The sequence below is a fragment of the Apium graveolens genome, chromosome 4 (assembly GCF_009905375.1).
Source record: "Apium graveolens cultivar Ventura chromosome 4, ASM990537v1, whole genome shotgun sequence".
In the NCBI taxonomy this organism is placed as follows: Eukaryota; Viridiplantae; Streptophyta; class Magnoliopsida; order Apiales; family Apiaceae; genus Apium; species Apium graveolens.
Window position 1 is genome coordinate 125,381,661 of NC_133650.1, and position 72,089 is coordinate 125,453,749.

At 36.1% G+C, this 72,089-nt stretch overlaps 1 protein-coding gene and 2 long non-coding RNA genes across 5 annotated transcripts; 1 reads left to right on the forward strand and 2 right to left on the reverse strand.

The window, feature by feature from the left end:
* Window positions 1-714: 714 nt before the first annotated feature.
* Window positions 715-14,449, reverse strand: LOC141716883 (uncharacterized). Of its 2 annotated transcripts, none has more exons than XM_074519044.1 (3): window positions 14,323-14,449; window positions 2,051-2,399; window positions 715-1,225 (listed from the first exon to the last, which is right to left on the reverse strand). In XM_074519044.1, exons 2-3 carry the CDS (start codon window positions 2,352-2,354, stop codon window positions 1,029-1,031), a joined length of 501 nt encoding a protein of 166 aa, XP_074375145.1. In that variant the 5' UTR covers window positions 2,355-2,399; window positions 14,323-14,449; the 3' UTR covers window positions 715-1,028. The 2 variants fall into 2 exon arrangements, with proteins under 2 accessions (XP_074375145.1, XP_074375144.1); XM_074519043.1 differs by having other exon boundaries at window positions 715-1,228.
* A 1,458-nt stretch (window positions 14,450-15,907) lies between these two features.
* On the forward strand, window positions 15,908-19,788 carry LOC141716884 (uncharacterized). Of its 2 annotated transcripts, XR_012573405.1 has the most exons (8): window positions 15,908-16,888; window positions 17,145-17,228; window positions 17,398-17,555; window positions 17,744-18,021; window positions 18,456-18,512; window positions 18,603-18,651; window positions 19,043-19,109; window positions 19,412-19,788. It is a non-coding gene; the product is annotated as an uncharacterized LOC141716884 (long non-coding RNA). The 2 variants fall into 2 exon arrangements; XR_012573406.1 differs by lacking the exon at window positions 17,145-17,228.
* Window positions 19,789-30,083: 10,295 nt separating this feature from the next.
* Window positions 30,084-32,999, reverse strand: LOC141716885 (uncharacterized). Its single transcript, XR_012573407.1, has 3 exons — window positions 32,246-32,999; window positions 31,847-32,014; window positions 30,084-30,317 (listed from the first exon to the last, which is right to left on the reverse strand). It is a non-coding gene; the product is annotated as an uncharacterized LOC141716885 (long non-coding RNA).
* Between the last annotated feature and the right edge of the window lie 39,090 nt (window positions 33,000-72,089).

Below are 72,089 nucleotides of genomic sequence, written 5' to 3' on the forward strand. Positions count from 1 at the left end.
AAACATTCACTGGGTCAGGGTATTCTTTTATCCGCTTCAAGCTCATTGTCCTTAACTGCATTCGCTGATGCTGACTGGGGTGGATGTCCACTTACCAGACAGTCACTTACTGGCTATTGTGTTACATTGGGTAATTCTTTACTATCCTGGAAGGCTAATAAACAACACATTGTTTCACGATCATCAGCTGAAGCAGAATATCGCGCATTGGCTGATGTTTGCTGTGAAATTACTTGGTTGCTTAATCTGTTTCATGAGCTTGGTTTTAAGGAGTTTCAGCCTGTTCAACTTTACTGTGATAACAAATCTGCTATGTATATAGCTGTTAATCCCGTTATTCATGAATGCACAAAGCACATCGAGATTGATTGTCATCTTGTGCGTAAGAAATAACAGAAAAGAGTTATTTCAACTGCTTACATTGCTTCAAAAGATCAACCAGTAGACCTCTTTACCAAGCCTCTGCCTTCTTATGCTGTTCAACATCTGTTGTCCAAGCTTGGGGTTCTTAATTTGTTTGAACCTCCAAGCTTGAGGGGAGATGATGTAAATAAATAGGTAAATAAGATTGAGGCTTCGCTCACTACAGGACAAAAATGACAGTTCAGAGATTGCCAGCTCAGCTCAAATTAAAAGTTAATTACAGATATTAGATATAGAGGGAAGGTAGCATTATATATAAGACCTTGTATGTAGTATAAATCTCTCACTGACTTCTTCCGTAAGATACACTGTATTCTTCTTATTCAATATAGAATGTTTGGTAATAACTCAAGTAAGCTCCATTAATGGAGCTTACATAAGGGCAAGTGGAGGGAGTAACTTTCAACAACGCAACACAGAGATTGTTACAACACTAATGTTGCCTAATGTTTAAATATTTTTCTTGTCAGACTATGTATTTGCACTTCCGTAGAGTAATACAGACTACTACTCTAAATACAACATATCCACATTAACAATAAACGGCAGTCCGGTTAATTCTTTTTGACAATTATCTTTAGAGGTAATAGGAAATATAAATAAGCTCAAGTGTAACAACTGGATGATGCCTTACCAACCATGGGACGTTTTTCACAAGCCCTCGATATGGCATTAAGAAGCCTAATTAACTTGTCTGCAGTGTATTGTGCAGCAATTAGCTCCCGCGTTGCAGCTTCACACCTTTCAAAGGCTTCCTTTAAAGCTTCCCATGGAGTTTGAGGACTCCATATCTTCTCTAACTCTGCTTCAAATTCCCATGTAAAATGAGAGAGAGGTTATAGTGTTAAAGATAAAAGCAAGTGCAAAAGAAACTTTCAATACGGCAAGAAAGGAAAATCTTTTATGTACCCCGCATATGCCGGTATTTCAAAATCTTTCTACCCTTCTAAATAATCCATTAACAGTATATCAGAAACGGTCTTTCTAATGTGTGCTCAAGGGCACACATTAGTCACTAATTCCAATAAAAATGCGCTCTTCTTATTGGTGGAATTGATGTGAATGCAGGGGGCCATTAACATTTATTATTCAACCACTAATAAGAAGAGTCCATTTTCATGGGAGTTTGTGACTATTGTGTGCCCTTGGGCACACCATAAAAAATCATGTCTGACTATTCTTCCAAACTTGACTTTCATGAAAAGTTTCTCCTAGAAAACAGCTTATTTGCATATCATACCCAAATAAAATCTTCTCACATTTTCTATTAACACTCTCGTTATAAAATATCCAAAAAGTTGTTTTCTTCTTTCAAGTTGTAAGAACGCTAATATTTTAAATCAACATCTTGTACAAACATGTATTTAAAAAAGATTATAATTATCTGAACTATTAAGAAATAGCATTATTGCATTTTATATCTACACAAAAAGATCTATATTAAAGTGATAGATTACATATAATATCTACTAATAATATTATTTAAACTAAGAGGCCCTTAAGTTAACACGTTCTAGTCCATGAACTTAATAACCTGCAGTCCATGTAACATTTGTTTTCAGCCATTTTCAGAAATGACAGTAAACATAATAAAAAACTCAAGCACTATAACTGAAAGATGATTTACCAGTTCTGGAATACTTTTTAACAGACTCAAGCATGGCTCGAACATGGCTAACTACGTTTTCAACCTTAAAAGTTGCATCATATGCCTCCGACATTGCCACACGAGCTTTTACGTATGCTTCAGATTTAGCTGCATCAGCTTCCTGGGGGGTCATGTTTCTAACTTTATCTAGCTCTGCTGCAATGTAGTCATCATCGGCAAGAGCTTCGGTATCAATCTCACTTCTCCTTGGAGATTCCTTCATCTCATCAGGTGAAAGAACTTCATTTTGACTCATCAATGCAGGAAAATTATCTGTGTCCATATCAACTGATTGTGAACTTCCTGCAATCCCGTCGCAATCCTTTACCTGGAACAGAAAGTATCTAGTAACCTAAAGCCTAAGACTTGATTTGTTATCCAATACAGTGTTTTTCGTGTCCTACTTATGTTTTACCCACATTATCCACCTTATTCAGACCATGTTCTTCAGTCAGTAATATGAAGTTACCTACTAAAATAAACCACATATAGGGTAAAATATGGTTGAAAGCCGATTCAAAATACAAAGACACACTCCTTTAATTACTTTGCAACTTTACTCTTTCATTGTATGGTTGAAAGCCGATTCAAAATACAAAGACACACTCCTTTAATTACTTTGCAACATTACTCTTACATTGTTACCCTATGAAAAACATTAATTGTGATCCATGACCACAATGAAGACATCAAAATCCAGATACTATCCACTACTGCTTATCTGTGTTAAGAACATGAGTGGAAGGTTCATACAGAAATGGGTACAGAATGTTCTGCAACTGCTATACAATAATCAAAATATTGAACAAAGATATACAAGGCCTTGGGTTTAAATATAAGAAGAGACACATGTTTAGTTGTTAGAAACTTCGCTCTTACACCAGTTTACGACAGGATAAACAGCTATCATGGTCCACAACCACAACGAAGACATCTGATATCTAGATATTGTCTGCTGTTGATTATTTGTGTTGAAGATCATGTTGCTGCATGCATACATATAGGAACACAGATTGTTTTGCAACTGGTAGATAATGATAAAAAGATGTAACAAACATTTAAGAGGTTAAATAGAGGTAGCTAATTTAACATATGATCAATTCACTTTATTTTTTTAATTAATTTATATGATCCTAAAATACCCCTTAGAAAACTTAACGGAAAGGCTGCAAAATTATCGTGCCAAAAATAATAAAGAGATGCAAAGTATAGGTAAAAAAGTGTATTTCAACAAAACCAATGAGATGCATTTTGCGAATAACTCTTAAATATATGATCGATTCACATATTTTTTTACTAATTTATATGATCATTTAAATAAAAACATTGGCCCTAAAACTCGTAATTCATAATAATAATGTAATAGATTAACCAAAACATTTTTCGCTCTCAGACCATGGTCATAGGGCTTAGGAATTGTTGGTTTAATCTAAACTTGTGTCTTTATTCACTTTGTTTCCGTTATGGCATTGTCTGTATTCCAGATCATCAGCTGAATAAGTCTACATGACATCAGCTGAATAAGTCTACATGAGGTGGAGAATTTGCAGGAGTAGTAGTTGAGAAATAAACGGGTAGTTCATTTGTATTAGGATATTGGCTTCCTAGTTTCCTAGTTTTTAGCTCACAGTTACAGCATATTTCTATTTATCTGTATTTTTTGCATAATAACATAATGTAAGTCGTTCTGGTGTATCTTGTTCTCTCTAAATTCATAACAAAGTGTGTGAGTTATATTAAGTAAAGCTTTGATTTACCCATCAATCTGGTATCAGAGCCTTAATTTCTTTAGTTGATGCCCAAGTGTATGCCAAAGACATTAACTATGGAGACAAAAAAGAACAAGGAGGGCACATTTGGCTTGACATACCCCATGCTGACTAGAGGAAATTATACAGTGTGGGCGTTGAAGATGAAAGTGAACATGCAGGCTCACGGAATCTGGGAAGCCGTGAAAATAAAATCTGGTTCTAGAACTGCTGTTGAAGAAAAGAGGGACATTATGGCATTAGCTTCCATTTATCAAGGTATACCTGAAGACGTATTGCTGTCCATTGCTGAGAAGGAGACAGCAAAAAAGGCATGGGAGGCAGTGAAAGTTTTGTGCCAGGGCGTAGAACGAGTGAAGACAGCGAGGATTCAGACCTTAAGATCGGAGTTTGAGTCGATGAAAATGAGAGATTCTGAGTCTCTTGACGATTTTTGCATGAAATTGAATGGTTTGGTAACCAATATTCGTGCACTGGGAGATGAAATGGATGAGTCGTACGTAGTAAAGAAAGTATTGCGAGCGATGCCATAAAAGTTTTTGCAGATCACGTCTGCAATCAAACAGTTTGGTGATCTCGAGAAGATGACCATCGAAGAGGTAATTGGGTCATTAAAAGCACATGACGAGAGACTACGTGGACAAACTGAAACCACTGGAGGTACTAGTCAACTCCTTCTCACTGAAGAAGAGTGGAGAAAGAAAGATAAGGAAGAGAGTAAACTTCTGCTCACCAGGGACGAATAGCTGAGGCGCTCAAACAGGACAGATGGTTCTTATCATAGATACAAAGGAAAGGGAGATACTCGAGGTGTTCATGACAAAAGTAAAGTCAGATGTTTTAATTGTTTGGGGAACGTTCATTTTGCAGTAGAGTGTAAAAAGCCCAAACGCGACAAGGAATTCAAAGAAGAAGTGAATATTGCACAAATACCCGATGATGAACCGGCGCTGCTTCTCGCGGAGAAGGAGAATGACAAAGGCAATGCTCTGATGTTAAATGAAGACAAGGTTAGTCCAAGGCTGAATCAAAATGAAGAAGAAAATAAATTTATGTCAAACCTGTGGTATTTAGACAACGGAGTAAGCAACCACATGACCGGGCAAAGATCAAAATTCAAGGAGCTGAACAAAGAAATAACGGGGCAAGTGAAATTTGGAGATGGTTCAGTTGTTCATATAAAGGGAATGGGATCTATAGCAATCAAGTGCAAAATAGGAGAGGAGATGATTCTTCACCAGGTATACTATATTTCCTCTCTTCGAAGTAATATAATTAGTCTCGGTCATTTATCAGAAGATGGGTATAAAATAATATTAAGTGGTGAATATTTGTGGATTCGAGATAAGCAAGATAAATTGTTGATGAAAGTAAAGAGGTCATTTAACAGGTTGTACAAAATTATTCTTGAACCTATTGATTACAGTTGCTTGTTATCTGAAAGAAATAGTCCAGAGTGGTTGTGGCACTCCCGTTTGGGACATGTGAATTTCAATGCAATGGTTCAGATGGCCTCAAAACAGATTTCATACGGTTTACCAAAGTTAAATCACCCCAAGGAAGTCTGCACGGGCTGCCTTATGTCAAAACAAACGCAAAAATCATACCCGCTCCAATCAAATTACAGTGCCACGAAAGTTTTGGAGTTAGTGCACGGTGACTTGTGTGGTCCGGTTATGCCATCAACAAAGGCTGAGAGAAAGTATGTGTTTTTGCTAGTTGATGATTACAGTCGGGTTATGTGGGCATACCTGTTGAAATCGAAGGATGAGGCTTTTGAGGCATTCAGAAAGTTTCTAGCTCAAGTTGAAGATGGACCGGAGAAAAAGATTAAAACTTTCAGAACCGACTGAGGAGGAGAATTTTGTTCAAAAGAATTCATTAGTTACTGCGAGGAGAATGGTATCACTAGACAATACACAACACCTTACTCACCCCAGCAAAACGGGGTTGTTGAACGGAGAAACAGGACCATGATTGAGATGGCGAGGTGTTTGTTAAAGGAGATGCAGTTGCCTTGTTACTTTTGAGGAGAGGCAATTCGCCACACTATATATCTCTTTAACAGGTTACCCACACGTGTTGTGTCCGGTGTCACCCCGTATGAGGCTTGGTCTGGAATGAAACCTCACATTGGGCACATCCGTGTATTTGGCTGTATGGCACATATGCGTATACCAAGTGTAAACATGAAGAAGTTAGATGACAGAAGCAAAATGGCAATACATTTGGGGAAGGAGCCTAGAATGAAGGCTTATCGTTTATATGATCCAGTGAGTAAGAAAATTTATGTAAGCAGGGATGTAGTTTTTTAGGAGCAAAAATCGTGGTCTTGGAACCAGAATGATGAGGACTCTATGTCACAAAAGGAAACGTTTGTGGTATTTGGTACTGCTGATTCTGGGGGAGGCGAAACAATGGGAGAGAGCAGTACACAAAGTTTTAATGCTGGTAAGAACTCTTGGAGAATCCGAAAATACACAAAGTATTGAATTTGGAACAGAGTCCACAAGTGTTACAAATTCGACTTCTGGATCAGAAGCGAGTAGTGAAGTTCAAAATTATAAAACGCTTGTTGAGGTATATGCCAACACGGAAGAAATTGAATTACAGGGCGATGAGCTATATTTTACAGCAGCAAATGAACCAGTAAGTTACCAACAGGCATCGAAAGACAAGAGATGGAGAGAAGCTATGGAAAAGGAACTGGAGGCAGTTGAACGAAACACGTGGAAATTGACAACACTCCCAGCTGGGCAAAAGTCTATTGATCTTAAATGGGTTTATAAGGTAAAGAGAAACACCAGTGGGAATATTGTAAAGCATAAAGCAAGAATTGTGGCAAAAGGTATGTACAAAGAAAATTGATTGATTTTGAAGAAATTTTTGCCCCAGTTACTCGCTTAGAAACTGTACGACTGCTTCTCGCTCTTGCAGCAAAGAATAAGTGGGAAGTTAACCATCTCGATATGAAGACGGCATTTTTAAATGGGGAAATCGAGGAAGAGGTGTATGTTTCACAACCCGAAGGTTTTTTTAAGAAGGGTAAAGAGCATCTGGTCTATAAATTGTGCAAGGCCCTGTACGGGTTGCGCCAAGCACCCCGAGCTTGGTATGCAAAATTGAACAAGTTCCTCGAGGAACTTGATTTTGTTAGGTGTCCTTATGAGCTTGCGGTTTACACGAAAAAGTTTGGGGAGGAAACATTGATTATAGCAGTATACGTAGATGACTTATTAATAACTGGAACACAGAATTCGATCATAGAGCAGTTCAAGAAGCAAATGAATGAGCGTTTTGAAATGAGTGATCTCGTTTTACCGTCACACTATCTCGGAATTGAGGTTAATCAACGTCCAGGTTATATAGAATTGAGACAGACAGTATATGCAAAAAGGATCTTGGAGAAAGCTGGTTTAGGGGATTACAATCCAACAAGGTATCCTATGGAACCAAAGGAGGTTATCACGAAGGACCAAGGAGGCAAAAAGTTAGATGCGACTTATTTTAAGAGCATAGTTGGAGGTCTACAATACCTTGTCCATACCAGACCAGACATTGCCTTCTCTGTTGGAATTATTAGCAGGTTCATGGAGACACCAACGACAGTTTATTTAAATGCTGCTAAGTGTATTATGCGGTATATTAGAGGAACATTGGACTTTGGTCTTACATATACTGAAGATAGCAGGAATAATATGTTAACTGGATATTCGGCTAGCGACTTGGCAGGCCACGTTGATGATAGAAAAAGTACAGGAGGTATGGCATTTTTTCTGAATGAAAGTTTAATCACATGGGTGTCCCAGAAGCAAAGGTGTGTAGCTCTGAGTTCTTGTGAAGCCGAGTTTACGGCTACAATTGCAGCAACCTGTCAAGCCATCTAGTTAAAGAATTTACTCATTGAAGTAACAGGTAAAAAGATGGGTCATGTGGTGTTATATATAGACAACAGATCAGCCATCGACTTAGCCAAAAATCCGGTGTTTCATGGCCGCAGCAAACATATAGACATCCGGTACTATTATTCGTGAGTGCGTTGAAATAGGAGAGATTGTGTTGAAGCATGTAAGCTCTGAGAACCAGCGTGCAAATGTTTTACCAAAATCACTGGCAATATTTAAGTTCGAAAAAATGAGGAGGCTTCTTGGAGTTAAGGATTTAACTGGGCAAGTTTAGGTTACAGGGGAGATTTGTTTGTTTAATCTAAACTTGTGTCTTTATTCACTTTGTTTCCGTTATGGCATTGTCTGTATTCCAGATCATCAGCTGAATAAGTCTACATGAGGTGGAGAATTTGCAGGAGTAGTAGTTGAGAAATAAACAGGTAGTTCATTTATATTAGGATAGTGGCTTCCTAGTTTCTTAGTCTATAACTCACAATTGCAGCATATTTCTATTTATTTGTATTATTTGCATAATAACATGATGTAAGTCATTCTGGTATATCTTGTTCTCTCTAAATTCATAACAAAGTGTGTGAGTTATATTAAGTAAAGCTTTGATTTACCCATCAGGAATAAACAACTTTATTCCAAAATTGACCAAACAGCCCAAAACAAATTAGTTTGATATTTATTAGTTTGGTTCAGTTTTCATAGCATTGAGTTTGGATTTAATTCCATGATGACCTATTCTGAAATTTTCTCCTTGGTTTGGTTGGTCCCCTAGGCCAGACAAATCAACTGAGACTTGGCCATGGTCTTGGTACGTGTGTGTAATGATTTTTTTGATAGTCTTTTTGATATTAAACAAACTATCAGTTCAAATTAAGGCACTAAATTGACAAACAATCGTCCGAGTCACCAGATAATACTACTATAAATACAAATTAATCGACCGGATCTTCGAGGTGCTAGTCTCTCAAACCCTCTACCGGTATACAAGATAATTCGATGCCCCAAATCCTTTCCTCCTACTGCTTTCATAATACATTTTCCATTTTATTATTGACTCTTTTGCCCTTGGGCTTACGTCGTGTATACAATTTAACTGTTGGGCCTGGTATTTCACATGACCCTCTCCCTCACACTCATCTTGTCCTCAAGGTGGAAGGAAGAAAAATATTGATTAGTATCTTCCCAGGTGGCTTCAAAGACCGGAAGCCCTTTCCACTGAATTAAAGCTTCCTCCAGAGTTGAATGAGTAGAATTTTCCAGCTGCTTTCATGCCTAGTGTGAGTTGTGCCGGAATCTAGGATGAAAGAGGGGTTGTTCTAATAGATCCATTGAGTTAAGAAACATGAAATACCTAGTGAATTCTACTCGACAATGGAATCCAACTTGTAACTTATTTTACCTATGGACCGAGTGATAGAAAAAGGTCCATAAAAATGGTGGCTAGCTTTTCATATGGACGATGAGCTACTGAGCTTTGACAGTACGACTGTAGGCATAGATACACTTGTTGGTATCAGCTAACACTTTCATACGTTGCTGAGCTTTAATAAAGTGGAAGTGCAACACGTGCGAGTTGTGGTGGATCACAACCGTGCACCCCCTTGAAGGGACTGCTTTTTGTTGAATTGTGAATGGGTGTGTTTTAGGAGAACTTAGGCCACGACAACCATCGAGCCCTAGATTTTGGTTTCTCGCCTATAAAATACTTCAGATATGTTTCTACGCATTTTTTTACAATTTCAGTTTGGCTGTCGGCTTGGGGGTGATATGCCGTGCTCCGTTCAAAGCCGTACCTTGTACCCCAAACAACTCTTTTCAAAAAGTGCTCAAGAATATTCGATCCCCATAAAAACAATTGATGATGGAAAACCCTATAACCTTACTATTTCTTTGATAAATGCTTCCTCCATTAATGTCACTGCGCTGTAATGATGTTTGAGTCTGATGAAATGCGCGTATTTGGCCAATCTATCCACCAATACCGGTATAGAATTACATCCCAAGACAGGGGCAGTCCGTCCGTGAAATCCATGGAAATGTCATGTCAAATTGTTGTGGCAATGTGCAATGGCTGCAACAACCCCGCAGGGGACTATTATGAAGATTTTTGTTGCTCACAAGTTACACACTATTGCATATGGAGAGTCACATCGCGATGCCATCCCGCCCAATACTAGTCTCCTGCCTTCCTAAAATAAGTTCATGATACTCTCTCCATAAAAATATATGGATATTTGAATTTTTGGGAATTACCATACGTCGTTTGTAGAGTAGCTTATTCTCAGATAGATATAACCCCCGACTGCAATCCTTGGAAAATAAATTGTAAAGTAGCATCCTTAACTCATCCCCATTTAACAGTTGTAGTGGTCACCTTAGCCTCCAAACAAACCGCCTCCACTGTTTTTTCGCGACAATGTATCTGCTGCTTTGTTAGTAATATCTGGCTTATATTGTACCTCAAAGTCGAACCCTAATAACTTCCTGACCCATTTTTGATACTCCACATTAATTTCACGCTGCAACATCAAATGCTTTGAACTCTGCTGATATGTCCTAACAATAAAATGCCTTCCTAGCAGAAAATGTTTCCATTTCTGGGTGGCCAAACATATGGCCATCAATTCCTTTTCATAGATGGATATTGTTTATGCCTGGGAGCCCAATAATTTACTAAAAAAAGCCAATGGTCGTTGATCTTGCATTAGTACAACACCAAATACATACCCGGAAACATCGGTTTCTGCCACAAAAATCTTCTCAAAATCCGACATTGCCAAAACAAGAGGGTAAATTATTTCCATTTTTAATCTGTCAAATGGACGAGTGACCTCCGTTGTCTTGATATAAACCAATATATCACAACACAAAAACTGACATTTGTAAGAAGGGCGAAAATATATCATTCAATAAAGACTAAAAGGTGCAGTGTGCGTTTGGGAGTCCAAACGGCATAACAATGAACTCGTAGTGTCCAACATGGGTCCGGAAGGCTGTTTATGGGTATCTTCCCAATAGGTAGTCTGAGCTTGGTGATACAAGATATAATTGTACTGGATAATAATTGTGTGCGTAATAATTATTATCATAAGGGGATTGGTTAATAATTGTACGGGGAAACAATTACTTTTATTATCAGAGTAGGTATGTCTTGTCGGTTAAGTTTAGTGAAGGCTATATATACATAGTCATAGTGTGTTTGATAGGAATGAGAGGAGTGGCCAAGATGTAGACTTAAGTATCACATGTAAGCAAATGCTTAAGTATTGTTAGACCTATGCATCCTTGTTTGATTGTATGCTTGAGCATTATTTGGCTTAAGTATTAGGTTGGAACACCATAAAGGTGTTATGTATTGATTATATTATTGATAATTGTTTGGATTAATAAGACAAGTTGGAACGTGGTTTTTACGCGTCATATATTTTATGTGTGTACTCCGCATTGGTAGATTGAGTCTCGTATTTATCTGTGTATTCCTCCTAACGCTAACGAGTATTTGATGATAGCCCGCCTTAATATCAAACTTTGAAAAAATCCTTGTCCATGTAATTCGCCCAGAAGCTCATGAATTACAGGTTTTGGATATTTATCAGGTACTGGCTCATTGTTAAAAGATGATAATCAACACAAAACCTCCATAGAGGGTCTTTTTCTTTACCAATAGCATTGGGCTGGAATAAGGGATTTTTAGAAGGTTTAGTAAGTCCTGTTCCTAGAATTTCTTGTATTAGTCGCTCAATTTCGTCTTTTTGACTTTGGGTATAATGATACGATTTAACCCTAACTGGGTTACTCCCTTATTTCAAAGTAATAGCATGTTCATGCCCTCCTTTTCGGAGGTAAACCCAGAGGATTATCAAACACACCCCCAAATTGACTGATAGTAGGAGATAAATACGTGGGAACCTTAAGTAGTCATTCCTCTAGAGTCTCACTACTATTTGTTGAGGATTCCAACTGATTCCAATCGATTCAGTACCCTCCACCTACTTTCCACAAACTCAAATGCATCGCTTTTCAGGAGATTTTGGAATGTACTAAGGCAAGATTCATAATTATCGTAATTGGCCTGCCCTCCACTTCAAAACTCATATTTTTGGTTTTCCAATTTGACATCACCAACCCCAATGTTTTCACCCATTGCACTTTTAATACCACCTATGAATTACCCACTTCCGGAGACTAAAAATCAGCATGTACTTCGACTCTCCCTTCTAGATGGACTACCATAATTTTACAAATATCATTCCCCTTAATCGTTTCACCATTACCTGATGAGACCTCAGACTGCCCTGACCCACTTACCTGCGTATGCAATTTCTCCATCACGGACAGTGGCAAAAAATTTTAGATTGACACCAGGGTCCATTATAACTACCAGTCGATCACCTCCGCGTCCCGGTTAATACCAACATTTTTATTATTTTTTGGTTTAAAACGATATTACATAGGTTAAGGATACATCCAGAGTAAGTTAACAAAATACCCTTAATCTATTTCGGAGAGAAATGCCGCAAATGTCATTTCCCGAAAATATGGTTCTGAATGTCACTCCAAAACACAAGTTGAACTCACGTTTTGGTTAAGTTAGAAAACGGCACCTCATGTGACGTTTTGAACAAGTTTTTTTTATTAATTTATTACAAAAATCTAAGTCATGTTTTGAGACCCGTAAACAACACTTAATGCTTCCTCACCCCGGTTACTGTATGTTTCCCTTGTACCCCTCCTTCCAGTTCCATGATCTGGTCTAGGCTAACTGAATTCAATAGCCCGACCTTCACCTTCATATCATCTTTTCAACACATTAATAAACTAGCCCGGAAGAATATTTTCATATACCAACAAAGGGCATTCCCTTCCAATGAAACCACCACTGCTTCCAACATTTCATCCTTGGATAAACAATAAAATATGAAATATTGTTCAACTGGTAAACTCCAACTATCGGGTTAAATCAAAGATCGACATGCTCATTTTTCTGTATCTCTGATTCCCAGGCCCTCCACCAGCTCCTCCACCAAAACCCCCATACTCACCTCTCTCCACGGTGTTAACTCCCAACCTCGTACCTATTTGCCCCCCACCACTACCATGAGACATTCGAGGTGGTCCCAGAGATGTAGAACCGACATGATTTATGCTTCCTTCGCTTTTCTCTCCGCCAGTACTATAAAACGTTTTTAACCCAGTCATCGTGGATTGTATTTCGGAGTGGAATTTCAGCAGGTTATTGTGAATCATATTAATCATATGTTATTGAGCTTCATGAGAACGATTTATTTGACCCTCCAATCGGATCGAAAGGGCATCCAACTCCTTTATTTGTTTATCGGTTTTCTCCATTTGCCCCTCCATTCTCCAGTATCAGCTTTGTAAGCAAGTGACACATAGAGTTAAGCGCCGTTTCAACATTTTTAGCCACAATGTCAACCATGGATTCTTCGATATTGTTAGCTTTCTTTTCCAATTGATCGATTCATTGAGCACCAGTTGAAGGATCCATAGATAAAGGGCTCTAATACCACTTGTAATGGGTTTTTTCGATATAGAACAAACCGCCAGTTCGAATTAGGACAGTAAGAGCAATATATTACTAAGTAAAATAAGAACAAACGTCTGAGTCACCTAGAAAATACAACTACATATACTAATTAATCCACTATATGTTCTAGATGCCAGCCTCTTCCAAACCCTCTACTAATGTACAAGATAATTCGATACCCTTAACCCTTTCATCCCACTACTTTCATAACACATTTCTCATATCATTGTAGACTCTTTTGCCCTTGAGCTTACGTCGTTTTTAGCTGTTGGACCTGGTATATCACTGTGTGGTTTTAGGCAACAGATTAATCAACTTATGGAACTCAAATTCTATCTAAGTTGCTTAGTTATTCTTCCCCTCCTTCTTCATAATCTAATTTTGATTAACTAATTGACATATAAATTTAATTTATTTGTCAAAAGATACATTGTCTCTTATACTTATCTCTAATGATTAACTAAGCAAACAATAATGAAATGTAGACTTATCCATACATAACTAAAGATTCAAAAACAGTTATATGCAGTTATACAAATATTACAATTAAAATTTAAAACTCTCGTCGGACTCTAGCTGTGCTATTAGAGGGAATGGTGTTGATCCATATACTAGCTGCCGATTAACCAAATATGACAGCTCTCATAAACAAACAAAAAAAAAATTATTTTGGGAAATTAGGAAGCTACAAGGGAAAACAAATGAAGGGAATTAATGGATAAAGATACCAAGAATAAAAAAAATGAATATTAAAGGATAATCATGAAGACAAAGATTAGATGGCCCTGAAACCTCTTCAATTAGTACCCATTACTCCATTTGACCGATCATAACACAAGATTCATGTATAATGAACCATTTCAGCATGACTACAGTTTAATCAACTTGTTGAATATCAAGTTACCAAATATAATTCAACAAAAGATTTGAAGTTAATGCAAGCGATACCCAAAACATATCACCGGACAAAATAAAAAGGCCGCTAAAATGTTTATTCACAATCAATTCAAAAAGAGAGCTTTAATAAAGGCTAACCTCATAAGAAATTAAGACCGCCGAATGAAAGATCGACCGAGAACAACAGAAAACCTGAATCTTATTCAGTGATGTTCCTCGAATAGTTTAGTTTTATGCGGCGGCTGTGTAAACTTTATGTCTTAATGCAGTACAAAACCTAAATAAATTTTAAGAATCAAGAACATGGGTGCGTATTGCTGGGATACATAAGTTCGACAAATAAAATAATCTAGGGATTCAGGTGCGTGGGACACAACACATATATTAATATTATAATTATATCCTAAACTATCTCTAATTTTATTTTATATTTGAAGTACTGTATTAAATTTAAAATGTATAAACTAACATATATAATTTTTAAAAATAAATTATAAAGGATAATCATAAAAAGCAAAGTTTTAATGTCTATGGGCCCTAAACCTCCAATTTAGTACTCAGCTGCCCTTGTCCTTGACAAGTTTCGAACCCTAGACCTCCCGTAAAGAGAGCGAGTAAGATAACACTACACCAAGAGGTGTTGGGTAGTCTCATTAACTTGTCATATATTGAATTACCAAATATCATTCCAGAAAAGATTAGAAATGTGGGTGCAGGCGATATACAAAACATAGTGCCAAAAAGTATAAGCATGCTGGTATAATGTTTATCAACCACCAGAGTCAGGACAAAGAGCATTATAGAGTGGATAACGTCATTCAAAACTGAGTCCATATCTTGAAGTCGGAGAGCAACTCGATTCATAATTTTATTCAATATTGTCCCTAAAACAATTAGGCTGGTAGTTAGTCGGTAGTGTGAATTTTTTCCCTAAAATAAGTAAATACAGAACCTATCGTTAATTTCGTATTACATTAATATCTAAGTATTAAATTTTATAATCAATAGATAATTGATACTTCACTATACATTTTAACGCTTATTCCGAAAACCTGTACATTGAAAACTAAACTGAAAATATCGGGTAATGCTTTTTGATATTATATTAAGGTTTCATTTTTAACTCCTGAGAAAAAGAACGCGACATCGAGAAGTCAATACAAATTCAAGTGATATACTCGGGTTTAGAACTATTGGATGCTGCAACCCTTCATGGCGGGGTTGCAAAGAAAAGTGTAATAGTAGCCTTCTAAACAAATGTCTATCGCAACCTCTCCTTTTTGATGTTGCAATATAGTTACAATGTGTTACCAAAATGACACACACACACACACATATATATATAAATTAAAGATGGTTTTTTAAATTTAACTAATTAATAATTATTTACATAGAAATGAGTTAATAATTGAAATACATATTTTATTTATTTTTTAAAGTTTAATATTAATAGAGTGATTTATAATATATTGATCAATTGAAAGTTCTATAACTTAACAAGTCATTAGTGGAGTAATTTACAATATATATTGTTGAATTTATTTAGTTCTTCATAATTAAGTGTTAAAAATAATATTTAATAAAAGATAAAAGAATTTAATAATTTAAAGTTGAACAAAAAAAAGTTGGGCCGGGTGTTTATTTTGAATAAAACTTGGGCCGAGATTTGAACAAAACTAGGTCATCTATCTCGTTCATTCCCTCTTTATCTCTGTCTCTGTCTCTCACTTCTCTCTCCGTCTCTCTCTCCCCCTTTTTCTATATTTGCCATTTCCGGCTAAACCATTCAACCTTGATAAAAAACGTAGCCATCTTTGTGTTCTTTGGCCACAATTTCATCCATTTCAATCCTCAAATCATCTTTTCTAGTCCCAGATTGAAAAATTCATGAACCCTAGTTCTTTAATCACTTTGATTCTAAATTAATCGATGATTTTTGGATCGATTGGCATTTTTTTGTGTTGTAGATGATGTTATATGTATCATATGTTAAAAGGCCCTTGATTTGAGCTTATTCCTTGAAACCCTAGATCTTAAAGTTCGATTCAAATTGATTTCTTGACTGTTTCGGTATTATAGTGATAATTTCAGTATTTATGTTTCAGTTACTTTCCATGTAAACACACATAGATTCACATTGATATTCATGTTCTTTGCACCATCTTGATGATCATATGCGTGACATTTACCCCAAATTGCTTGTAGAGAATTGTGTATGATAATTAAGTTGTGAATCGGTTATAATTATGGATTCTCTACACGCAAGTTGGTTTCATTTGTGCTTATATTGATTCCTTGATCCTATTTACTTATATATGTGCTAATGTCTTCTTAAGTATAATTTCTGCATTGCTTTCTATTTTTTTCACAACACTCCTTGTATTTGTCTCTCAAGCTACTCTGGACAAGGGCCTCCATGAAAGTTATATTGATTCATGAAGATGTAACAATATTTTGCAAATACTGTTCTCTGTTTATTTTCCTTGTGCATCTATTTACTTGACAATGAACTCTATAATGTTATCAAACAATATCGTTCTTAATTAATTGCTTCCAAGTTCCAACTGTTTTGCATAATTGGTTGCTATATATCACTTTATATGGAAAGCCTTTTGAGTTTGTATTCTGGGAACAATGTTCAATCTGCTGAACAGAAAAATTGGTTGAAGAACAGAGGGAGTTTGATGCGGTGCTTGCTTTAGAGGTATATATGTTTACAAGTTCCATTTATAGTTTTACATTAGTAGATGTCTGTTCCATTCTTTTATTTAAAAAACAACAGAGATGTATGTTTTATATAGGATACATTTAATTCTGTATGTTCAAGGTTTCAACATCCGATTGTTAGACTCTAAACCATTGGACTTCAAATGAAAGACAATCAACAAACACTATTTAATCACATATTGTAAAAAAATTGTAACCAAAGACATGCTTCTTTATCACATACTGTTACTCAGGGAACTACTGCGATCTCAACTATTAATTGTTCTATGAGAGCTTATGCAACGGCTATAGTTGCGGCAGAGTACCTCCTCCAATGGGTAAAAAATTCCATTGCTCCTACTCATACCTTTGTGTATATTACTTCCTTCTGGGTGACAAAACTTGTTTCTCCTTATTTATATTATTTGGTTACGCAAATACTTAATTTCTATCTACATGCATATGAGCTGTAATTTCTTCCATTCAGCATTTTCATTTTTCTTGTAGGATGTACATATTAATGCATTCCTGGCAAGAAAAAGGAAAACTCAATTCCTGGTTATGTCGATGTGCCAGAGACTGCATTCACACTTTCAGAACGACCTATATACTCCTTCAGAGGCCATCAAGATGATATATTGGACCTGTCTTGGTCCAAATCTCAGGTTAGCAAACCCAAATTATACCCAACATTAAAAATATCTTTCTACTCTCTTGAAAATCAATTATGTAAATATTTATGTACATATACAGTTACATTCTAAACTTCACGGCATTGATCCTACAGTTTTTTAGTTTGTTGTAGCATATCGATAAAACACATTTAGCTCATGATACATGAATTGTTTGGCAGTTACATGTATACAATTCAATCCAGTGGATGATGACTACTTCCTCAGTGGCTCATTGGATGCAAAGATTCGAATTTGGAGAAATTTATTGATTCAGTTATACTTTACTATAATTCAGAACTGCATAAAGTTATCCTTGGAAATTAGAAACCAACAACAAGTATGATAAACATTGTTTAGTTTTGGAGAATGACATGAATTCATGCACTTTACTGTCATTGATTTCAGTTTGCTGTGGTTGGTTCACATAATGGAACTTGTCGCTTGTATAGCACAACTGGTATGAATCTGATCCCCTTGCTACATATTCTCCAGTTGTTACTATCTTAAATATGTATATACTTTACTCGAGTTGAGTTCTGTTTTTGTAAATCTTAAGATGTAAAGATAAACGAAATAATCTTCTGATCAAGTATTTGGTAATCTAGAATTCTAGGTTTGGAAGTAGAGCATAACCGTTCTAAATTCAAGCTAAATCATTGAGTATAAAGCTGATATGTTAATCATCTAATTGATTAACCTCTAGGTGATGCAGGTCTATTGAAAAAAACAGAATCATTTGTTTCTGGTATCTTTAGTAATTCTGGTATAGTTACTGCTTAGATTTATCTTTAGTGTGGCAGGTCTATATTTTCTGTAGTTATCTTTTTAGAGCTACTTTAATTTTTGTCTATCAATCTTTAAGGGTCTTTGCTTTCTGTTTCCTCTATGTAGGCCATCTTGGGTGGAACAATCCAGGTTCCTACTTTAATAGGAGATGTTGTTCTTAAGGTTTGTTAAAGCTATTGCATATACTAAAAGTCTTAAGTTACTAAGTCTTGCACTGATGTTGCTAAACTAAATCCTGCTTTTGATTCACAGGTTCGTCCTAGAACTCGACCTGGCCAGAAGTTTGTATTGAAAAAGAAAGGTAATTAATGTGCAAATTATATTTTGTCTAGTTCTACAGTTAACCTTATAAAAAAGCAAACTCGTCAAAATTCCCTATAAATGAGTGTCTGGTTTAAATGAGAACTACTGACTGCTAAGGTTCAATACTAAAACCAAGGATGAACAACGTAATCGTATTGAACCTTAGTTATATAATTTGAACTGTGTGTTTTCAATATCATGTTTTAAGAATGTCAAGGCCCAGATGGTTCTTTGCCATCGAATGTAATTGGTATATTTGGTTCCTCATTTTATATATTTATTATTTGTCTATAACTACTGCATGCCTATGTTCGTATGGCATGCCTATATTCATATGGCAGTTGCTGCATTTTTTGTGTGTAACTTTCTGACTTGATGTACTTCTATAGGGATCAAAACAAGGAATTCTTTCTCATTTGGAGATTAGTTTGTGCACTTCAATGTCACCATCCCGATGTACGTTCTTATGCTCTCTTTTAGTTTATAGTAAAGGGTAATATGTGATTGACTGCCCACCTCTTCCCCCATCTTACTAACTAAAGAAAGATATTTGAGGTGAAATCTGGAATATAATGTATATGTATCTGAAAATCTTTCGATGGCTGATAACGGAGCCCAGATAGACGCAACACGAAACAACACTAAATCTGTTTCTGGCATATTGCCTCAGTACTTCAAGACGAGGGTTTTGTTACCTAGAGCTCAGAAATTAAGCAATGTTATCAAATATGCTGAATAATGTTCTATTTTCTTTGTAGGAATTTGACCCAGAGGCAGCGTGAATTGATCGAGGAGTTCTCAAAAGAAGTGCATGGTGAAGAAGAATGTGGCTCACCATGGAGAGAAACAACCACACGGAAGAAGAATCATTGTCAAATAACGGCCAACAAACACCATGTAATTTTATAGCATTAGTAAACAGCTGCATGAGAATGTTCATATAGCATTGTAATAATCCTATCAAAAGGCAAAATGTAGTCTTATTGGTTCAAGTTTATTTATATAAGGATGGTAAGATGATGATGGTGAAGGTAGTGGTATTATGGGGTAACTGATGTTATGGTTGGTGGATTGATGTTATGGTTTGTGGATTGTGTTGGTTTTAAGACAATGTCTTATTTATGGGCATGCTAATTTACAAACAGTTCCTAGCATTTTTTTTATAAAAGCGTTGCAATATGTCTTTATAGTGTTGCTAATAATCAGTGTAAAATGTTGTAAAAAATACTAAAAATGTTGCAAAAAACACTAAAGCGTTGCAAAAAGGTTGCATCAATACCCCACACGTGGGCCCCATTGTGGGGCCCACAAATATTGTACTGATAGCCAAACCCTACTGTAACACTTTTCAAGACCTATTGCAATCTCATTGGTGTTGCAATAGCACGTTTCTGTAACGGATAACCAAGGGTTGCAATAGGGTGTCACCGGGGTTGCAAAAAACTCTATTGCAACGCCTAAAATTGCAACCCCGAAAAAGAGTCGCCATAGCCTTTTTTGGCCTTTAACAACGTTTTTTTGGCCTTTAGTAACGGTTTCTTGGGGTTGTAGAATCCAATCTATGGCGTAGTGTATGGAGGACTCCCTAAATATTTATAGTTTGCTCAGGACTCAACAGTATCTTCTTAGAAATACCTATAACCCCAAGAGGCCCCTTTCACATTGCTTAAGGCCTTGAATCACAAATATATTTCATAAGATAATATAACTGTATAATGTAACTATTGGTACTAATGGCAACTTTGAAGATTAAAAATTTTGTATCAAGAAGAAAATAATTACAATGGCGTAATAAAATCAATTAAATCCTTACTTGTGATTCCAAAAGAAGTTTCATGATAAGAATGTCTACCAAAAAAGGCTACCAAGTAAAGAAATAGGGGAGTATAAGAACGAGTCTGAAACTACCATTTTGCAAGAATATTTGCAGTAGCAATTTAGCATAATATCTCAACGCTTCTTTATGTTGTGTAAAGTTTTAGATAAAATAAACATACAATCTGATTCATGTTCACGAGTATTTTTTTTTGTACAAAAAACATAGTAATCACTGTGTGACCTGTTGCAAGAATATTTATATTAGCAATTTAGCATATTACCTCAACGCTTCTTTATGTTGTCTAAAGTTTTCAATAAAGTAAACATACAATCAAACTCATGTTCACGAGTATTTTAATTATTTTTTTATAAAAAATATAGTAATTACTGTGCCACATGTACTGTTAATTTTAATTACATAGCAGAGATCAGTAATCATTATCTACTGATTAAAACTAAAAGCAAACTTTGAGCAGCTAGAGGACTGGATGAATGAAAATTGTAACTCATGCATTGTCTAGACACTAGGTTATGTCAGCATATGATTAAGTTGACCCAATACCTTCATCACCAATCACATATCCAGATTCAATTTAACAAAACCTCATTGTGAGAAAATAACTCAACCTTACAAAAGTTAAAGAATTTTTAAGACCATGAAAAGTAAATCCAAACCTGAAATTTGGACCATTGATGGGAATTGTTTAGAGGATTGACACTAATAATTTTAGTATCACTTTCAAAAATGCTGGCAATGATCTACAGAACCAACATCATATATGGCCGAATAAAATGCATAATTCTTCTCCCAAATCACAGGCCTCCTAGTCAATAAAGCAGAGTAAAAAATAAGACGATGGTGAAAAGAAGTGATAAAGGCGAGTCAGCTAGAAAAGAGTTGTGAACATTTATACTTCTGTATAAAGTTCGGTTTTGCTATCAACTAAAAAGAATAATCATTTGAAGCTTACCATCCCATACTTCCATAAAAGACTTCATATTAGCTGCTTCTTATAACTTCCACGGAACGAAGAAATAAAATGTCAATTGGGCACTTCTGGAGGAAAACAGTAACTTTAACGTATTTTCTAACAGTTTCCCTGAGCTATAGCATGAAAAACACATTACTCAAATATATACTTGGATCATTTTTCCCGACAAAAATATATCTCAGAGCACTTATTTCACATTCAATTGTTAGATAACTAAAAACAATGCATACACCCACCAAGTTTCCAATGTCTGGCCACCGATTAATATTTTTAAGAAATACAGCCACATCTACATCACACTTAAAAAAATGATAACAAAATAGATGCTTCCCCAAGTCTAACATAGACTTTGATTTGAACAGGAATCACCTCAGCCCTCGCAGTCTGCATATGTTAGAAATCCAACCATCAGGAATCGCAAAAGCTAACAACAGTACTGTAAATTGAATCAGTTTTAAAATAATACTAGCCTGCAATAGATCATATTCTGATAAAATTCAAAGGCATTCAACTGAGTCCACAAGAAATTAGGAATGTGAGTTAAAGGAGAGATACTACGTCAGAATAGATTATGACAAATTGAGCATTATGATCAATGTACTTCAGAATAAAGTTAAAAAGAAAAATAAACAATTAGCATGCATTCTCTGTGCATAGATTGCTAAAACTTGTGCTCGGCATCATTAAGCAGCAAGATTAAACTTCACATATGGATTTTTACAGAGGTCGCCAAGAGTACATCAGGGAAAAAATCATTTTAATAAAGTGGAAAAGTCAAAGTTCTTCAAAAACAATTTTTTCTTCAATCATTTGAAGTTCAGATATTTAGGAAGTTGAGGGCAATCCATAGAGTCATGATAGGGAACTAATATGAAATGGTCCAAATGACGCGTGACATCTTAATTCAAAAAACATGATCTATTTACATTAAAATATTAATTTTCACATAAGCATTAATGCATTGATGGAACTATTGCATCTTTTAGGCAAGTTTTTCAAGTTTCGAACGTTATTCGGTCTAGAACATGCTCTTTTGTAAAGCTGGATGTCAGCTTATGATCTGCCCAAACTTGATATTATATAGAGTATGTAATTTAAAATGTAAAACAAGGGAGGTTGTTGCGCTTATGGTAAGGGCAAGTGGAGGGACCAAATTTCAACAGCGTAACATACGGAGACTATGTATTTGCACTTCTGTGTAGTAATATAGATTATAGAGTAATACTCTAAATAGAACATATCCACATTAACAAATGGCATTCAGCTTATATTTTTTGTCAATTATCTTTAAAAGTAATGGAAAATATAAATAAGCTCAAGTATAACAACTGGATGATGTTTAACCAGTCATGAGGTGTTTTTCAAATGCCCTCATAAGGCTTGGACAAGCCTAATTGAATTGTCAAAAGTGCGTTGTACAACATATAGCTCCCACATTGCAGCTTTACACCTTTCAAAAGCTTCCTCTAGAGTTTGAGGACCGCATCTTCTTTAACTTTGCATCGAATTTCCATTTAAAATAAGAGGTTATAGGGTTAAAGACAAGAGCAAGTGCAGGAAGCAACTTTCAATACGACAACAAAGGATAATAATCTATGAACCCCGCATATGCCAGTATTCCAAAATATCTCTTTGATGAAAGGTTGCGTAGAATTTAGCAAATGGATGACCCTGATAGCAACTATCCTTCTAATCCACTAAAAATATATCAGAAAAAGACCATGTCGGACTTGGTACTAAACTTGCCTATGATGAAAAGGTTCTTCCTAACAAACTGCTTATTTACAAATCTTACCCACACTCCTTCTATATAGATACTATAATTCTAAAATATTCAAAAAGTTGTTTCTTCTGTCAAGCTATAAGAACACTAATATTTTAAATCAACATCTTGTACAGACATATATTCAAAAGTGATTAGAAATACTTAAACTATTAAGAAATAACATTATTGCATTTTTTATTTTACACGAGAACACCTAATTAACATCAATAAAGTGAAATTAACAAAAGAAAACATCAATATAGTGATAGATTATATATAATATCCACTAAGAGCTCCCTCTCTTAACAAGTTTTAGTCCTTTATTGGTTCCATAAATTTAGTAATTTGCAGCCCATGTAACATTTATTTTCAACAATTTTCAGAAATAATATTAAACATAATAAAAAGCTCAAGTACTATAACCATTTTCATAAATAATAATATAATTAAGATTTTAGTGTGAGTAGTCACTTAACATCGACCAGGTATTTTAGGAAACAAAAAATTACCAAAGTTTTCACACAAACAAATAAACAATGGCCTTGGATGTGAGAATGAGACTAAAATTAAATCTTACATTATATTGGAGTTTCAATAACACCCACAAAAATTATGATGAATCGTTTGTTTTAAAGAATAGACTAACTGGTGCCGAAAAAGTTAATGCTGAGGCATTTGCCACAAACCCATCTGATATCTTCTTCTCTTCATTCTAATTTATGGTAATATAATGTTAATCAAGTACAAATCTCTCACAAACAAAAACTGTATATACACATAGATAATTATACATAAACCACTCAGACATGAAAAATATGCATTCACATGCATATCACCAAACAATATGTATACAAAATGACACATAAATATGCCTTTTACATGAGTTAATGAAATTAGAGTGAATAAAGACATGCATGCAAATTGGCAAGTAAAAAAGATTGATATGGAATGGATTTGAATTCAACAGATAGTAACACGTTGTTACATTATCACAGTTGAAAACACGGAAGATTTAAACCCCTTATAAATTGGTTAAGAGATTATATTTTTACGTGTAATAACTGTGAGTGAATCAGGAGCAAGTAGTAGAGAAATTGTACTTACAATCACCTTATGTTATGTACATTAGTACTTAGTAACGGGCATCATGCTCCTCGTACGATTGACTCCACATGATGATGAATGCTGAATGTCTAAATAAGAACGACAATTAATTTAAAATAACTTCGTTCTATCATTTTTCAAACTCTGGAATTTGTTACATTTCATTTTAGGAACGTTTTCTTGTATTCTCTTATTTTTAAAAAAAAATTGGGTAGGGGATATTTTGAGCGTTCACTTATTAAATGTGAGGTGTTGGAATATACTCTGATTCTATATCGTTTTGTTGTTACAATACTTAATTTCTGTTAACCTAGCAGTGATTGTTAGTTGTTGAGAGTTTTGTGTTCTTGAATCATGATCAAATTACCTAAACAGTCACAATGTCTGCTTCATCAAATCCTTGGACTAGACCTTTAGTTCAACCAAATCATGATGTTTCTAGTGTGTTTTACATACATCCATCTGATGCCAATACGACTCAACTAGTTTCAGTCAAGTTTAATGGATCTGAATACAGTAATTGGAAAAGATCTATGATGCTTAGTTTGTCAGCTAAGAATAAACTAGGTTTTGTAGATGGATCAGTTGCTAAACCTGAAATTACTTATGTGGATTATAAAGCTTGGGAAAGGTGTAATGACCTGGTGTGTTCATGGTTACTTTGCAACATAGATGATTCAATTTCTCGTAGTGTTCTGTTCTTTAAAACTGCAAGAGAGATTTGGCTTGACCTTGAGGACATGTTTGGTTATGCTTCAATGACACAAATATTCACATTAGAGCAACAATTGTCTGAGTTGTCTTAAGGATCTAAGAATGTGTCAGATTTTTTCACTGAGATTTAAGCTCTCTGGGATGCTATGAGTGATATTAGTCCATTGCCATGTTGTACATGTCACAAGTGCACATGTAATGTCACTCAAAAGGTATTGCAGATGTAGCAGGATCACAGACTATTGCAGTTTATGATGAAGTTGAATGATAGATTTGCCACTGTGAGAGGCAATATTTTAATGCAACAACCACTACCAACTCTATCAAATGCTTTTAGAGTTTTCTCTCAGGAAGAGAGGCACCATGAATTTTCACAGAGTACTTCTCAAAATGAGACATTGGCTTTTATGGTGGATGGCAGGAAAGGTTTTCAAAAACAAGGAAATTTTCAGAAATAACCTGGATTTAAAGGGAATTCTAATTCCAAAGGGGGATCATATTTTTGTACTAATTGTAAAATGTCTGGTCATACTGTTGACAGATGCTTCAAGCTCCATGGATATCCTCCAAACTTTAAGAATTCTAAAGATAAAAAGCTAGCTGCAACAGCTGCCATTGGCACTTCACATACTGAGTCTCAGGAGATTAAAGCTGATTCTCCTACCATATCTGTAGCCCAATATCAACAACTGATGGAGTTACTTTCTAAACAATCGGTTTCTGACTCTCAGAATCAAAATGATCATGCATTGCTTGCTGGTAAGCTTTGTTTGACAGCTGAAAAATCTGACAAAGGTGGTTGGTTGATAGATAGTGGTGCTACTGACCATATCTGTTCTGATTTAAGTCTTTTTCACAACTATAAATCTGTTGAAGGAACTAAAGAGTATATCACCATTCCTGATGGAAGGCAATAACCTATTGTTCATACAGGATCTGTCACAGTCCATCCTGGTCTTGTTCTTCATAATGTGTTACACATACCTCAGTTTCAATTTAATTTGCTCTCTGTACAAAGGATTTGTAAAGATTTGAATAGTACAATGGTTTTTAATGGTAATACCTGTTTCTTACAGGACCATTTGCTGAAAGAGAGTCCAATTCTTCTTGGTAAGTTTCAAGGAGGTCTGTACAGCACTTCAAGAGTTCATGATGCAGAAGTGCTTTCTAAATCAAGTTTTGTCACCTTCAAGGATGATATTAGTCTTTGGCATTTAAGATTAGGTCATGTGTTCTTTACAAGAATGAAACATATTTCTGGTTTATCAAATATGAAAGATTCTACTTCCAACTTTATCTGTCAGATTTGTCCTTTAGCAAGACAGGCTAGGAATTCTTTTCCTCACAGTGAAATCAAGTGCACTATTCCTTTTGAACTTGTTCACATTGATGTATGGGGGCCTTATAAGGTCAAGTCATATTCTGGTTGTAATCAATTTCTTACTATAGTTGATGACTATAGTAGGTTTACTTGGGTGCATATGCTGAAAAATAGAACAGATTGTGTTAAAGTTTTCAAGGATTTCATTGCTCATGTAGCAACTCAATATAATGCTAAAATTGTTAAGGTCAGATCTGACAATGCTCCTGAACTCTGTCAGGGTTTAATGAAAAGAGTAATTTCTGTAACTAGGTATATTTCATCAAACCACCTGTAGTTACACTCCACAACAAAATGGTGTGGTGGAGCGTAAACACAGGCATCTACTTGAAACAGACAGGGCTTTGTTCTTTCAGTCAAAGATTCCTGAAAAATATTGGAGTGAAAGCATACTTTGTGCAACATACATTCTCAATCAAATTCCTTTGCAAAGCATTTATAATGATACACCTTACTGCAGATTGATTGGTAATGTTCCAGACTTATCTCATTTTAGAGTATTTGGTAGTTTGTGTTTTGTCTCTACCATTTCAGAACATAGAACTAAATTTGAGCCTAGAGCTATAACTTGTATCTTCTTGGGATATGCTGTTTCACAGAAAGGGTATAAAGTGTTGGATTTTTCCAGAGACACTGTGTTTGTTTCAAGGGATTTAGTGTTTCATGAGACTCATTTCCCTTTCCATTCACAATCTCTTCCTACTGATTATCCTGCTACTATTTACTTGCCTTCTCTTACTTCATTGTATGACTCAGTTGATACTATAAATTTTCTTTCTACTCTTAGCTCAGATCCTCAATCTGTAGGGAGTGGTGTTCCTGATAGTGTTCCTTCTACTACTCCAACTAGTGTCACAACTTCCAATAGTTTTTCAGTACTTCAAGATTTGAGCACTGATGAGTCTTTGAATGTAACTACTGAATTACCTGTTATCCGAAAGTCCACTAGAATTCACAAGACTCCTTCATATCTTTCATCTTATAAATGCAATACTGCTATATGTTCTACACATTGGTGTAATCTTGTTAAAACCCCATCTATTCAACCAGCTTGTACTATCAAGGAACTTTTGAGTTATAAAGAAGATGCTAATAATCCAGTTTGGATTGCAGCAATGCAAAAAGAATTGGAAGCCTTGCATATCAACAACACATGGGATCTTGTTCCCTTACCTGCTAACAAGAAACCAATTGGCTCCAAATGGGTTTTTAAGGTCAAGTTGAAGTCAGATAGCTCTTTAGAACGTTGTAAAGCACGTTTAGTAGCCAAAGAATATAATCAGAAGCATGACATTGACTACCAGGAGACTTTTTCTCCAGTAGTCAAAATGAGTACTGTTAGAATTCTGTTGGCTTTGGCTGCTAGTAGATACTGGGAATTACATCAACTTGATGTAAATAATGCGTTTTTGCATGGAACTCTCAAAGAAGTGGTTTATATGCAGGTTCCTGATGGGGTACCTAACCCTCATAATCTGGTTTGTTTACTTAGAAAGTCCATCTATGGTCTTAAGCAGGCCTCCAGGGAGTGGCATGCTAAATTGGTTGAAGAGCTCATTTGTCAAGGTTTTACGCAATCGAAAAATGATTATAGCTTATTCATTAAGAGACAAGGATCTGTTATGTGTATAGCAGTTGTTTATGTTGATGATGTGATCCTTACTCGTGATGATTTACAGGCTATACACTCTCTCAAGCAGCATTTAGACAGTAAGTTTGGTATTAAAGACCTTGGTGATTTACATTTTTTCTTGGGAATTGAGGTTACTAGAACTACTTCAGGTATTGTCTTATCTCAACAAAAGTTTGCCAATGAGTTGTTACTTGAGTCTGGTTTTGACAATTCTTTTCATACTGTTACTCCCCTACCTGTTCATCTTAAACTCTCCCTTACTGATGGAGATTTGATTGATCAGCCTGATTTGTATCGATCTTTGGTTGGTAAAATTAATTACCTTACCAATACTCGTCCTGATTTGTCTTACAATGTGCAAGTTCTTAGTTAGTTCATGCATTCTCCACGTTTTTCTCATTTGGTTGCATTGAAACACACTCTTCGTTATTTGGCGGGTATAGTGACTCAATGTATTTTGTTACAAGCTTCTGATCGACTCACTCTCCAGGCATTTTCAGATGCTGATTGGGCGTCATGTATTGATACTAGGCGGTCTGTCACAGGTTACATCCTTTTGTTTGGTAATTCTCCTGTCACTTGAAAGTCTAAGAAGCAGAATACGGTATCTCGATCCTCTGCAGAGGCTGAGTATCGTGCTATGGCCTCAGCTGCTACAGAGGTGACTTGGGTTGTTCGTCTCTTGTTTGAACTAGGTGTCAATGTGGTCTTGCACTGTGACAATCAGTCAGCTTTACACATTGCTCAGAATCCGGTGTTCCATGAGAGAACCAAGCATATAGAGCTTGATTGTCACTTCACTCGTGACAAGGTTTTGGAAGATCTTTTACAACTCACTTATTTACCTACAAGATCTCAAATAGCTGATGTGTTTACAAAGGTTTCTCCTTCTGTTTTGTTCAATTCTTTGTTGTCCAAGTTGGGAGTGTCTCCCTCTCCCACCTTGAGGGGGGGTGTTGAAATATACTCTGATTCTCAGCCTAGCTCAACAATGAGCTCAGCAGTGGATACAGTACACACAAACAAGCAGCAAAGGGAATGCCACATCACCGCTAGTTAGTTAGGAGTTTGTTATAAGAACAAGTTGTAGTATTCATTTCTCTCTCTAACAGATTGTAATATCTTTAACAATGTTCTCTCTACCTTCAATATCAATGAATGTTCTATCTTTCATCTTGTTCTTCATTTCTGCAACTTAATGTTTAGTAACGAAGATCACAAGGTTTAACATGAGGTTTGAGGTCTTTTTGGTTACTTTTCTTATAATAATTATATTTCTGCATTTGATTAATCACATATGTAAAAATATTCAAGGATATATCAATATATTTATGGTTAATGAGTCCCGTGAATTCTAATAATGATCACATTTGTCGTAATCATAGAGCCTATAAAGTCCATATGTACAAGTGTTTTGGAGATTACAAGGATTGTTTTAATCAATACACATGTTCAGGGTTGACTTGTTTCATAAAAAAATATTCTGTTTTCTGATTGTGATAAGATAAATAAAGTGGCGAAAAAACTTATCTCTTGTTATGACGTTGTTTTCGGTTTAATTCTCTCACAGCACGAAATTTTTTAGAATATATACGTATATATACATGTTCATGGTTGGCTTGTTTCAAAAATAGTACCCCTTTGTTTATATTTTTTAAAAGTCACTTACCATTAATATTAATTTCACAATTGCAATAAGATAACTAAAGTGATAAAATACTGATCACTGTTATGACTTTTTTCTAGTTCGATTCTCACTTATCCCGAAATTTTTTAAAACTGATAATTATTTGTAAGATATATAAGCCTAACAATTCAAAAAATAAATAAATATTAGCTTCATGCAAGCATTTCCTGGAGCAGGTCACATTTTGCTCAAGAGCAAGAATGGCACAACATAGCATTAATAAACAAAAAACAAAAAATCTACATTTATTTCTTGTAGCCAAATTTGCATTTTAGCTACTTTTTAAGACTTTGCAGGTCGAGAAGAAATAAAATGTCATGTAGGCTATTTCTTATATAAAAAAATCACGGAGGCAGATGTTGGAAACATAACCCAAATATAAATTCCTCTTTACTGAAAAGATGTATTTCATAGCAGTTCTTTCACACTCGAGCACAGGTAACTTTAAAACAAATAGAAGCAAACATCCTTGAGAAAATTTTAAAAAGAGCACAGTCTTTTCCAAGTTCACCATACACTGCAATACAAAAGTGATTCACCTCTTTCCTCATAGTCTGCAATCTCCGCAATCTGCATGTATTTAAAGATCTAATTAGTATTAAGTACTAAAAGGTCAACAACATGAAACTGCAAAAATGTCTTGCAAGGCATGCTTGCAGTAAATAAGATTTTGATAAATTTAAAGGAAATCTATATGTGACCGCAAGTCTGCAACCAGAGTGAAAGTCCACAGCAAATTATGAAAGCCGCAAATTTTGATCTATTTTCATGCAAGACGTGCTTGCTTTGCATAAAAAAATTGATCAAATTTAGAAGTATCTGTTTGTAAATGCAAGTCCGCAACCAAAATCCACATATAAATTATTACAAGTTGAGAATGAAGATAAATGTACCTTAAATTAGATATCAAGAGAAAATACAAAAGAACATTAAACAGCTAAAATGCTCTATATGTAGATCTGTTATCACTTGAAATCTGCATTTAAGCAGCAATATTGCAAATGGATTTTTCTGGAAGTCACCAAGTGTAAATGAGGGAGAAAGTCGTATTAACATCGGAAAAGTTAGAATTCTCCAAAAACAATTTGTTTTCTCAATCTTCTACATCACTAATTTTAAGAAGCTGCGGTCTAGTCTTAGAGAGTCATGATAAAGACTAACAGAATATGTTCCAAATGACACGTGAGTTGTGACTCACAGCACAGGATATATATACACAAATTTGAGTTTGACATACTGTATGCACAAATGCATTGATATCACCGGGTATCTGTTGCATAGTTGAGATAAATCTTCTAAGTGTCCAACCCTGAATATGCTCTTTTGTATTGCTGCATATTAGCTAACAATCTGCTCAAACTTGCTATCATATAAGTATTTGTCATGGAAAATAAAGGAGGCTACTATGGTGATAGTAAGGGCAAGTGGAGAAAGCAACTATCAACAATGCAAACATGGAGATTGTTTAGTTCTGCATCAGTACTAAGGTTGCCAATTTAAAAAGGTTTTTTTCCTAGCAGGCTGTTAATTTGCACTTGTGTACGTAAATACGGAGAGCTACACTAAATAGAAAATGTTACTATATGATCCTATTCAGGCCTTCCTCTACCACCTTAAGGTTTTAGAACGATTGGTTCCTTGACATGATATTAGAGTTAAGACAGCGAAAGGACTTAGATGAGCTGGTTCCTCAACATCGTATCAGAGCCTAACATCCAATATTTCTCACAATTTATAGTTGCACGAAAGACAAATTCATGTCCCAAAAATGGGCGTCAGTGATCCCTGCTTCGACCCAAAAAATAGGCTCTCGAGCTAGGGGGTGTTAGAATATAGATTCGATTGGGCCTTATTCTCACACCTTACGATTTTAGACGGACTGTTTACTTAATATGGTCTAAGGCTGGCGAATGATACAAATCTCAAACCTTAAAACCTTAAAGTGTCATAGGAAGGCCCAACCAGATCTATATTATAATAGAAATGATCCAAACTAGTGAAATGTAGTCCCGTGTCCATGCCATATTTATTAATTATTTTCAGAGATAATAGGGAACATTAGAAACAAGCTCAAGTACAACAACTTAATGGTGTTTTACCAGTCATGGGACATTTTCCTGAGTCTTCGATATGGCTTCAATCAACATGCGTGACTTGACCACTGTACATCTTACAGCATAAACCACCCGCTTTGCAGCAATGCACACTACAGTTGCTTCCCTAGCTTCCAAAAAATATTGATGACCCACACCCTGCTTCAATTTTTCCTGAAAAATGATAAGTGTTGTAGTGTTTAAAGTAATAGCAAATGCAAGGAAGCAACTTTCAACATGCCAACAAAGGGTTGGTGCGGTGGTCGAGGTATTGGCTTTTTTAAGAGAGATCAAGGGTTAGACTCCAGGGCTGTGCGTGAGTTTAACTATCAAAAACTTATAACTAAATGACTATTTACCAGTCCTAAAAATATTTTTTACGAGGCTCCATGAATGTTGATTTACCAGTCCTGGGATAGTTTTCATGAGGCTCCTCCATGGCTTGAAAACACCTTACTGCTTGTGCCTTAAATTTGCATCATGTAGAGCCTGTAGTGCCACATCACACCTTCTACATGCTTCAGCTACAGCCGCATCAGTCTCCCCCAGTGTCATTTTTCTTAGTTTTTCAATCCCTGCTTCACTGAACTTAGCAGCAAGAGCTTCATCATCACTCTCACTTGTTACTAAAAAATCCTTCATCTCATCCAGTGAAAAAGCTTTATATTGACTCGTCATTTTTTTAGAAGGATCTATATTTCCACCCGGAGATGATATGAAATAATCTTTGTCCACATCAAGTGATTGTGAATTTGCTAGAATCCTGTTGAAATCCTTTACCTGTAAAAACGGAAATAATGTGGCGACAAAAAGCCTAGGACTTAAATTTTTTATTTTCTCAAAATGGTGCTTTACATGCCCCTCTCCTTTTGTTTACCCACATTGCACATTATTCTACCATGTTATTCAATATGCAATGAGAAGTTACCTTCTCAATTAAACTACATATGGGGTGAAATATGGTTGAAAGGGAATTAAACGAGAAGTTACTTTTCTCTTGCACCATTTACCCTATGCAAAGCATCTAATGTGATTTATGACCGCAATGAAGACATCAAATAACTAGATACCATCTACTACTGCTTATCTGTGTTTATATAATGTCTGCACAGTGCACACACAAATGGGGCACACAATGTTCTGCCAGTGCTGTCTAATAATCAAAAGAATCCATTTGGACTTTGGGAGTTATAGCTAAAGATAAGTGATCATTTTAATATAGAAGAGACACTTGTTTTATTGATTTAAAACTTTACGATTACACCAGTTTACAATATGGTAAAGCATCTATCAACACAACCACAATGAAGACATCTGATATATAGATAGTACTATCTGCTATTGATTATCTGTGTCATGCATGTATACATATATTATATATAAAGCACAGATAATTTTCCAACTGCTATCTAATAATCAAAAGAAGTAACAAAGATCTAAGAGCATTAGGAGAGGTAGCTAATTAATACATGATCATTTCATTTAAATAGTTTTAGATCATTTATATATATACAAGTTTTGGCCATCAAACTGTTAAGTTATAAAAAAGTAGCCAATAGACTACCCAAAACTTTGTGATCAATGGGTGGGTGAGGTATTTATATCATGCTTTTTTATGCCGGTTTCGCACATATCGCTCCCACGCCTTGTTCTGCAAGCAGGATATCTGGGTATAGGGCTTGGGCTGAGCACTTTTTTCCTGAAACCGACAGAACTGGCCAAACCAAAAATTTCGTTCTTGTAATTGGATTAGCTCGGATTTCATAGCATTTGATTTAGTTTGTTTCCCTGATTACTGTAACTGAAAATTTCATTTGGTCCAAGTTTATGTGGTTTTAGATTTAGGCAACATATTAACAAACTTGTAGAACCCAATTTCTATCCAAGTTTCTTCTTATTCTTTCCCCTCATTTTTGGTACTCAAAATCTATCCAAGTTGCTTACTTTTTATTCTCCTCCTTTTTCATTCACTCCTAAAAGCCACCTCCTGCTGAAGCCAGATGGTCCAACTCATAGCCACAAGTCCCAACCAAGATACATCATTAAATAGGCCAACTGATTGACCGATAATTTAATTTATTTGTCAAAAGATACATACATTCAGCGTTGGCCAGGTGCAGTAATTTAGTTTGTCTCTCGGATATATTTGTTGTTTAATTTAAAGAGGAATCTAGAATTTCCTTATCCATGTACAAGTAAAAAAACATGAACAATTACATGTTTTAGGATTAAGAATTATTATAAAGCAAAATGGAACTGCAATTCTCATTAGACTCTACTGCTGCTACAACGGGGGAGGGTGTTGATCCATATACTAGCTGATTAACCAGATATGAGAGTTCTCTAAAGACAAATAAATCTTAGAGTGGTAATGAAGGAAGCTAGCGATGCTCAACCAAAAGGGTAAATAAAATGAAGAGAATAAATAATGGAAAAATATAAATTAAAAATTAAAAATTACTAAGGATAATCATGAATTAGTACTCACTGTTCAATTTGACCGACCTGCAGTAGAAGATCCATGTACGATGTACGACTAACCCTTTGAACATAACCATCGTCTAAACAACTTATCGAATATCCAACTTACCAAATATAATTCCACAAAAGATTTATAAGTAATGTGGGTGCAAGCAATATACTGAATACATCACCGAACAGAATAAACATGCGACCGAAATGTTTATCAATAATTAATTCTCAAAGAGCAATACAAAATGGCTAACCTCATTCAAAATTGAATACATTGCATGAAAGATTGAGAGCGATGTCCCGCAAACAATTTAGGTTTGTCAGGCGACTGTGTAAAACTTCTATTCGAATGTGGTACAGAACCAATCCCTAATTTTATTTTATATTTTAAGTAATAAATTAAATTTAAATTTTATACACCTTCCTTACTTCACTTGACAACTTATATAACATTATGCCAAAAGCCTGTATTATAAAAACTTAAAATAAATCGTAATCATTTGAAATGCTTAATATTTTAATAAGATGGATGTGATATAATTTCTTAATCTTTTACTTAATAGGCGAACAAGCCTCCAAGAATGTAAAATAAATTCATGTGACATAATCATATTTAGTACTATTTTCACAAAAGGGAAAGACTTATTTAAACTCCTTACATTTTAATAGTGTGCTCACGAGTCATGAGTTCCTCCTTTAAATACCTACAAGGCTACAAACCCAATGGAAACAACAAAATTTAAACTGTCACACTACCTAAGGCCTAATCTGCAAAAACGTTTAGTCAGCAAATATCATAAGATAATGTAACCCATTTCCACCGTCTTCAAGTTACTAGTGGCGACTGCGAAGAATGAAAATAAAAGAATTGATCAAGAGAAGAAAATTTACAAGAGCGGAATAGAACCGAACCAAAATCTTTGGGACCTAAGGACCGGTAGAATTTGCAGAATAAGAATGTCGATAAAAACAAAGTTACCAAGAAAGATAGGGCCAGTCTAAAAACATGTCCCAAATAGCACTTTGCAAGAATACTTGTATTAACATAATAATTACAAAAACTTCATGTTACCGTGTCTATAACTTCTTTTAATTACAAAAATATAATAATTATCAAAGTGCCATGTGTTATGTTAGAGTGATATGATCTTCAAGAATCTTGTTTGTGTTTACAGAAATGAAATGCAGAAAGGTTGAAGATGAAGATCAAACGGCTGAATTCTCATTGATTGAAATGCAGTGTATTTTACAATACTGAAGAATGAAAGTTAAGTTGTATAAGTTACATTTACTCTGTTTATATACAAGAAGAAAAACTGGAAGTAAATAACTAACTAATTGAACAACTAAGTAACAGATGGATCCAGCTAAGCAACAAGTGGCAGGTCCATGTGGAGATAGAATTGTCAAGTAACTCCAACACCCCCCCTCAAGTTGGAGGGTAGAGAAACTACACCCAACTTGAAAAGAAGAGTATTGTGATAAATACCACTGAGAGGTTTAGTCAAGGCATCTGCTAACTGCAGAGTGGTAGGTGTATAAGACAAAGAAATGAGACCTGAGTACAATTTTTCTCGTACAAAATGACAATCCAAGTCAATATGCTTAGTGCGTTCATGATAAACAGGATTCCTGGCAATGTAGATAGCAGCTTGACTATCACTTTTAACAGGAATAAGAGTGATGCCAGGAACTTCAAACTCAGATAACAAACGAGATAACCAAGATAATTTTGTTGTTAAACGTCTCATGGAGCGATATTCGGCTTCAGCAGAAGACAGAGACACAGTATGCTGCTTCTTTGATTTCCATGAAATTAAACTATCACCCAAAAATATGACAAAACCACTGACAGATTTTCTGGAATTGGGACAAACAGCCCAGTCTGAGTCACAATAGGCTTCAATACCAAAAGATGGAGTAGAACTAAAAAATAAACCTTGATATGGATCCTTTTTAATGTATCTGAGAACATGTATAGCAGCATCCCAGTGTGGTTATCTAGGAGATGACATAAACTGACTAAGGTGTTGAACACTAAATGAAAGATCATGTCGTGTATGTGTTAAGAAATTTAATTTTCCAACCAACTTCCTGTACTGAAATGGGTCTGGATAAAGATCTCCTTGATCAGAAAATAACTTCGTAGTAACATCCAGAGGACTAACAACTGGTGAAAGATCAAGACAATTGAATTCAGCAAGCAATTCTAAAGTGTATTTCCTCTGCGAAACAACCATACCAGAAGAAATCTTATTGAATTCAAGTCCCAAGAAATAATGCAAATCACCCAAGTCCTTGATTTTGAAAACAGAATCCAAATATCCTTTGATGGAAGAAATTCTTGAAGGATTGTTGCCAACCAGGAGTATGTCATCAACATACACGGCCATGAAGACCACAGAATCACCCTCCTTCTTGTAGAACATGGAAGGATCATTTTTAGATAACTCATAACCTCTTGTGAGTAAGACAAATCCCAATTTAGAATACCATTCCCTGGAAGCCTGTTTTAAACCATATAGGGATTTTTGAAGAAGGCAGATAAGAGAAGAATCATCAAGATGAAGACCAGGTGGGGGTTTCATATAAATGGTCTCATGCAAATCTCCATGGAGAAATGCATTATTGACATCCAATTGATGCATTATCCAACCTTTTTTTATTGCAGTAGCTACTAGAGTTCTAATAGTAGTTATTTTGACTATAGGGGAGAAAGTCTCAGTGTAATCTATGCCCTCTTTTTGAGTAAATCCTTTAACAACTAATCTGGCCTTATACCTTTCAATAGAACCATCTGCATGATGCTTGATTTTGAAAACCCATTTACAAGAAATTGCTTTATTGCCCGGTGGAAGAGGTACAATTGACCAAGTATTATTTGCTTCTAAGGCTGAAAATTCAGAGGCAATGGCTTGTTGCCATTCTGGATAAATGATAGCATTTTCATATGAAGTAGGTTCAATAGTAGGAGGCATAGAGTGAATAGAACTGACATTGCAACAAGCAATAGAAGTGGGAATTGGTGAAGCCGAATGACTTAAGGAAGATAGTGTACAAGTGCAAGCAAAATTGAACAAGTAGAATGAGACAAAAGATGGACATAATCATGAAGATAAGATGGCAATTTGTGAGTTCTAGTAGATTTTCTAATCAATTGAGCAGAATCAGAAGTAGGAAAGTCTGAAATAGTATGATCAGAGGAGGACGGGTGTAAATTTTTTGACATATCCGGTATGTCTGGTATTTCTGATGTTTGTGGGGCTATAGTTGGGGAGATAAGTGAATCAGGAATATTAAAATCGGGAGTTGAAAGAGGAAGAAACTTATTTGTAGGAGCAGATATGAATGGGAAAACCGTGTCAAAGAATACAACATCCCTAGATACTTGAACTGTATTATTGGACAAATTTAAGAATTTATATGCTTTTTTACCATAAGGATAGCCTTAAAAGACACAAGGATAAGCTCTTGGAGAAAACTTATCTCTTTGAGGTTTGGGAACAATAATAAAAGCTAAACATCCAAAGGGTCTCAAGTGGGTATAAGAAGGTGATGATCCAAAAAGCATCTCATATGGTGATAAGCCTTTTAGAACTTTGGAAGGAAATCTATTGATTAAGTAAGTAGAAGTTAACACACACTCACCCCAATACTGAATTGGTAATTTTGATTGAAACAAAAGAGCTCGTGAGGTTTCAAGTAGATGTTTATGCTTCCTTTCCACAACACCATTTTGTTGTGGTGTGTGTGGACAGGAAGTCTGATGTAAAATTCCCTTAGAAAGAAAAAATGCAGTAGCCTCTTTACTAAGACCTAGCTCAAGAGCATTATCAGTTCTGACAGTTTGAACATGACTTTTGAATTGAGTTTCTATCATGGCGATGAAATACTTAACAACAGTAAATGCATTACTTTTGCAGGTAACCAAATGAGTCCATGTTGTTCTAGTAAAATTATCAACCAAAGTAATAAAGTATCTATATTTGTTATATGTTGGAGTGTGGTAAGGGCCCCAGATATCAACATGTATGAGTTCAAATTTTTGACTAGTATGGATATGGCTATGAGGAAAAGGTAACCTGTGTTGTCTTGCCTTAGCCCAAACTTCACAAACAAGAATTTTCTGAATAGTAGCAGAATCAATATTATGAGGAAAAATAGTCTTTAATTTTGACAAGGGAAGATGTCCATGTCTGGTATGCCAGACCATGGCATTTGAATTACAAACAGAAGAAAATGCAATACTAGAAGAGATTGAAGCTTGCTTTGCAGATGGGGGGAAAATGTAGAGACCTTTGTGAGATTTACCAAGAGCCAGTGGCTTCTTTAGAGAAGAGCCCTGCAAGTAGCATAAGTCATTAGTAAACATGACAACACCCCCTAACTGATGTGTCAGTTTGCTAATGGATAAAAGATTAAATTTGAAATGAGGCACATAAAGAACTCCGGTAAGAGTAATTTCAGATGAAAGCGGAACTTTTCCTATTTGTGTGATTGAAATTGGTAATGAGATAGTTAATGGATTTGAGAGAATATGTAATTCAGAAAATAAATCTTGGGAAAAGCACATATGATCACTAGCACCACTATCAATTATCCATGTATGACCAGTTGAAATAATACCAGCAAAACTAGTATTGATTGAAGTTGAAATAGTACCAGCAAAATTAGCAGATGATACTGGAGATTCTGGTGCCTGAGAAGATGATGCAGTCTTGAGGAGAGCCATGAGTTGTGAGCAGAAATCTGGTGAAAGTCCACCAGTAGGTAATAGAGATGGTGCGGCTTGTGCATTCTGTGGAATCTGAGAGATTTGTTGACCTTGAATATCTGGTCCTTCAACATGAGCAGCAAACCTCCTATTCTTTGTAAACTTGAAATCTGGTGGAAATCCATGAAGTTTGTAACACTTGTCAATAAGGTGACCAGATTTCTTGCAATAATTACAGTAAAGAGATGATTTCTTAGCATCAATCGCTTTCTTAGAGTACATATTAGGTTGAGACTTGTATGAATTCACATTCAAAGATGTAGAGTCTGATAAAAAGTGTCCACTAGAATGGATCCCTCTCTGAGATTCTTCTTGCAATAGTAGACTATAAACCTGGCCTATAGTAGGTAGAGGAGAACTCATAAGGATTAAGCCTCTCATGACAGCATATGAGTCATTTAGACCTATCAGAAATTGAATGACTCTTTGGTCTTGCTGGAATTTTGACAATTTCTGAGATGCTCCGCAAGTGCATCCACAAGTACAATTTGGAACCAGACAAAGGGAGTCAATGTCATCCCACAACATTTTGATTTTGGTGAAATAATCAGCAATGTTGTAATAACCCCAATTTTTGGAGATTTTTGAAACCCAGATGAATAGTAACTTTTGTTGACAATGCTGATTAAGAAAAATTATCAGATCACGATATATAGGAGTACTGTTATGGAAATTCTAAGATCGTATTAGTATTCCATAAAGAAAATAAGTGTATGTAAAAGCTGTCGGATTTTGAAAACGAGCACTTTTATTTTTCCCCGAGATTTCCACCAGACATTAAGGGATTTAAGGAATTAATATTAAGATGAAGGATTTTAAATTCAAGGATTATAAAGGAGAATTAATTTAGGTATTAAAAATACCAAGAAGATTTTATCAATAAAACCATTAAGGTATTTAACCAAACGATCAACGAGATTGAGTGATAACCGGACAAAGAAATGAATAACGACTCTTGTAAATACCTTTGCAAGTGGCAAGGCAAGTGGATGGTTGATCAAATAAGAAACCAAGTGATAGTTAGGAAGGAATGGCTAGTTAATTATATAGTTAACTAGGGATGATCTCATCTCACCACAAATCACCAACACATGGCAAATGGTGAGATCATCTTCCACTAACTCCTTTGTTTATTATTAACCTAGCAAAATATCAAGAGAACCCATCATTATCCACCACATTATTCCACCGACACAAGAAAGTAAAAGCATTTCCTCCCCCATTTCCATTGCTCTCGGCCAAAACAGAACCAGCACACTAAAACTGCTGTATCTCCTTCATTTCTCACTCAAATGTTGTGTTCTATAGCTCATTGGAAAGGTATTGAGATGGCCTACAACGCTTATTCACAAGTCTCGTCCAAATAATCATGGTAAGACCCTCATTTGTACAGTTCTTTAAATCGGACTTTTAGAAACTTCAAAGCCTAACTTTGTGTTCTTGATTTCTTTGGAAAGATCAAGCTTGTAGGAGGCTCCCTAAGGCTTCCTAGCAACTTAACACCTCCCAAGGAAGGTATAAAATTCAAACCCTAGTCTTTAATTTATTTGTTAGTAAGTTTAATGGTTGGTTTTGTGAAATGAGAAGCATGGATTGTGATTATTAGTAGTTTGGTTTGATTTGGAAGTGTTTTGGTAATTGAAGCTTGATTATAGTTCATAGGTCTTGATTGTGGTTGTTTGAGTTGAAAACCTTGGAGATTATGGACTGATGTGGTATGGTTTAGGTGAAGTTTTGTTGTATTGATGGTTATGAGTTGGTTGGTGGTTAATTGGAGTAGTTTAAACATTGGTAATCGCGTAAACATAGCCGTCGTAATGTCCGATTTACTTTAGACTTCTTTTGTTCATAACATTTGGACCCGAGAACTCCCTGCTATATTATGACCATTGCCATTTTTAGATAGTTCATGTTACGAGCTTCGTTTTGATATGTAGTTCGTTTGATTCCGATGTACGCTTTAGGAGAAACGACCGTTTTAAGTAACAGCGTTTCGCGAACAAAACTTTTCCCCTCGCCTTACTTTGAAACATAGGTTAAAGACCAAAAAGGGTTAATTAGTGTATGAAACAATTATGGTAAGAGTGTTAGGCAGTTGGTAAGACACTCGCGAAGGAATCGCCTTAAAACTTGTAATGGTTAAATTATAAAAAATGGTGGAGCCGAGGGTACTCGAGTGACTTAAGAGAATCAGTAAGCGCAAAGCGAGCGTTAGAGTCTAAGGTAGTTAGAGTATAGATTTACAAGTGACTTTGGTTTAATTCCAACTTACTTGTTGTTTATAGGTTACCAGACTCGTCCTGAGCCTTTTATCACCCCAAGTCGCTCAGGCAAGTTTTCTACCCGTTATACTGTTGTCGTGATGTATATGTGTATATGCATGATCTTGTGATAAATGCATATTTGTTATTAGCAAATTCTTGCGATATATTGTAGCATGTGATATGGTATATATGCATGCCTGTTTCGTATTCTTGATTTATATATCTGTTGGTTCAAATGCTTATTCGTTGCATAATACCTATGCTAGAGATAAGCGGTATTTGCGTATACCCTTAGTATAGGGGATCAAAAGATGAACTTTTTCTAAAACCGGGAGGCGAGGCTCCCGAGTATAATATATATTTATATATATATATTGATATAGTTTTTAAAACTATTAATCAAATAAGGTTTATTCGATAACTTTATTTTATTTAATGAATATTATTACGAATATTCATTCGAGGGCTTATGACTTCTTTATTTTATTAAATGAATATTATTTTGAATATTCATTCGAGGGCTTATGACTTCTTTATTTTATTAAATGAATATTATTTTGAATATTCATTCGAGGACTTATGACTCCTTTTATTTTATTATTTGAATATTATTTGAATATTCATTTGAGGATCTATGACTCCGATTATTTGCTGAGATATATTCTTTATATTATTAAAGAATAAGGTGTCGATAATCAAACTCATCTTTGATTATTCAAATAAAGATAGTACTTTCGTATAAGTATATCTTTGGTTATTTAATACTCATTTCAAGTATAAGTTTTAAAACTTCTACTTTAATTATTTTTATAAAGATTATTCTTTATGGGAATATCATTTAAATAATAATATTCAGATAATTTCTAATATATTGGGACTGATTTATTTCATTAAATCAGCATTACTCCAAACACTCTTTAAAGTGTTTTCGAGTCTTCAAAATGATTTTTAAAAGTTAGAGCGGATCCCAAAACTCATTTTTATATTTAAGATCTTCCTTTTAAAGGGGATTTAAATACTCGTTCAAAACTTGAGGGATCCGTCTCAGTGGTGTATTTTACATTCGCAACGAGGTTGCTGTTTTGAGAAAACATCTTGATAACTTGTCCATCGTTCGGGAAGTAAGTTCATCTATTTGAGTCGGCATAAGCAACATGGGCTCAGTGGGCGTCCATGAAAGTGTAAGTGGCTCAGTGGGAGTCCATCAAATGCGCAAGTGGCTGAGTGGCAGTCCAGCATAAGGTCCTATTGCAGCCAGGGTGATAACCAGTGGGGAATTCGTCCATCTACTAGTAGAAAAGGTTACTTATTGGTATCTTTGCCTGATCAGCAAGATATCAGGTTTATGCCAAGGTTTTCTCCTTTCCAAATTCATTGGATATTGCAACTCCGTTTATAATTTTCATAACAGAGGTTTTCAAGGAGTGTATGAAATGTATATATATAGGTGTATATATATCGGGATTTAATGAAGTATCTCGTAACTTCATTATTTATAATGATATTCAAAGATTGAATCTATTAAAATCTTGTCTTGTAGTCTCATCTATGTGATGAACTTTTGAACTAATTATAACTTGAACGGTGGTAGTTCAAGTAGTATTTGGAAAAGATATAAGTATATTGGAGTATCTTGTAACTTCATCTTTTAAACTTATATCTAGTAAATGATTATCTTATGCATGACAAAGATTTTCAGAAAAACGTTGAGACAAGGTTAGATATATGAGATCACCTTGCAACGATATTTTTATACAGTTATACACTAGAACTCTGTGTATATTATGCATGAAAGAGGACTTCCAAGATTTTGAAAAGTATATATGTATATATACTGAATATTTTGCGACTTCATCGCATTAAGATATCAAACTTGGTTCATTTCTTTTGACCAAGACTTTCATGAGTACTATGAGAAGGCTCATATATTGTAAATTATTATACATATTATTTTGGTGGGCTTGCTGCTCACCCTTACTTTCTTCTTTCATCACACAACATCAGATAGACAAGATGAACCGGACCAAGCTCCCGATTCGCAAGAGGTTAGAAAACGTTCTGCAGCTTCCTATAGGCATTGAAGTCGCTGTAGCTAAGGTGGGAACTACCAATAGACTAGGCTTCAACTTTTGATGTACCAGATTTATGTATACTTATGAATTGTAATAATGGCAAAGAAAATGTAAATTTATTCAGAAAACCTTTTAAGGTGTATTGGCAGATAATTGTGGAATAAAGTGACCTGTGATTATTTTTGGATGTTCATCTCTGAGACTATAACGTGTGGTGTGTGTGTTTATTGTGGGGTCACAGTATAGAGTAGTTGATTAATTATTAAGATTGGGTGTTATTAAGGGAAATGGAACTCGTGACAACCCGGATCCCCGACCCCGGATTTGGGGGTGTTACAGAAGTGGTATCAGAGCTAAGCGTTATAAACCTCAGAGATGATGTGACGTTAAGATAATAACTAAGATAATAAGAACTCTTGCCAAGTTCATAGTCGGGCTACCTAACATAGTACTGACAGTTAAAACCCTTATGGGAACCCTTATAAATATCGTGATAGAAGAGTAGTTCGTTATCGTATATGGTAGCGGGACTCCGAACCCTGAGGTTGAGGATGTTGTCCTAGAAGGGATTGTTGCTGAGGAGGATCCCGTGGAGGATCCTGACAAGAATGAATAAAGGACCACTGAGGAAGGTTGCGGTGCGAGCATATAATCCTAGTAACGGTGATATATAGAATGAGATCCCAGATTCAATTTTCGATGTCGAGGGAGTTTCAAAGGTGATTGTGTATAAGCTCGAGGAAGAGCATGGGTCCATAGAATGATGGACGGAATGGCGAAAATATTTAGGCATGTGAAATGCGATGCGATAATACTTGATGTTGATATATATACGCATATGTTTTATTCTCCTATGACAAACCTCTATAGTTCAGAGGTAGGTTCCAAGCCAGATATTTTGTGGCAGTATATTTTTTTCATATATACAATTCTCTTCAATTCGTTCTTTTCTCTTCTTTTCATTTCATATAAACTGAGAAGAACAACCCTTCAAGAATGGGAGGTATTGCCGAATGACTATCTATCTGTGTGATAGAAGCCGAGTAGGATACCAGCTATTGTTTAATTGCTTGTCAAGTACTAAAGGCTGGCCACCTTCTGTACTAACTATGCAATGTAACAAGTGTTCATGATCATAGTGATCTCTCAATAAATTCTTTTACTTCTATATGAAGGACTAAGCTTTCGAAGATAGAAGCAGCTGAAAAAGGAGTAGTAAAGTTGTGGTGGTATGCGGAATGGAAACACATTCGTGATACTAAGGTTGACGAGGTTATTAAAAGGTTATAGAACGCTAACGAGCAAAAGTATAACCAGTATAATATTAGGAACGGAAGGTAGTAGCGATTACGAATTGGAAAAGAATGGGTATTGAGAAGCAAAATCTCTAATGTTAAAAGCTAGAGTCTGTGCAATAGACTTGAAAGAATTTGGAATGATCACTTAACACGGATTGAGTTTTCTTACGATAATAGATCATATGTCAGTATTGAGATATCGCCTTATGAGATCCTTGAGGGAAGACAATGTCGATCTCCCTTATGTTAGGATGAAGTTGTAGAGCGCAAGATGCTCGGACCCGCAGTAGTCCAAAGGATCAAGGATATAATAGATGTTAATCAGAGGACGGCTGGTAGTAGCCCAAGATTGGAACACGAAGTGTAACACCCCCAGATCCGGGGTCGAGGATCCGGGTCGTCACGGTCTTTCTTTCCACAATATCACTTCACTTAATTAATAATAATAACCTTATGCTGTGACCCCACACTAACACACCCCACAACCCGTTATAGTCTCAGAGATGAAATTTAAATAAGTACAAGTCTTTGAATCCACAATTTAAAAGTTATTACAACCCAAAATGATTACTTGATAAATTTACAGTTAATTGCCATTATCTGCCACAAGTTATAATTATACATAATTGATTCTCAAAAGTAGATGGTCTGATCTACAATAGATCTACCTCTGCAGCTATAGCAGCTACAACATCAACGGGAAGACGCGGGACGCTTCCCACGCGCTTGCGCTGGGTCTGCTGGAGTCTGGCCATCTTTCCTAACTGTTGTTGTGTGATGAAGAAATAAAGCAAGGGTGAGCAGCAAGCCCACCAAAATAATATGTATAATGATTTACAATATATGAGCCTACTCATAATACTCATGAAAGTCTTGGTCAAAAGAAATGAACCAAGTTTGATATCTTAATGCGATGAAGTCGCAAAATATTCAGTATATATACATATATACTTTTCAAAATATTGGAAGTCCTCTTCCATGCATAATATACACAAAGTCCCAGTGTATAACTGTATAAAAAATATCGTTGCAAGGTGATCTCATATATCTAACCTTGTCTCAACGTTTTTTTTTCTGAAAATCTTTGTCATTCATAAGACAATTATTAATTAGATATAAGTTTAAAAGATGAGGTTACCAAATACCCCAATATACTTATATCTTTCCCAATACTACTTGAACTACCACCGTTCAAGTTATAATCAGTTTCAAAAGTTCATCACATAGATGAGACTACAAGACAAGATTTGAATAGATTCAATCTTTGAAATATTATTGAATGAAAAAGTTATGAGATACTTTATTTAGTCCCGATATATATATATCCACATATATATCTCTAAAACATTTCCTGGAACCTCTGTTATGTAAAGTATGAACAGAGTTGCAATATCCAATGAATTTGGGAGGAAAAGAAAACCTTTGGCATAAACTAGATATCTTGCTGATCAGGAAAAGATACCCATTAGTAACCTTTTCTACTAGTAGATGGACGAATTCCCCACTGGTCATCACCCTGGTCATAATTAGGACCTTATGCTGGACTGCCACTCAGCCACTTATGCATTTGATGGACTCCCACTGAGCCACTTACACTATCATGGACGCCCACTGAGCCCATGTTGCTTATGCCGACTCAATAGAGGGACTTACTTCCCGAACGTTGGGTAAGTAATCAATTCATTTACCAAAACTGCAACCTTGTTGCGAATATAAAATACACCACAGAGCCGGATCCCTCAGGTTTTAAGCGAGTATTTAAATCCCCTTAAAAAGGAAGATCTTAAATATAAAATTGAGTTTTGGGATCCGCTCTAACTTTTAAAAATCATTTTGAAGACTCGAAAACACTTTATAGAGTGTTTGGAGTAAAGCTGATTTAATGAAGTAAATCAGTCCCCAGAATATTTAGAAAATGACTGAATATTATTATTTAAATAATATTCCCATAAAGAATAATCTTTATAAAAATAATTGAAGTAGAAGTATTAAAACTTATACTTGAAACGAGTATTAAATAACCAAAGATATACTTATATGAAAGTATTATCTTTATTTGAATAATCGAAAATAAGTTTGATTATTAACACCTTATTCTTTAATGAAATAAAGAATATATTTCAGCAAATAATCGGAGTCATAGATCCTCAAATGAATATTCAAATAATATTCATTAAATAATATAAACTGAGTCATAAGCCTTCGAATGAATATTCAAATAATATTCAATAATAATATATAAAAGAGTCATAAGCCCTCGAATGAATATTCAAATAATATTCAATAATAATATATAAAAGAGTCATAAGCCCTCGAATGAATATTCAAATAATATTCAATAATAATATAAAAGAGTCGTAAGCCCTCGAATAATATTCGAAATAATATTCAATTAATAAAATAAAAGGAGTCATAAGTCCTCCGATGAATATTCAAATCATATTGAAATAATAAAATAAACTGAGTCATAACCCTCGAATGAATATTCAAATGATATTCAATTAATAAAATAAAAGGAGTCATACGCCTTCGAATAATATTCGAAATAATATTCAATAATAAAATAAAGTTAAAGTTATCGAATAAACCTTATTCGATTAATAGTTTGGAAAAACTATAACCATATATATATATATAAATATATATATATATATATATATCCATATCCATATATACAAGATTACTCGGGATCCTCGACTCCCGGTTTTTAGAAAATATTTTCACCTTTTGGGTCCCTATACTAAGGGTATATGCAAGTTACCGCTATTCTCTAGCATAGGTATTATCAACTGAACCAACAGATATATATTCCAAGAATATGAAACAGGCATGCATATATACCATATCACATGCTACAATATATCGCATCATTTGCTAATTATCCAACATGCATCTATCGCAAGATAATGCAAATACATATATTCATCACAACAACAGTATAACGGATAGAATACTTGCCTGAGCGACTGGGGGTTACGAATGGCTCGGGACGAGTCTGGTAACCTATAAGCAACAAGTAAGTTGGAATTAAACCAAAGTCACTTGTAAATCTATACTTTAACTAACTTAGACTCTAACGCTCGTTTTGCGCTCACTGATTCGCTTAAGTCACTCGGGTACCCTCGGCTCCACCATTTTTAATAATTTAACCTTTACGAGTTTTAAAGCGATTCCTTCGCGAGTGTCTTACCAACTGCCTAACACACTTACCATAAATGTTTCATACATTAATTAACCCTTTTTGGTCTTTAACCTATGTTTCAAAGTAAGGCGAGGGAAAAAGTTTCGTTCGCGAAACGCCGTTACATGAAACGGTCGTTTCTCCTAAACCGTGCATCGGAATCGAACGTACTACATATCAAAACGAAGCTCGTAACATGAGCTATCTAAACATGGCAGTGGTCATAATCTAGCAGGGGGTCCTCGGGTCCTAATGTTATGCACAAAACAGTCTAAAGAAAATCGGACGTTACGACGGCTATGTTTACGCGATTACCAATATTTATACCACTCCAATTCTTTACCAATTCACTACAAACCACCCAACCATCATCAATACATCAAACACAACTTATATCAAGGCAAAGTCAGTCCATAATCTCAAGGTTTTCCAACTTATTCAACCGCAAACATGATCTACTAACCATAACTTAAGATTCATTAACCATTAACCAAGATTCATATCCAAAATCACCACAAATCCAACCAAACTGTCTAACATACATGGATCTTGCTATACATACATGGATATTTCTATATATACATTAATCCATCCATGAACTCATCAAAACTCAAAGTTCAAACTATAAGTTAAAGGTGAAAGTTGTTTATACCTCCTTGAAGCTTCCTAACACAACCCAAGAGCTTTGAATGCCTAAAAGAACCTTGATCCTTGCTTGTATAACCTTAATCTTTCATAAAAATTCAAGAAAACTAAAGTTATTTCTTGAAGGTTACTATTCACCATCTTCTTCCTTGATTTATTGGAAGAGATTGTGAAGGAATTAGGAGCTTAAACTTATAGCATAACCATATCTATGTACAAGGAAGCTTAGATAATTACCTTGTGATTTAACAATGCTTGGAACTTGATTTTTGAAATTCTTGCCCTTGAAAAAGATGAAAAGCCGAGAGCAAGATGATGAGAATGAAATGATTTTGTGTTTTTTGATTTGTTTGGCTTAGCTTGGTTGCTTTTTGTTTTGTTTTTGGTGAATTACCTTAATAACCTTATATTTGTGTGGTTATAAACCAACCACACCTCCTCCTTCCCTATGTCATGCTTACATCACATTGCTATGTCATCCTCCCTTCCTTGTCCTCTTCTCATTGGTTGGGTGACATCACTTCCTCTAATCCCTTTGCTTAACTTCCTAATTGTTTGCCTAATGACCGCTGATCTGTTATACGGTTCGCTTAACTTTCGTTTTCGTTTATCGTTTGAGGGATCATACCCGGGATCTTATTACTTAGGTTCCCTTAACCTTTCTCAATATATTATATTCCTTTTATGATCCTCTCCTATAATCCTTTAATTTAAATCCTTTTTATCCTGTTACCTTATACTCAATTCTCTCCGTATCTAGTGGATTTCCGGGAAAAAAATCAAAGTGTTCGGATTTGGATTCTGACGATCTTTACATACACTTATATCCCATATAAAGTACTAATAAAATCTCAGAATATCCATATCAGAACCCCTACATAGTGTGGCATGAAAAGTTTTCTCATTCAGCAAAAACACTATTCATAAGGGTTTCAAAAATTTTCCAAAAATTGGGGTTATTACACGAAGTATGTTGATTTGACACGAAAGGACAAGGAATAGGAAGTGGGGGACCTAGTGTTGTTATAGGTATTCCCTTGGAAAGGAAGGATGAGGTTCGGAAAGAAAGGGAAGCTAAGTCCACGAATTGTTGGACCCTTGGATATATTAAGACATATTGGGAAGTTAGCATATGAGCTAGCCTTACCCCAGAACATGTAGCAAGTCATAACGTGTTTCACGTATCAATGTTAAGAAAATGTAATTCGGATGCCAGATAAATAGGGGCATATGAGCGCATAGACATGCAACCAGACGTAACCTATATGGAGCAACCAAGAAGGGTTATAGATCGAAAAGGGACAAGTGCTTAGGAGAAGGGTTATCAAACTAGTCAGAGTTTGGTGGTAGAACCATAATGTGGAAAATTGACTAGAGAGTTAGAAGGCACAATGCTAGAAAAGCATCCCCAGCTGTTTTCTATCTGATTCCGGGACGGAATCCTTTTAAGGAGGGGAGACTGTAATAACCCCAATTTTTGGAGATTTTTGAAACCCAGATGAATAGTAACTTTTGCTGACAATGCTGATTAAGAAAAATTATCAGATCACGATATATAGGAGTACTGTTATGGAAATTCTAAGATCGTATTAGTATTCCATAAAGAAAATAAGTGTATGTAAAAGCTGTCGGATTTTGAAAACGAGCACTTTTATTTTTCCCCGAGATTTCCACCAGACATTAAGGGATTTAAGGAATTAATATTAAGATGAATGATTTTAAATTCAAGGATTATAAAGGAGAATTAATTTAGGTATTAAAAATACCAAGAAGATTTTATCAATAAAACCATTAAGGTATTTAACCAAACGATCAACGAGATTGAGTGATAACCGGACAAAGAAATGAATAACGACTCTTGTAAATACCTTTGCAAGTGGCAAGGCAAGTGGATGGTTGATCAAACAAGAAACCAAGTGATAGTTAGGAAGGAATGGCTAGTTAATTATATAGTTAACTAGGGATGATCTCATCTCACCACAAATCACCAACACATGGCAAATGGTGAGATCATCTTCCACTAACTCCTTTGTTTATTATTAACCTAGCAAAATATCAAGAGAACCCATCATTATCCACCATATTATTCCACCAACACAAGAAAGCAAAAGCATTTCCTCCCCCATTTCCATTGCTCTCGGCCAAAACAGAACCAGCACACTAAAACTGCTGTATCTCCTTCATTTCTCACTCAAATATTGTGTTCTATAGCTCATTGGAAAGGTATTGAGATGGCCTACAACTCTTGTTCACAAGTCTCGTCCAAATAATCATGGTAAGACCCTCATTTGTACAGTTCTTTAAATCGGACTTTTAGAAACTTCAAAGCCTAACTTTGTGTTCTTGATTTCTTTGGAAAGATCAAGCTTGTAGGAGGCTCCCTAAGGCTTCCTAGCAACTTAACACCTCCCAAGGAAGGTATAAAATTCAAACCCTAGCCTTTAATTTATTTGTTAGTAAGTTTAATGGTTGGTTTTGTGAAATGAGAAGCATGGATTGTGATTATTAGTAGTTTGGTTTGATTTGGAAGTGTTTTGGTAATTGAAGCTTGATTATAGTTCATAGGTCTTGATTGTGGTTGTTTGAGTTGAAAACCTTGGAGATTATGGACTGATGTGGTATGGTTTAGGTGAAGTTTTGTTGTATTGATGGTTATGAGTTGGTTGGTGGTTAATTGGAGTAGTTTAAACATTGGTAATCGCGTAAACATAGCCGTCGTAATGTCCGATTTACTTTAGACTGCTTTTGTTCATAACATTTGGACCCGAGAACTCCCTGATAGATTATGACCATTGCCATTTTTAGATAGTTCATGTTACGAGCTTCGTTTTGATATGTAGTTCGTTTGATTCCGATGTACGGTTTAGGAGAAACGACCGTTTTAAATAACAGCGTTTCGCGAACGAAACTTTTCCCCTCGCCTTACTTTGAAACATAGGTTAAAGACCAAGAAGGGTTAATTAGTGTATGAAACAATTATGGTAAGAGTGTTAGGCAGTTGGTAAGACACTCGCGAAGGAATCGTCTTAAAACTTGTAATGGTTAAATTATAAAAAATGGTGGAGCCGAGGGTACTCGAGTGACTTAAGAGAATCAGTAAGCGCAAAGCGAGCGTTAGAGTCTAAGGTAGTTAGAGTATAGATTTACAAGTGACTTTGGTTTAATTCCAACTTACTTGTTGTTTATAGGTTACCAGACTCGTCCTGAGCCTTTTATCACTCCAAGTCGCTCAGGCAAGTTTTCTACCCGTTATACTGTTGTTGTGATGTATATGTGTATATGCATGATCTTGTGATAAATGCATATTTGTTATTGGCAAATTCTTGCAATATATTGTAGCATGTGATATGGTATATATGCATGCCTGTTTCGTATTCTTGATTTATATATCTGTTGGTTCAAATGCTTATTCGTTGCATAATACATATGCTAGAGATAAGCGGTATTTGCGTATACCCTTAGTATAGGGGATCAAAAGGTGAACTTTTTCTAAAACCGGGAGGCGAGGCTCCCGAGTATAATATATATTTATATATATATATATTGATATAGTTTTTAAAACTATTAATCGAATAAGGTTTATTCGATAACTTTATTTTATTTAATGAATATTATTACGAATATTCATTCGAGGGCTTATGACTTCTTTATTTTATTAAATAAATATTATTTTGAATACTCATTCGAGGGCTTATGACTCTTTTATATTATTTATTGAATAATATTTGAATATTCATTCGAGGGCTTATGACTCAGTTTATATTATTTATTGAATAATATTTGAATATTCATTCGAGGGCTTATGACTCGGTTTATATTATTTAATGAATATTATTTGAATATTCATTTGAGGATCTATGACTCCGATTATTTGCTGAGATATATTCTTTATTTTATTAAAGAATAATGTTTCGATAATCAAACTTATTTTCGATTATTCAAATAAAGATAGTACTTTCATATAAGTATATCTTTGGTTATTTAATACTCATTTCAAGTATAAGTCTTACAACTTCTACTTCAATTATTTGTATAAAGATTATTCTTTATGGGAATATTATTTAAATAATAATATTCAGACATTTTCTAAATATATTGGGACTGATTTACTTCATTAAATCAGCATTAGTCCAAACACTCTTTAAAGTGTTTTCGAGTCTTCAAAATGATTTTTAAAAGTTAGAGCGGATCCCAAAACTCATTTTTATATTTAAGATCTTCCTTTTAAAGGGGATTTAAATACTCGTTCAAAACCTGAGGGATCCGGCTCTATGGTGTATTTTATATTCGCAATAAGGTTGCTGTTTTGATAAATGAATTGATTACTTGCCCAATGTTCGGGAAGTAAGCCCATCTAATTGAGTCGGCATAAGCGACAGGCCGGGGTACGGTCTATCAAAGTGTAAGTGGCTGGGTGGCAGTCCATCAACGCGTGAGTGGCCGGGTAACGGTCTAGCGCGAGGTCCTAATGCGGCCAGGGTGATGACCGGTGAGGAATTCATCCATCTACAGTAGAAAAGGTTACTTATTGGTATCTTTGCCTGATCAGCAAGATATCTGGTTTATGCCAAAATTCTTTTCCTTTCCAAAATTCATTGGATATTATAACTCTGTTCATACTTTACATGACAGAGATTTTCAGGAAATGTATGAGATATATATATATATATGGATATATATATCAGGACTTAATGAAGTATCTCGTAACTTCATTATTTATAATGATATTTCAAAGATTGAATCTATTCAAGTCTTATCTTGTAGTCTCATCTGGGTGATGAACTTTGAAACTAATTATAACTTGAACGGTGGTAGTTCAAGTAGTATGTGGATATAAAGTATATTGGAGTATCTTGTAACTTCATTTTTTTTTAAACTTATATCTAGTAAATGATTATCTTATGCATGACAAAGATTTTCAGAAAAACGTTGAGACAAGGTTAGATATATGAGATCACCTTGCAACGGTATTTTTATACAGTTATACACTGGAACTCTGTGTGTATTATGCATGGAAGAGGACTACCAATATTTTGAAAAGTATATATGTATATATACTGAATATTTTGCGACTTCATCGCATTAAGATATCAAACTTGGTTCATTTCTTTTGACCAAGACTTTCATGAGTACTATGAGAAGGCTCATATACTATTAATCATTATATATATTATTTTGGTGGGCTTGCTGCTCACCCTTGCTTTCTTCTTTCATCACACAACAACAGATATAAAAGATGAACCGGACCAAGCTCCCGATTCGCAAGAGGTTAGAAAACGTTCTGCAGCTTCCTATAGGCATTGAAGTCGCTGTAGCTAAGGTGGGAACTACCAATAGACTAGGCTTCAACTTTTGATGTACCAGATTTATGTATACTTATGAATTGTAATAATGGCAAAGAAATGTAAATTTAGTCAGAAAACCTTTTAAGGTGTATTGGCAGATAATTGTGGAATATAAGGACTTGTGATTATTTTTTTTTGGATGTTCATCTCTGAGACTATAACGTGTGGTGTGTGTGTTTATTGTGGGGTCACAGTGCAGAGTAGTTGAGTAATTATTAAGATTGGATGTTATTAAGGGAAATGGAACTCGTGACGACCCGGATCCCTGACCCCGGATCTGGGGGTGTTACAGAAATGGTATCAGAGCTAAGCGTTATAAACCTCAGAGATGATGTGACGTTAAGATAATAAGTTCACTAAGATAATAAGAACTCTTGCCAAGTTCATAGTCGGGCTACCTAACGTAGTACTGACAGTTAAAACCCTTATGGGAATCCTTATAAATATCGTGATAGGAGCGTAGTTCGTTATCGTATATGGTAGCGGGACTCCGAACCCTGAGGTTGAGGAGCAACAGCGCGATGATGTTTTATTACTAATTGGAGATCGGATTGTGGATCCGATAGAGCGTCCTAACGCAGGACCGGATGATGTTGATATTGAGGATGTTGTCCTAGAAGGGATAGTTGCTGAGGAGGATCCCATGGAGGATCCTGACAAGAATGGATAAAGGACCACTGATGAATTGATGACCATGGTTAGGTCGACTACCAGAGGTAGGATTGGCCGGTCACTACCAGAGGTTCGTTCAAGTTTGTAAAGATAGTAGCCCCCTTTAACGCGGCTTACTCGTAAGACTGAGAAGTTCGAATGGACAGAGAAATACGAGAACAGCTTTCAAGAACTGAAGCAGAGGTTGGTGATGGCCCCTATGCTGGCGTTGCCGGATGGAAAAAGGAGATTTTGTGATTTGTAAGTGACGCTTCGCATAAGGAATTAGGGTGCTTCTTAGCACAGCAAGATAATCGCATCTGCGTCAAGACAATTAAGGTAATATGAAATTCGATATCCCCGCCCATGAGCTTAGGCTCGTGGCAATAGTTTTACCCTAAAGATTGGAGGCACTACTTGTATGGAGAGAAGTGTGAGAATTACCTAAGCCATAAGTGCTCTAGTACATTCTTATGTAGAAAGAGCTCAACATACGCCAGAGGAGGCGGTTAGAGCTAATCAAGAATTATGATTGGGAGATTCTTTATCATTCGGGGAAAGCCAATGTGGTGGCTGATGCCATTAGTAAAAAGGAGAGACTCAAGATGATAATGTCTTTGGGAGAGTTGATAAGAGATTTTGAGAAAATGGAAATAGTAGTGAAGGTAACCGGAGCCGGTACCGAAAAGCTATTTGAGATTGCAATAGAGACCGAATTATTGGAAAAGAGCATATTGTGCCAGAAAAAGGTGATGAATGAAGGCAGAGAGCCAACAAATAGATAAGAGGTTAATACCGAGAAAGATGAGAAGGGAATAATGAGGTATTCCTACAGAATTTGGGTTCCAAATGTTCAAGAGCTTAAAGATGAGATCTTAGATGAAAGCTAGTTTGAGGAATAAGATTTAGAGCAAACCCTGAACGTGATAGTCAGGGAGGTCGCCATCAAGATAGAAGGAACCCATGACATAATGGAGTGGAAAATGAGGATTTTAAATTAAAAGATGACCCCAATTATGGGGAGTAGGATGAAACATTTCATACTAAGGAAACAAAAAGTCGAGTAAGGAAAGGAGACCCGAGATGGTACCCCTATACGGCAATTCATGGACCTGTCTAAAGAGAACTTAGACTATTATCCCCAACCACCACCCTGAGGAGACAGTACGGTGAGAAATTCTTTCAGGACCTTTAAGTCGCTAAGCTCTCAGAGTTCCAAGGAACAGGTTGACCTAGCCGAGGCAAGAGCCTGGCTAAAGGAAATAGAGGAATCATTTGAGATTCTAAATGATTGACGAACCACAAAGGACTATTTTTGTCACTTACCCTCCTAAGAGAGAGACCACCTGCTGGTGAAAGGCCAAGGAAGGCACGGAGCAAGAGATTATAATAAACTGATTTAGGTCCAGTCAATTGTTTTCGGGAAAGTAATTCCCAAAGATAAGGAGATAGTGTAAAAGCTTTAGAGTCAGAACAAAGGCAGACGAGTATGATAAATTATGAATCTAAGTTGTAAAAGTTGTCAAGATTCGTTCTGAGGACACGAATCCAGAATGACGGGATGTTTGAAATCAATGCTTATGTTGTGTTAGTTCATGAAATAATGATAAGGAAGTTGGGTATGAGGAAACCCTAAAGACTCGTAGTAATAGAAAGAGAAAAGTAAGTAATCGTCAGGATGAGGGTGATTCACCATGAGTTAAAATTGATGGTTGAGGGCATAAGAGATACATATATATTATCCCCTGTAAGTTGGGAGGATTCGAAGAAACCTTGAGATAGTTCGAAGGATAAATAATGAGACGCAGATAGACTGAGGAGACAAGAAAGTAAGAAATTAAGAAAATTGGATGAAGGAAGTGACCTTCAAGAATGTGAAGTGTAAGACCGGTGGCTTGATACCCAGGAAGGGAGACGCCAGGTATGAAAGATATCCCAACATTGAGATGACTGTTGAGATAAATAACAAAAGTAAATAAGGATTTATTAAGAAGAAGTTCACGTTGAACACGACCAATATCTTCCAGATCATCCATGTGATCATTACCAAATCAGGAAAGAAAAGCGGATAACCATTTTTATCTTTTGGAGGCCATGTGGATTGACCTTAACTTGAATAAGGATGCTATTGTGAAATTCGGTATAGACTATCGAGGTGGAAATGATTGAATAAGATATCCTTATCAGGGATATATGACTTTATTTATCCATGGAAGGATGCTTGTACCTTTTTAAAGGTGGAATTAAGGATAGAACATCGGTAACTTAAAATGAATCCTAGGGGAATGCATAAAGGTTGGCATTTCACCCTTAATAGGGACAGTATGAGTTTTGACAGTATGATTGGGAAAGGGTTAAGGTAACAACAACCTTTAAGAATCAGTGGAGAAATTTTTCAGAAGTATATAGACAATGGTTCTAGTATTAGTAAATGGTATTTTGATATGCCCTGTATCTAGGGAATACAGGAGGAACGATTGAAGGATAACCTTAGAGGTTTTACAAGGAGAAAGGTAATATTTAAAATTCTCAAGAATAGAAATATTGATAAAGGAAATATGACGTAATTATAATGATGCCTAGTGGGGCACGTGTTAAACCACGAGAAAGTATGGATCGAACCAGTAATGGTCGAAATTGTTCAGGGCAATTAGGACTTAAGATAAAAAAATGTTCTAAGTATGATTGAGAGTCAGTCTTGACAGTGATTAGCCTCTAAAGACTGAGGCAATAACTTATGGAAAAATGGTGATATTTTTTTTTCCCATCTGATTTTAGGGAAAACATCTTCACTCAAGCAGTGATCGGAAATAAGGTAAAAAATTTATTTGGAGGTGGTTAAAATGACATTGACTGTAAGGAAATTTTACTATCAGGAAAGGCCAAAGAGGTGGCCGACACTTTAAAGGTAAGAGGATAATTATAGGCGCTTGTGCCAGAGGAATACAGTGATGATGGTTAAAAATGTGAAGGTTGAATTATGGTTTGGAAGATTGACATTCCTTCTGATGACTGTGCAATACCCAACCGTAATAGTAGTTGGTAAAGGTTTAATTCGTGTAATCGCCAGGAACGGGCTATCTATCTTAGGGGGTCCTATCTTGAGAATAATCCAGGACCATGTTTCAAAAAGGACTAAACGAACCTTTGAGTTAAGTCTTCTATTTAAGGCATATGACTAAGAATGGTATTAACCTGCTATCGTTGCTTTGATTGAAACTCTTCTGCAATTTTATCTGCTTCACGTCATGAATGTACGTCAGGATCAGGAGTGTTCTTCATGAATCAAGAACGGTGATCATGTTACCTCCTTAGAAGAATTCGATATGATATGAATGGACTCCGTATGGTTAGCTATTAAAACTTCATGGAAAACGAATGACTACAGTAGGTCAACGGTGGGCCATAGTAATGTAGGAATGATTCTGAGAGTAATGAGCTGATTACTTACAACTGTGAGAGTTGTATTGGAATGGATGTTGAGAGTAAGTACCACTAATCGGGTCGTGGTGGTGTATAAGTTATCATTGATAGACTAATTAAGTCAATTATCTACCTATGATATATTTATTCCTTCTTATCGATAAAGAGTAGTATTACCCATACGAAGAAGGTTGCGGTATAGAAATGGATTCTAGTAACGATGAGGTCTAGAATGAGATCCCAGATTCGATTTTCGATATCGAGGGAGTTTCAAAGGTGATTGTGTATAAGCTCGAGGAAGAGCATGGGTCCATAGAATGATGGACGGAATAGAAATATTTAGGCATGGGAAATACGATGCTATAATACTTGATGCTGATATAAATACGTTTATGTTTTGTTCTCCTATGACAAACCTCTATAATTCAGAGGTAGGTTCCAAGCCAGATATTTTGTGGCAGTATATATATATATTTTTTTATATATACAATTCTCTTCAGTTCGTTCTTTTCTCTTCTTTTCATTTCATGTAATCTGAGAAGAACAACCCTTCCAGAAGGGGAGGTATTGCCGAATGACTATCTATCTGTGTGATAGAAGCCTAGTAGGATACCATCTATTGTTTAATTGCTTGTCAAGTACTAAAGGCTGGCCACCTTCTGTACTAACTATGCAATATAACAAGTGTTCATGATCATAGTGATCTCTCAACAAATTCCTTTACTTCTATTTGATTGATCAAATTTTGGAAAATAGAAACAACTGAAAAAGGAGTAATAAAGTAGTGGTAGTATGCGGAATGGAAACACATTCGTGATACTAAGGTTGTCGTGGTTATTAAAAGGTTATAGAACGCTAACGAGAAAAAGTATAACTAGTATAATATTAGGAACGGAAGGTAGTAGCGACTACGAACTGGGAAAAAGGATGGGTAGTGAGAAGCAAAAGCTCTAATGCTAAAAGCTATAATGAGAGTATGTGCAATAGACTTGAAAGAAATTGGAATGATCACTTAACACGGGTTGAGTTTTCTTACGACAATAGATCATATGTCAGTATTGAGGTATCGCCTTATGAGATCCTTGAGGGAAGACTATGTCGATCTCCCTTATGTTAGGATGAAGTTATAGAGCGCAAGATGCTTGGACCCGCAGTAGTACAAAGGACCAAGGATATAATAGATCTAATCAGAGGACGGCTGGTAGTAGCCCAAGATGGACATAAGAAGTATGTTGATTTGACACGAAAGAACAAAGAATAGGAAGTAGGGGACCTAGTGTTGTTAAAGGTATCCCCTTGGAAACCCTTGGAAAGGATTGATGAGGTTCGGAAAGAAAGGAAAGCTAAGTCTACAATTTGTTGGACCCTTGGATATATTAAGACATTTGGGAAGTTAGCATAGGAGCTAGCCCTACCCCCGAACCTGTAGCAAGTTCATAACGTGTTCCACGTATCAATGTTAAGGAAGTGTAATTCGGATGCCAGACAAATAGGGGCATATGAGCGCATAGACATGCAACCAGACGTAACCTATATGGAGCAACCAGGAAGGGTATAGAGTAAAAAGGAACGAGTGCTTAGGAGAAGGGTTATCAAACTAGTAAGAGTTTGATGGTAGAACCACAATGTGGGAAAATTTACTCGAGAGTTAGAAAGTGCAATGCTAAGAGAGTATCCCTATTCACTTTCTATCTGATTCCGGGACGGAATCCTTTTAAGGAGGGGAGACTGTAATAACCCCAATTTTTGGGAAATTTTTGAAACCCTTATGAATAGTGTTTTTGCTGAATGAGAAAACTTTTCATGCCACACTATGTAGGGGTTCTGATATGGATATTCTGAGATTTTATTAGTACTTTATATGGGATATAAGTGTATGTAAAGATCGTCAGAATCCAAATCCGAACACTTTGATTTTTCCCGGAAATACACTAGATACGGAAAGATTTGAGAAAAAGGTAACAGGATAAAAAGGATTTAAATTAAAGGATTATAGGAGATGATCATAAAAGGAATATAATATATTGAGAAAGGTTAAGGGAACCTAAGTAATAAGATCCCGGGTATGATCCCTCAAACGATAAACGAAAACGAAAGTTAAGCGAACCGTATAACAGATCAGCGGTCATTAGGCAAACGATTAGGAAGTTAATCAAGGGGATTAGTGGGGATGATGTCATCCAACCAATAGAAAGAGGACAAGGAGGGGAGGATGACATCATGAGGATGACACAAGCATCATGGGAAGGAAGGAGATGTGGTGGCTTTTTAACCACACAAAATCAAGGGCAACTAGGTAATTTACTAAAACAAACACAAAAATCAAACCAACCAAGCCAAGCAAATCATTTTTCATCAAAATCAAAAAAAAAACAAGGCATTGTTCTTCATGCTCTCGGCCAAAACAGAACCAGAACACTAAAACTGCTGTATCTCCTTCATTTCTCACTCAAATATTGTGTTCTATAGCTCATTGGAAAGGTATTGAGATGGCCTACAACTCTTGTTCACAAGTCTCGTCCAAATAATCATGGTAAGACCCTCATTTTTACAGTTCTTTAAATCGGACTTTTAGAAACTTCAAAGCCTAACTTTGTGTTCTTGATTTCTTTGGAAAGATCAAGCTTGTAGGAGGCTCCCTCAGGCTTCCTAGCAACTTAACACCTCCCAAGGAAGGTATAAACTTCAAACCCTAGCCTTTACTTTATTTGTTAGTAAGTTTAATGGTTGGTGTTGTGAAATGAGAAGCATGGATTGTGATTATTAGTAGTTTGGTTTGATTTGGAAGTGTTTTGGTAATTGAAGCTTGATTATAGTTCATAGGTCTTGATTGTGGTTGTTTGAGTTGAAAACCTTGGAGATTATGGACTGATGTGGTATGGTTTAGGTGAAGTTTTGTTGTATTGATGGTTATGAGTTGGTTGGTGGTTAATTGGAGTAGTTTAAACATTGGTAATCGCGTAAACATAGCCGTCGTAACGTCCGATTTTCTTTGGACTGTTTTTGTGCATAACATTAGGACCCGAGAACCCCCTGCTAGATTATGACCACTGCCATGTTTAGATAGCTCATGTTACGAGCTTCGTTTTGATATGTAGTTCGTTCGATTCCGATGCACGGTTTAGGAGAAACGACCGTTTCAAGTAACGGCGTTTCGCGAACGAAACTTTTCCCCTCGCCTTACTTTGAAACATAGGTTAAAGACCAAAACGGGTTAATTAATGTATGAAACATTTATGGTAAGTGTGTTAGGCAGTTGGTAAGACACTCGCGAAGGAATCGCCTTAAAACTCGTAAAGGTTAAATTATTAAAAATGGTGGAGCCGAGGGTACTCGAGTGACTTAAGAGAATCAGTAAGCGCAAAACAAGCGTTAGAGTCTAAGTTAGTTAAAGTATAGATTTACAAGTGACTTTGGTTTAATTCCAACTTACTTGTTGTTTATAGGTTACCAGACTCGTCCCGAGCCATTCGTAACCCCCAGTCGCTCAGGCAAGTTTTCTACCCATTATACTGTTGTGGTGATGTATATGTGTATATGCATGATCTTGCGATAAATGCATATTTGTTATTAGCAAATTCTTGCGATATATTGTAGCATGTGATATGGTATATATGCATGCCTGATTTATATTCTTGGTTTATATATCTGTTGGTTCAAATGCTTATAGTTGCATAATACCTATGCTAGAGATAAGCGGTATTTGAGTTTACCCTTAGTATAGGGGATAAAAGGTGAACATGTTTCTAAACCGGGAGGCGAGGCTCCCGAGTATAATATATATTTATATATATATTGATATAGTTTTTAAAACTATTAATCGAATAAGGTTTATTCGATAACTTTATTTTATTTAATGAATATTATTACGAATATTCATTCGAGGACTTATGACTCCTTTTATTTTATTATTTGAATATTATTTGAATATTCATTCGAGGACTTATGACTCTTTTATATTATTTATTGAATAATATTTGAATATTCATTCGAGGGCTTATGACTCTTTTATATTATTTATTGAATAATATTTGAATATTCATTCGAGGGCTTATAACTCTTTTATATTATTTATTGAATAATATTTGAATATTCATTCGAGGGCTTATGACTCAGTTTATATTATTTATTGAATAATATTTGAATATTCATTCGAGGGCTTATGACTCAGTTTATATTATTTAATGAATATTATTTGAATATTCATTTGAGGATCTATGACTCCGATTATTTGCTGAGATATATTCTTTATTTTATTAAAGAATAATGTTTCGATAATTAAACTTATTTTCGATTATTCAAATAAAGATAGTACTTTCATATAAGTATATCTTTGGTTATTTAATACTCATTTCAAGTATAAGTCTTACAACTTCTACTTCAATTATTTGTATAAAGATTATTCTTTATGGGAATATTATTTAAATAATAATATTCAGACATTTTCTAAATATATTGGGACTGATTTACTTCATTAAATCAGCATTACTCCAAACACTCTTTAAAGTGTTTTCGAGTCTTCAAAATGATTTTTAAAAGTTAGAGCGGATCCCAAAACTCATTTTTATATTTAAGATCTTCCTTTTAAAGGGGATTTAAATACTCGTTCAAAACCTGAGGGATCCGGCTCTATGGTGTATTTTATATTCGCAACAAGGTTGCTGTTTTGATAAATGAATTGATTACTTGCCCAATGTTCGGGAAGTAAGCCCATCTAATTGAGTCGGCATAAACGACAGGCCGGGGTACGGTCTATCAAAGTGTAAGTGGCTGGGTGGCAGTCCATCAACGCGTGAGTGGCCGGGTAACGGTCTAGCGCGAGGTCCTAATGCGGCCAGGGTGATGACCGGTGAGGAATTCATCCATCTACAGTAGAAAAGGTTACTTATTGGTATCTTTGCCTGATCAGCAAGATATCTGGTTTATGCCAAAATTCTTTTCCTTTCCAAAATTCATTGGATATTATAACTCTGTTCATACTTTACATGACAGAGATTTTCAGGAAATGTATGAGATATATATATATATATATGGATATATATATCAGGACTTAATGAAGTATCTCGTAACTTCATTATTTATAATGATATTTCAAAGATTGAATCTATTCAAGTCTTATCTTGTAGTCTCATCTGGGTGATGAACTTTGAAACTGATTATAACTTGAACGGTGGTAGTTCAAGTAGTATGTGGATATAAAGTATATTGGAGTATCTTGTAACTTCATTTTTTTTAAACTTATATCTAGTAAATGATTATCTTATACATGACAAAGATTTTCAGAAAAACGTTGAGACAAGGTTAGATATATGAGATCACCTTGCAACGGTATTTTTATACAGTTATACACTGGAACTCTGTGTGTATTATGCATGGAAGAGGACTTCCAATATTTTGAAAAGTATATATGTATATATACTGAATATTTTGCGACTTCATCGCATTAAGATATCAAACTTGGTTCATTTCTTTTGACCAAGACTTTCATGAGTACTATGAGAAGGCTCATATACTTTTAATCATTATACATATTATTTTGGTGGGCTTGCTGCTCACCCTTGCTTTCTTCTTTCATCACACAACAATAGATAGAAAAGATGAACAGAACCAAGCTCCCGATTCGCAAGCGATTAGGAGACGTTCCGCAGTTTTCTAGAAGCATTGATGCCGCCGTAGCTGAGGTAGGAACTACCAATAGGCTAGGCTTTCAACTTCTGATGTACCAGATTTATGTATATTTATGAATTGTAATAATGGCAAAGAAATGTAAATTTAGTCAGAAAACCTTTTAAGGTGTATTGGCAGATAATTGTGGAATATAAGGACTTGTGATTATTTTTTTTTGGATGTTCATCTCTGAGACTATAACGTGTGGTGTGTGTGTTTATTGTGGGGTCACAGTGCAGAGTAGTTGAGTAATTATTAAGATTGGATGTTATTAAGGGAAATGGAACTCGTGACGACCCGGATCCCCGACCCCGGATCTGGGGGTGTTATAATTACCATATCGTTGCATGTTGACCAACTCTTATAGGAAACATGTGTTACATCAGGTTTAAGGAGAGAGCCATCAACAAAACAGAGTTTATTCCTTGCAGAAAGAACAATTGACATGGAGCGTTTCCAGTTACTAAAACCAGTGCCATCGAAAACATCACTCACTAATTTCATGCCAGGGCTGTCTGATGATTGTAAATGTAAGGGATTATCTTGATCAGATGAGTGTGTTTGAGTGTTGTGAGATTGTGAATTTGATGTATCAGACATGATGAATAATAGAGTTCTTTTAGACAAAATATCAAACAGAAAGAGTGTATGATAGACTTCTAAAAGAAAATGCGATAAGATTGCAACAACTTGATGTCACAATACAGAGATTGAATCGCATATAAAGTAGAATTTAGATCAAGAAAAGGATATTGAAAACGAAGATATCACTCCTATATCATATAAAACGTGTTGAACAGATTTATCAGAAATTCTTAAACAACAAACAAGAAGATGATCATATGTATTAGCAACAAGTAAACAATGCAGAAGCAAAAATAAACTTATTCTGATGACTTAGACGATGACGATGATTAAGCGATAACGATCCGATTAAATGATCAGGTACTGATGAAGATGATCACGTATTGATCTGATGAAATGATGAAGACGATGATGTATCAATCACAACTGATGAAGATGATCAATCAAGAAGTGCGTCTCTAAAGATTAAATTGCTCTGATACCATGTTAGAGTGATATGATCTTCAAGAATCTTGTTTGTGTTTACAGAAATGAAATGTAGAAAGGTTGAAGATGAAGATCAAACTGCTGAATTCTCATTGATTGAAATGTAGTGTATTTTACAATACTGAAGAATGAAAGTTAAGTTGTATAAGTTACATTTACTCTGTTTATATATAAGAAGAAAAACTGGAAGTAAATAACTAACTAATTGAACAGCTAAGCAACAGATGGATCCAGCTAAGCAACAAGTGGCATGTCCATGTGGAGATAGAATTGTCAAGTAACTCCAACAACTGGTTTGGATAACATTCAAGATACAGAGTTTAACATCCTTGGTTTAAATACCAGAGATCAGCCACTATCATTTACTAATTTAAACCACGAGCAAAATTTAATCAGCTACAGAACATGAAATTTATGACTCATGCTATTTAAACTACAGGTAATATCAGAGCAGGATTAACTTCCTAATAAATTCATTGCAAGTAAATCAATCAAAGGTTATATAAGTGAAAAGTACATCTGACCTTAAAATATTATTATGCAAATTCTACTTACCATCCCGAGTCAACGGCACATCTCAAAATCAAGAAATACAAATTTTCAGGTCTTTGAGATTATGAACCTATAGTTTCATTATCCCAGCAATTCCACTTCTTACGTGTAGGATGGCCCATCAACAATCATAATAGCACAATCTTCAAAAGAAAAAAGATATTAGATCATGGATCCTTACCAGTCTCGCATTAAAATATACAAAACTAAATATTTAATTGAAAATTTTAGCTTAGTGACACTCCTGCTCACACTTTGAAGTCTATGAACCCCACAACACAGTAATATAAAACAAGATCAATAAACTTTAATACTTAGATAAATGTTTGGTAGTTTGTCGGTATGGTAAATATTTTTTTGGTATTTTAATTTTAATATTATATAGGAGGTTCAAGATAGACGGGCATTCGTGAGAGACAGAGAGACACAACTTTTATACTATTGATTTAATTATAATCCCGTGATCAAGTTTTAATAAAAAATACAAATTCATATACGATTTAAATACATAGTGATAGGGATAGATAAATCCTGATTGTGTAATTAAATATTACATTGATTATACAAGATGTGGGCTGCTAGGCCCAATAAGAAGATGTATGATATTCAGACCAAAAAGTGAACATATTGATCAGGCCTGATGGACCAGATCAGGCCTCATGGAACAAAGAAGACCCAAAACCCTGATTATTAATTAATTTCGTAATTAATTAATAAGGGAGAAAAACAGCTAGTAAGATAAGTCCTAGTGGGGATATAAATCCTTGTAGATTGGCCTCCAAGGAACCTCATAGGATAAGGAATCAATTTTCTACCTTTTAGGACTCCAAAGTCCATTTTAATTCCGAGACTTGCCCACCAAGTCTCCTATACCAAGTCCAATTCAAGGACTTCCAACATCTATATAAGGGGCCTCACCCCACAAATCAGAACTACGTTTTTGGCTTGATTATCTAATTCTCAGAGATACGTAGGCATCTCGTAAAGGCAGAATTAAGCTATGAAATACGAGAGCAGCCATTAAAGGCCTTGAGCTCCCGAACCTTAGTAATAAATACAGCAAATAATAACCTTAGTTTTTTACCCATAACATTTGGCGCCGTCTGTGGGAAAGCATAATAACAACCATGGCGAGAACGCGGAGAACAATTAGAGCTATGGAGGAAAGAACACCATCAGGGACAACCCAGATGATTTCATCCACCGTGGAGATACCTCCTCATTCAACTTATGCACCTACCCAAGGGGAAGCCCAGATAGGGGCAACTCAACCTCAACCACAAGGGACGATTCCCCCGGCTATTCAAGGTACGAATCCCCAAGTTCAATAATTACATGCACCTGTGAATTCTCGACCCATTGGGTACGAGTATTCAACTGTTGTCACCACTAACCCCCTTATGGGTTGCCCCTTCACCCTGAGGTTGGAGGAAGTGGACATGCTGGACGGAATGAAGCACGAGGGCGATCGCCCCCTACATTCGAGGTTTGGCTCCTATCCTTGAGGATCAGGAATTTTCTGGTCCTTACACTGAGAGAGACTCCGAATCTTCGGATGATGAAGTAGCCCCAAGAAGGAGACGTGCTGGCAAAGAACCGATGGCTGATGGAAGCCAACGTCCTCAAAGCACCCAAGGGACGAATCCCCAAGAAGTGCAGGAAAGGATCATGACTTATGAGGCTGAGATTCAAAGGCTGAGGCGCGACTTGGAGGCGCACCAGACCTCCAGACCCCCAGTACCTCCTAGGGGGAGAAATCCTCCTCTTATCATAGACCTGGATGGTCCAGTACGGAGAAGGGCTGTTGTCCCAAGGGCTGATCCAAGCAATCTTCTTCCCCTTGGAGATCCTGATGATCCTACTCCGCCCTTCACTGAAGAAATAATGAATGCCCATATCTCAAGGAAGTTCAAGATGCCAACTATCAAAGCTTATGATGGCACATGAGATCCCGCTAATCATGTTAGAACATTCTCTAATGCACTGCTGTTACAATCCGTGAATGATGCTATTAAGTGTCAGGCCTTTCCTCAAACCCTGTCGGGTATGGCTCAAAGGTGGTATAGTCGCTTGCCCCCCAAACTCTATTGGTTCGTTCATAGAATTAAATCAGGCTTTTATTAAGCAATTCATCAGTGGGAGAGTTCATGAGAAAAGTTCAGCATCTCTTATGAGCATTGTGCAGGGAACAAAGGAATCCTTGAGAGATTACCTGAATCGTTTCACAAAGGAGGCTTTAAAAGTCCCAGACCTTGATGATAAGGTAGCCATGATAGCGCTGCAACAAGGAACTAGGGATGAGTTTTTTAAGATGTCCTTGGCCAAACGTCCCCCTGAAAGCATGTTGCAGCTCCAGGATAGGGTAGGGAAGTATATCAAGATTGAAGAAAGCATGAGGAAGACCGTAGTAAGTAATGAGCCCACTGGAGGCAAGAAGCGGAAAACTGATCTGGAGTATATCGCCAAGGAAAAGTATCCTAGAACCGAGCAAAACCCTGATTCAAACCCCAAGAAGGGAGGACCTGGGCAAAAGTTCACCGAATACGCTAAGCTGAATGCTCCTAGAAGCCAGATCCTGATGGAAATCGAAAAAGATCGAGATATTCGTTGGCCTAAGCCCTTGAAGGCTGATCCTACCAAGCTAGATAAGAGCAAGTATTGCTGATTTCACAAAGATGTTGGTCATGACACCGATGAGTGTAGACAACTGAAAGATGAAATTGAGTTCCTCATTCGAAAAGGAAGATTGAACAAATACAGTAGAGAAGGAGGGGATAGAAGCAACAACGCGAGAAGAAACTTTAATGACCGAAGGAGAGATCAAGAAGATCAGGGGCGAAATCCCCAGCCTAGAGGACCGGTTATAAATACAATCTTCGGAGGACCTCGCCCCCAAGGACCTGTGATCAACACAATTTTTGGAGGGCCAACTGCTGCTGGGTTATCCAGGAACTCCAGGAAAGCATATGCTCGAGAAGTTATGCATATTGTTGGGGAAGCTCCGAAGAGGGCCAGGACGGGAGTAACAATGTCTTTTGATGATGCTGATCTGAAAGGTGTGAAATTTCTCCATGACGACCCGTTGGTCATAACCCCGATTATAGGGAACAACCCGGTAAGAAGAGTCCTTGTAGATAATGGTGCTTCAGTGGATATTTTGCTCCATGACACCTTTTTAAGGATGGGATATAATGACTCCCAATTGACCCCAACCGATATGCCGATATATGGATTCGCAGGAGTGGAATGCCCCGTAGAAGGAATAATCAAGTTGCCAACAACCATAGGACAGGAACCAAGACAAGCAACTCAGATGTTAGACTTTGTGGTGGTGAAGGCTAGTTCGACCTACAACGCTATCATGGGAAGAACATGGATACACGCCTTCAAGGAAGTCCCTTCTTCTTATCATTCAGTTATGAAGTTTCCGACTCGAGATGGGATTGGAGAAGAAAGAGGAGATCAAAAAATGGATAGAAGCTGTTATGTGGCCTTTTTGAGGGAGATGGAGTTGGGGGCAGGTTCTTCCTATTGAAGATCTGGATATCCGAGAGATTGATGAGAAAAGAGGAAAGCCAGCAGAAGACTTGGTTTCAATTCCTTTGGCCCCCAAAGATCCTGGGAAGGTGACTTTTATTGGAACAACGCTCGAGTAGCCCCTTAGAGGGAAGTTGGTGAAATTTTTGCAAGAAAATAGTGATATTTTTGCATGGTCAGCAGCCGATATGCCAGGCATAGACCCGGAAGTGATTACTCACAAGCTGAATGTGGACCCAAATCGGAAGACGGTGAAACAAAAGAAAAGAAGTTTTGCTCCAGAAAGGCAAGAAGCTATAAAACAAGAAGTGGAGAAGCTCTTGGAGGCTGGTTTCATTGAGGAGATTCAATTCCCAGAATGGTTAGCAAACCCTGTAATGGTGAAGAAGGCTAATGGAAAATGGAGGTTGTGTGTGGACTTCACTTATCTAAATGATGCCTGTCCTAAGGACTATTTTCCGTTACCAAGGATCGATACTTTGATAGATGCCACTGCTGGGCATGAAATGTTGAGCTTCATGGATGGATTTAGTGGATATAATCAGATAAAGATGCGCAAGGATGACATTCCAAAGGTATCATTCATCACTGACTTTGGTGTTTATTGTTATCTTGTTATGGCGTTTGGTCTCAAGAATGCAGGAGCCACCTATCAAAGGTTGGTAAATAAAATTTTTAAAGATCTTATTGGCAAGACTATGAAAGTCTATGTTGATGACATGTTAGTCAAGAGTCTAGTAAAGGCTTATTATATAACCCATTTAAGGGAAGCTTTTGAGGTCCTGTGGTACCACAAAATGATGTTAAATCGTACAAAGTGTGTATTCGGAGTAGGATCTGGGAAATTTCTGGGATTGATGGTCTCCAAGAGAGGGATCGAGGCCAACCCCGATAAAATAAAGGCAATCCTGGACATGGAACCACCAAAAACTATCAAGGATGTTCAGAAGCTCACATGAAGGGTTGTTGCGCTGGGACGATTCATCTCAAAGTCAGGAGACAAGTGCTTGTCATTCTTCAAGTCACTAAAAAACATTAAGGACTTTGTATGGAGTGAGGAAAACCAGAAGGTCTTCGAGGAGTTAAAGAAATATATGGCCCAGGCCCCGTTGTTGGCCAAGGCAGTTTTGAATGAAGTTTTATTCTTGTACTTAGCTGTTTCAGAGAGTGCCTTGAGCGCTATATTGGTTAAGGAGGAACTGAAAGTCCAGAAACCCGTATACTATGTCAGCAAAATTCTGCATGGTGCTGAGTTGAATTATTCAACTATTGAGAAATTTGCTCTAGCCTTGGTAATGGCTTCGAGAAAGTTACGACCTTACTTTCAGGCTCATCAGATTGAGGTGCTAACAAATCAGCCCCTGAGAAATATCATTCACAGTCCCAAGGCTAGTGGGAGATTGATCAAGTGGGCAATAGAGCTGGGAGAGTTCGACCTCAAGTATAAGCCACGAATGGCAATAAAAGCCCAGGCACTAGCTGACTTCGTGGTGGAATGTACCATACCCAACCAAGAAGTCGGGGGCAGGAAGATAACATACCTCAAGACATGGAAGTTGATAAGGGGATAAAGAGAAGGTTAATAAGGAAAAAGAATACTGGGTTCTCTATTTTGATGAAGCATCAAAAACGAATTCAAGTGGAGCAGGTTTGGTTTTACAAAGCCCTGATGGGTTCTTAATTGAGTATGCCATGAAGCTAGACTTCCCAACCACAAATAATGAGGCAGAATATGAAGCTCTGATAGCTGGTCTTGGCTTAGCAGGGACACTTAGAGTCAAGAACTTAAAAGTCTATGGAGACTCGAAGTTGGTCATATCCTAGGTAAAGGGAGAGTTTGAGGCAAGGGATGAGACGATGGCTAAGTATGTCCGCCTAGTAAGGGCCGTGATGACCCAATTTGATGAATACCATGTTGAGCATATTCTAAGGGAGGAAAATGCTAAGGCAGATGCGTTGTCAAAGTTTGCTTCATCTGAGATGGAAGAAAGTTCTAGAAGTGTATACTATCGCGTTTTAAAAACACGGAGCATTGATGTTAAGCTTGTGGCTCCTATAGGCCTGGGGACATCATGGATTGATCCCATTAAGGCTCACATTCAAACCGACTGGTTACCAAACGATGCTATTGAAGCGCGAAAATTGGCTGTTCGAGCACTAAGATACTCTTTAATAGATGGGATTTTGTATAAAAGATCTTTTGTAGTTCCTTACTTAAGGTGTCTCAGGCCTGATGAGGCACGTTTGGCTCTTGAAGAAGTACAATAAGGCATATGTGGACAACACTTGGGGGGTAGAGCATTAGCTCATAAGATAACCCGTTTAGGCTTTTATTGGCCAGAAATGATGGCTGATGCCAAAGAATATGTGAAGAAGTGTGACCATTGTCAGAAGCATGCACCTATTGTTAGACAACCCCCTGAGATGCTGACCTCCATCAACTCACCCATCCCCTTTGCTATGTGGAGAATGGATATACTTGGGCCTTTCCCCATGGCCACGGCACAAAGAAAGTTCCTGATTGTAGCCATTGATTATTTCACCAAGTGGATTGAAGCCAAACCCTTGGCCAAAATCACAACTAAGCAGGTTGCACAATTCCTGTGGGAAAATATTATGTGCCGGTATGGAATTCCCCGTATCCTAGTCACCGACAACGGAACACAATTCAACAACGAGGAATTCAAGAAGTACTGTGAAGAAAATGAAATTGAGTTACGGTTCACCTCTGTGGCTCACCCGCAAGCCAATGGGCAAGCGAAGGTAGCAAATCGAATAATCCTGGATGGACTAAAGAAGAGGATCGAGAAATCGAGGAATAATTGGGTGGATGAGATACTTTCAATATTATGGGCCTATAGGACTACTTGTAGAGTCACAACTGGAGCAACTCCTTTCATGTTAGCATATGGGGCGAAAGCAGTTGTTCCCGTAGAGATATCACATTCCTCTCCCAGGATTCAAGCTTTCAATGCTGAAGAGAATGAGGAAGGACAAAGGTTAGTCCTGGACTTAATTGATGAAGTGCGAGATGTGGCACATGCGAAAATAGTAGAATATCAGAAAAAGGCTTCATTCTACTACAACCTAAGAGTTAAAGAAAGATTTTTCAAAAAAGGCGACCTAGTCTTGAGGAAGATAGAAGCTTCTGGTGTAGGACAGAAAGGGAAGCTTGCCCCGGATTGGGAAGGGCCATACAAAGTCAAGAGTGTTCAAGGTAGAGGAACCTACAAGCTGGAGACTATGGATGGTTTTGAAGTCCCGAGAACCTGGCATGCAAAAAACCTGAAGGTTTAC

What these genes read in the sequence shown, in the direction of transcription:
- LOC141716883 (XM_074519043.1), bottom strand. Translation starts at nt 2,354, where the DNA reads ATGGACACAGATAATTTTCCTGCATTGATGAGTCAAAATGAAGTTCTT. An exon ending in TAAAAAGTATTCCAGAACTG is followed by an intron (nt 1,229 to 2,050) that starts GTAAATCATCTT and finishes GGGAATTTGAAG; the next exon opens with CAGAGTTAGAGAAGATATGG.